At 43.4% G+C, this 72,089-nt stretch overlaps 2 protein-coding genes across 3 annotated transcripts in view; both read left to right on the forward strand.

Annotated features, from left to right (window-relative positions):
* Positions 1–761: 761 nt before the first annotated feature.
* LRP10 (LDL receptor related protein 10) lies at positions 762–51,074 on the forward strand. Of its 2 annotated transcripts, XM_073575428.1 has the most exons (5): positions 763–939; positions 22,652–22,687; positions 28,589–29,717; positions 29,810–29,939; positions 47,126–51,074. In XM_073575428.1, the coding sequence occupies exons 1-5, from the start codon at positions 909–911 to the stop codon at positions 47,681–47,683; spliced, it is 1,884 nt and encodes a 627-aa protein (XP_073431529.1). In that variant the 5' UTR covers positions 763–908; the 3' UTR covers positions 47,684–51,074. The 2 variants fall into 2 exon arrangements, with proteins under 2 accessions (XP_073431530.1, XP_073431529.1); XM_073575429.1 differs by lacking the exon at positions 22,652–22,687 and having other exon boundaries at positions 762–939.
* Positions 51,075–68,017: 16,943 nt separating this feature from the next.
* Positions 68,018–72,089, forward strand: part of REM2 (RRAD and GEM like GTPase 2) — a 20,749-nt gene continuing 16,677 nt past the window's right edge. Inside the window, exon 1 of the mRNA XM_073575430.1 lies at positions 68,018–68,147. Coding sequence (XP_073431531.1) covers positions 68,066–68,147 — 82 coding nt within the window. The 5' untranslated portion in view covers positions 68,018–68,065. The remainder of the gene's footprint in view (positions 68,148–72,089) is intronic.

Here is a 72,089-nt window from a genome sequence, read left to right on the forward strand (position 1 = left end):
CATCATTGCCATCAGATGTGGTCCGTGTCCGTTTTTACCATAGTGTGCCATCAGCGTGTGGTCCGTGTCTGTTTTTACCATCATTGCCATCAGATGTGGTCCGTGTCCGTTTTTACCATCATTGCCATCAGTATGTGGTCCGTGTCCGTTTTTACCATAGTGTGCCATCAGCGTGTGGTCCGTGTCCGTTTTTACCATCATTGCCATCAGCGTGTGGTCCGTGTCCGTTTTTACCATAGTGTGCCATCAGTATGTGGTCCGTGTCAGTTTTTACCATCATTGCCATCAGTATGTGGTCCGTGTCAGTTTTTACCATCATTGCCATCAGTATGTGGTCCGTGTCCGTTTTTACCATCAGTGTGTCATCAGTGTTTTGATGGCTAAATAAATTACAAAGCTTCTTCTACACTCTGCAATGTTAGATGCCATCCATGCACTGTACACCGATGCCATCCATGTGCTGTACCTGTTTTACACGGACCCATAGACTTGTAGTGCTCTGCCTCCTGCCCCTCACTGCATCCCGCGTTCCTGCGATTTCTATAAATGGACCCTGAACGGATTATATATAATCTCATGTGGTTATTCCTCACTGCACCCCTTCCCTGCCATTACACCACGAGAACAATTAGAGGATAGCAACACATGGGTGGAGAGCAGGAGATGGAAATAGACGCGTAACGTGGAACGTGTGAGGAGCAGCAGCGCCGCCAGGGGGAGCCAGCGAGACGGAAGAGACTCGTGTTTTGGAAGGAGGAAGTGGAGAGAAAAATAAGAAACAGGAAGAGACTGAGGGAGTGCAGAGCGCAGGAGACAGCGGAGGAATTCCGGGAAAGTTGGAAACTAGTCTGTTCAATGGTTAGACAGAGTGCAGACTGTAAGGAAGTGACCCTCCGCCGACAGGCAGCATGTCTCTCCTCGTCACACTGCTTCTATATGGTAAGAGCTCACCTCCCCACTAGGCACTGCTGTGTTGTGTTGTCACTTGTCCTAGCGACGATCCCTCACTTTGGTGACGGCTGTGGTTGTTGCGGACTACAAGTCCCAGCCTCCTGCCCCGGTAGTGTAAATATACCCTCTAGACCCCACATTGCTTGCTGTAACTCCTCCCCCTCCCTTTTCCTGTTTTATAAACCACACCAATCAGGTCGTTGCTCTCATCTTTCAATAGAGTCTGAAAAATGAGAGCTGGGAGGTGATTGGTTGCTGTGGGTGACTGCGGCATAGTCCTTGATGAGTAGGTGCTGTAATGAGGCCGTGTGCACACATATGGTAATGCGGTGTTGTGTGGCCACGGGCTACTGTATGCCAGTCACATCGCAGCACCGTGCCAGTGACTGGGGGTTACACATGAGGTACCAGAGAGACTCAGAATCAGGTTTTTTACATCTTGCTTGTTGCTGTGGCACCTTCTGAGGCACTGTGCCCCACTCACTGGCACCATGCCGCCATCTTTGGCCGCTTAGCATGTGTCACAGCTAAAATTGCCTAGAAGTGTTTTTACATCCGTACGATGGTCTCCACTGTAGAATCCTTTTTAAGGCATAGTGCTAAGGCTCTATCAGAGCAGTATAGCTTCTATTATAGAGGGAAGCACAGGTGTGAACAGAAGAGGCTACGGGCAGCGCCATTTCATGTGCTGTCTTTTGCCCCTTTAAGGCATTTTTTTACCTAAGTTGCACCTGCATTTCTCATGGATAACACACATGCCATCACAGTCTATGGGGCTGGTCGCATGTCTGGGTCCCGACCAAAAGAAAACGAGCCAATTTTGTTCTGAGTCACTGATCAAACTCGCCCTTTTCAGACAATAGGTCTGTGCAGTTGCATCATATCTGCATCCTCCTAGTGTTGTGTTTTTCACTCCCTGCAGAGAGAGGCCTGAGACAACACAAGTTTACTTTGTATGCAAGAAAAACTGCTGAAATTCTGTTGACGGATGGTCCGGATGAGGTCTTAGGAGGCAAAATCAGCACTAAATGCACGATGGGGCGAAGCTTTTTTGACCAGTTCAAACGGACATATGTCACTGTCCATATTCAGCCTGCAAATGCCTGTACTAAGGCCGGGGTCACATTGCCATATATCACAGCCGAGTGCTATGTGATAAACTAGTCGCATAGCACTCAGCCCAGTGTTGTACTAAGGGTCCGCTCAGATCAGTCATTATTTTCTCATGCCGATTCGGCATGAGAGCACAATGGCAGTATGCTGTGATTAACAGCGAGTCTCAGCTGACTCACACCCATACAAGTCTATTGGTGCGTGTGAAACATCGGACTGCACTCTGCTGTCATCCCAGTGCAGTCCGATATACGGCGATGTCAGGCCATGGAGGAGATGGAGACATGACTTTCCCGTCTCCTCCGCACCTGTCTGCGATTCGTAAGAGGATGAGCGCACAGAGCACTGACACTTGGCTCCTGCTTGCTGCAGAGCAGGAGCCTCATTGGTACATCACATCTGATATTATACCCTAATGTGAACTCGGCATAGCTGCGAATCTCTTCACCTGAGCTTACAACCTCATATATATGCCTTTGGACAAACCCACAGCTAGAGTCCAGGCATGGACTGTGAAATTTGGCTGTCTGAAGCCTGCAGAAATGTTGCTCGATGCTAATGTGCATATTGCATTTTTAAAAGGTTCCACAACAGTCAAAATGAACAAAGACTATCAGTTTTTACGCATGAGCAGAATTTTGGACCTAAGCATAGGATCAGATCCTGCCCTAGGGGATCAGGAAGCCATCTCCAAAGCCTGGTGGGGTATGTGCATACGACAGCTTAGAGGCAGCTGTGAACCCTCATGGGTTTTCAAGCAGAAGACACTCCAGCAAACCACCAAAGGTGTCTTTTCTGAAGCATCTCTTTTTTTGTTTGCCTTTACTGTGGTTTTTTCTTTTTGAATTTTTTTCACCCCTAAATAAAACCCTACATGTTTGGTATGTGTACTCATATTGACCTGGAGAATCATAATGGCAGGTCAGTTTTACCATATAGTGTACGTAGTAAATAATTTAAAAAAAACAATTGTGCAATTGCACTTTTCAACGCACTTGGAATTTTTTCCCCGCTTTCCAGTGCATCACATGAGAAAATGAATGGCGTCATACAATTGTACAACTAGTCCCGCAAAAAATAAGACCTCACACAGCTCAATTGAAAAATTAAGTTATGATTCTTGGAAGAAGAGAGAGGAAAAAAAACAAACGGAAAAGTCACCCAGGGGTGAAGGGGTTTAACCCCTTTACCCCAAGGGTGGTTTGCACGTTAATGCCCAGGCCAATTTTTAGAATTCTGACCACTGTCCCTTTATGAGGTCATAACTCTGGAACGCTTCCATGGATCCCGGTGATTCTGACATTGTTTTCTCGTGACATATTGTACTTCATGATAATGGTAAAATTTCATTGATGTTACTTGCGTTTGTGAAAAAATTGAAAGTTTGGCGAAAATTTAGAAAATGTTGCAGTTTTACTACTTTGAATTTTCATTCCCTTAAATCACAGATATGTCACACAAAATACTTAATAAATAACATTTCCCACATGTCTGCTTTACATCAGCACAATTTGAGCCAAATTTTTTTTTGGCAGGAAGTTAAGGGTTAAAGTTGACCAGCGATTTCTCATTTTTACAACAAAATGTACAAAAAAATTTTTTTTTTTGGGGACCACATCACATTTGAAGTCACTTTGAGGGGTCTGTAAAGGGCCTGTCACACTAAGAGATATCGCTAGCAATATCGCTATAACTTGTGACGTTATAGCGATATCGCTGTGTCTGATACTTACCTACGACCCGCTCCCCTGCTGGTTATCGCTGATCGCGCGAGAACGTCCAGGACTGTTTGTCGTCGTCAGCTTCCTGCGGCGCTTCCTGCTGTGACGACGAGCGCCGCGTGGAGCCGGGCGGGAGGACGCAGGATCGCCTGGTGTGACAGGTAAGTAGCGATCCCCGTCCCCAGCGATGTCGCTGGTGAGATCTGCCTGTGTGGCAGCTCACTAGCGACCACCTAGCGATGTACCAGCGATCCTGACCGCGTCATATCGCTGGTCGGGATCGCTGGTACATCGCTAAGTGTGACAGTACCTTAAGATAGAAAATACCCAAAAGTGGCACCATTCTAAAAACTGCACCCCTCAAGGTGCTCAAAACCACATTCAAGAAGTTTATTAACCCTTCAGGTGCTTCACAGGAATTCTTGAAATGTTTAAAAAAAAAAAAAAAAACTTTTCACAACTTTTTAATTCAGATCCAATTTCTTTTATTTTACCAAGGGTAACAGGAGAAATTGGACCCCAAAAGTTGTTGTACAATTTGTCCTAAGTACGCTGTGTAAGGCAGCGCTCACTGAGTGCATTGGGGAACGCCCGCTTGGCAGCACTATAACATACAGGAAGACTCAATTTCCTTAAAAGTTCTCCTGGGTTTATTGCTCTATATCCCCAGCAGCACAAACACAGAGTAGACAGCCTTTAGGTCCGGCAACATAAAATAATAATGTCCATAACCAGGGCTTTGCTCCCTCAGACCCTGTTCACACACAGGCCAGGGCAATGTCCGTTAATCTCTCAGTTCCAGAGGACAGTACAGTCTCTTACTGACCGAGGTCAGTGCGACTCACGGTTGTCCGACCGTCCACTCTGGAGGTATCTCATAGACCTCTTTCCTCTGGTTCAGGAAAGCCAGCACTGCTTCCCCAGGCTGTGCGATATCCAGCAAGCAGGGTTGGCCATGAGCCACACACACAGGAGGCCTTCTGCCTCCCAGGTCACAGACAACTCTGTAGTGTCCCACCTGGACACATGGAAGTCTGAGCACAATCCAGACTCCCAACACTCTCTCATGTGCTAAACACACCCTCATTATGTAGCTGTAACCCCACCCCCAGGTGAGGTATGGATCTCATGGCTAGTCACCTGGTCATGACCTCACAGCAGGTCCTGAAAATACCTGCAGGTCCTGAAGGAAAACAGAGGTACAACCAGCACCCTCACCCAAAGGTGAAGTCATATGGGTAGCCGGACCCTGGTGCACTAACCGTTATATTAGTGCTCACGTGCACTAATAATAAAACACTCCGGGTTGCATCTCAGGGAGCATCCATCCCTGTGACATATCGGCCATTCACAACCCTGCCAGACACTGTTTCTGCATCACCACAGAGGGAACGCCTGTATGCATGACCTGGGGAGCCCACATAGCGCCCCCTAGCTGTCACTGGGGTCACTGCATTACAGCTGATACCCCATATATGTAGGTAAACCACTGTTTGGGTGCATGGCAGAGCTCAGAAGGGAAGGAGCGCCGTTTGACTTTTCAATGCAAAATTGGCTGGAATTGAGATTGGACGCCATGTCGCGTTTGGAGAGCCCCTGATGTGCCTGAACAGTGGAAAACTCCCCAATTCTAACTCCAACCCTAATCCCAACCCTAACGGGAAAATGGAAATACAGTAAATACATTTTTTTATTAGTTTTTCCCTAACTAAGGGGGTGATAAAGGGGGGTTTGAATTACTATTTATAGCGGGTTTTTATGTTTGGCAGCTGTCACACGCTAAAAGACGCTTTTTATTGCAAAAACGTTTTTGCATCACCACATTTTGAGTTGAGAGCTATAATGTTTCATATTTTGACCCACAGAGTCATGTGAGGTCTTGTTTTTTGCGGGACGAGTTGACGTTTTTATTGGTACCATTTTCGGGCATATGAAATTTTTTTTAATTGCTATTTATTCTGATTTTTGGGAGGCAGAATGAACAAAACCCCACAATTCATGAATTTCTTTGGGGGGGGGGGGGGTTTATACCGTTCCGCATGTGGTAAAATTAATAAGGCAGTTTTATTCATCGGGTCAGTACGATTACAGCGATACCTCATTTATATCATTTTTTTATGTTTTGGTGCTTTTATACAATAAAATCTATTTTATATAAAAATTAATTATTTTTGCATCGCTTTATTCTGCAATCTGTAACTTTTTTTTATTTTTCTGGTGATGCAGCTATATTGCGGCTTGTTTTATGCGGGACAAAATGACGTTTTCATAGGTACCATGTTTATTTCTATTCGTATTTTTGGTCGCGTGTTAGTCCACTTTTTGTTCTGTGGTATGATGATAATGCATTGGTTTTTTTATGGTGTTCACTAAAGGGGTTAACTAGTGGGACAGTTTTATAGGTCGTTACGGACGGGCAGTACTAAATATGTGTACTTTTATTGTTTAGATTTTTTTATTTAAATTGATGGAATAAATATTGTTTTTATTCTTTAAATATTTTAACAATTTTATTTTTTGTTTAATTCTTACTTTTACCCTGTGTCCCACTGTGGGACACTCATTTTGTGCAGGCTGATCGCTTCTACAGATCTGCATGCCATATAAGCTGTCAGGGCTGCAGCTTCTATAATACTAGCCTGAGAGTCTTCCTCACATGCACTACGCATGACAGGAAGTCTCTCAGCTCTGGGTCTCCATGGCAGCAATCGGGACCCCGCGTCATGACACGGGGTCTCCGATCCAAAGGCAGAGGGGCTGTCAACCCCTCTGCTGGATCCAGAACGCTGCAATCATGTTTAATCGCAGTGATTTCGGGGGTTAAAGTGCCGGGAGCAGACGGTGACCGCTCCTGGCACTTAGTGCCGGATGTCAGCTGTGAGAATCAGCTGACACCCTGCCGTGATCAGCCGCGCTCCCCCCGTGAGAGCGGCTGATCGCACATCACGTACTAACCCGTCCATGAGCATTAAGTCCCAGGGCACATGGACGGTATAGTAGGTCAAATGTCACAAAGTGGTTAAGACAGGGCAGTGGAGTTGGAGTCCATTTTGTTGGAGTCGGTATAAAATGGACCGACTCCTAAAATATATAATAAATTGGGTACAGTAGTACAATGCAGGATGTGCTGTAAATGTTTCCATAAGAATTTGGGAAAGTTATGAAATGTCCTATAAATGTCTGCTCTGTTCCTGATCTGAGGATCTCTGCTTTTAGTGGAGATGAATCTGTGCTGCACTTTATGTACATTCTCAGTAGTGACCAGTGCTGTGGAGTCTCAGTCAGTGAAATTGAGGAGTCAGAGCTTTGGCTTACCGACTCCACAGCCCTGAATACAGAGACCCTGTCAGCATAAAATGACTGTTCAAACCAAGTACAGGCGCTCTGTGCATCTCAGTGTGGCCAATCGTTTATATACACCTTCACATCTGCTTGTTTTCCCTCAATCTCTAATCTTCCTCTTTGATTGACAGCTCTGGCTTCATAGATAACATCAGAGACAGTTTTGGTCAACAACCCCCAGTGCCCTTCCTCCTACCTGCCCTGCCCTCCTCCCCCAAAACCAACTTCTCCACCATTACAGAAGACCGACTCTCCACTCTACTCTCAAGATCACATCTCACTACCTGTGCACTTGACCCGATCCCATCCCACTTCATCCTAAACCTCACCAAAGTCTTCATCCCAACCCTAACCCATCTCTTCAACCTATTACTAACAACTGGTGTTTTCCCCTCAAACTTTAAACATGCCTCAATCACACCTATCCTCAAAAAGCCCTCTCTTGACCCATCCTCTGTATCTAGCTATCGCCCTAGTATTAGCTATAGCTAATACTAGAGAAGAGAGAGAGAGGATTCAAAAAGATATAAATAAACTGGAGAAGTGGGCAGCAACTAACAGAATGGTTTTTAACAGGGAGAAATGCAAAGTACTACATCTGGACAATAAAAATGAAAAAAGCATATACAGAATGGGAGGAATAGGCCTAAGCAACAGCACATGTGAAAAAGACTTGGGTATACTAATAGATCACAGACTGAATATGAGTCAACAGTGTGATGCAGCAGCAAAAAAGGCAAATGCAATTCTAGGATGTATTAACAGAAGCATACAGTCTAGATTACGTGAAGTCATTATTTCCCTCTACTCCTCTTTGGTCAGACCTCATCTGGAATATTGTGTCCAGTTTTGGGCACCACATTTTAAAAAAAGACATCAACAAACTGGAGCAAGTTCAGAAAAGAGCAACCAGAATGGTGACCGGTCTGCAAACCCTGTCTTATGAGGAAAGGTTGCAGGATTTGGGATTGTTTAGTTTGCAAAAGAGAAGACTGAGAGGAGACTTAATAGCTGTCTACAAATATCTAAAGGGCTGTCACATTGTAGAAGGATCAACTTTATTCTCATTTGCACAAGGAAAGACTAGAAGCAATGGGATGAAACTGAATGGGAGGAGACACAGATTAGATATTAGAAAAAACTTTTTGACAGAGTGATTAATGAGTGGAACAAGCTGCCACGAGAAGTGGTGAGTTCTCCTTCAATGGAAGTTTTCAAACAGAGGCTGGACAGACATCTGACTGGGATGATTTAGCGAATCCTGCTTTGAGCAGGGGGTTGGACCAGATGGCCCAGGAGGTCCCTTCCAACTCTACGATTCTATGATTCCCTATATCACTTCTCCCCTATGCCTCAAAACTACTGAAACAACACGTCCATCTTGAACTATCCTCCCACCTCTCTTCTTGCTCCCTCCTTGACCACTTGCAATCTGGCTTCTGGCCACACCACTCCACTGAAACTGTCCTAACTAAGGTCACCAATGACCTACTAGCCACGAAGGCCAAGCGACACTACTGTCCTCCTCCTCCTGGACCTGTCCTCTGCCTTTGACACAGTGGACCATTCCCTATTACTACAGACCCTCTCATCTCTTGGTATCACAGACTTGGCCCTATCTTGGATTGCGTCATTCCTAGCAGACCGGACATTCAGCGTCTCCTATTCGCACACCACCTCCTCACCGCGCCCCCTATCCGTCGGAGTCCCACAAGGTTCAGTCCTAGGGCCCCTGCTTTTCTCCGTTTACACCTTTTGGCCTTGGACAGCTCATAGAATCTCATGGCTTTCAGTATCATCTCTATGCTGATGACACACAGATCTACATCTCTGGACCAGATATCACCTCCCTACTAAACAGAATCCCTCAATGTTTGTCTGCTATTTCATCCTTCTCCGCTAGATTTCTAAAACTTAATATGGACAAAACAGAATTAATCATCTTTCGCCAATCTCACGTGACCCCCCCCAAACGGACCTATCCATTAAAGTAAACGGCGCTGCCTTGGGGTTATCCTTGACACTGATCTCTCTTTCAAACTACATAGCCAAGCCCTTTCCACTTCCTGCCGACTTCAACTCAAAAATATTTCACGGATCCGTACATTCCTCAACCAAGAATCTGCAAAGACCCTAGTCCATGCCCTCATCTCCCGCCTTGACTACTGCAACCTCCTGCTCTATGGCCTCCCCTCTAACACTCTCGCACCCCTCCAATCTATTCTTAACTGTGCTGCCCGACTAATCCACCTGTCCCTTTGCTATTCCCCAGCCTCTCCCCTCTGTCAATCCCTGCACTGGCTCCCCATTACCCAAAGACTCCAGTTCAAAGCCCTAACCATGACATACAAAGCCATTCACAACCTGAGTCCTCCGTACATCTGTGACCTAGTCTCCCGGTACTTACTTGCATACTTGCACGAAACCTCCGATCCTCACAAGATCTCCTTCTGTACTCCCCTCTTATCGCCTCTTCCCACAATCGCATACAAGGTTTCTCCCGCGCATCCCCCCCTACTCTGGAACTCTCTACCACAGCATATCAGACTCTCGCCTACCATGGAAACCTTCAAAAAGAACTTGAAGACCTACCTCTTCCGACAAGCTTACAACCTGCAGTAACCACCTATCCACCAAACCGCTGCACGACCAGCTCTACCCTCGCCTACTGTATCCTCACCCATCCCGTTGTAGATTGTGAGCCCTCGCGGGCAGGGTCCTCTCTCATCCTGTACCAGTCGTGACTTGTATTGTTTAAGATTACTGTACTTGTATGTATTATGTATACCCCTCCTCACATGTAAAGCGCCATGGAATAAATGGTGCTATAATAATTAATAATAATAATAAAGCCGGAGATGGAAGCGAAATAGGTGATGCACCAAGCGCCTGTACATGGTTTGAACAGTCATTCTGTGTTAGCAGTCCCTTTATCCCTTTCAGTTTCCATAGATTCTAATTGGTTAAAAGAAGGGAGAAAACTGTTTTCTGCTTTGAAGATACTCTATACTTTTATAATGAAAGTCAATGGGAAGGCTCAAAAACCACCTATAAGATGCCCAGGCATGTATTTGAGCTTTTTGTCAGCATTTTTGCTTGAAAAATGTGTTTCTTCATTGTCGAATGGAATTTTAAAAAGTCTGGAAAATGACAATTAAAAAAATTCAGGAATGTGCAAGAAACTCAGAAAATGACCAAATATAACGTCAACACCTTCTTAAACAGACTGTCAGCACAGGATGACTGTTCAATCTAAGTCCCGCCATTCAGTGCTTCACGTCAAGGCCAATGATTTATATGCACCTTCCCATCTGCTTGTTTTCCCTTTATCTCCACCCCGTCTCCCTTCTTCGATTGACAGCTCTGGCTTCATAGAGACAGAGAAGAGTGGAGATACATGGAAACCAAGCCAGTGGAAGGTGTATATAAATGATTGGCTCCACCGTGAAGCACCGAGTTCCTGTACCTGGTTTGCTGCCTGAATAAGATGTCGTATGCACATACCATTAGGTTGAATTCGCACATGGCTGATAATGTGACTGTTCCATCAATCTGAATGGGATTTGCAGAAATCCATGTTTGTTTGTTTGGTTTTTTTGGTTGCAAATATTCTTGCAACAAAATCTGCAGGATTTATTCTTAGGCTATGTGCACACACGCTGCGGATTCACCAGCGGATTTTTCCGTGCGGATTCGCAGGTAAACTGACCTGCGGATTGGCCAGTGGTTTTCCCCTGCGGTTTGCCACCTGGACAATGGAATAGGTGTCAAAACGCAGCGGAATCCGCAGAAAGAATTGACATGTCAATTCTTTCTGCGGATTCAAAACCGCAGCTTTTCAGCAGTGAAAAAACCGCAGCATGTGCACAGCAGAATGTAAGTCACATAGACTTACATTGTACTGTACGTTGTCTGCGGAACTCCTGCGGATCCACAGAGGCCAAATCCGCAGCGTGTGCACATACCCTTAGGCTATGTGCACACGTTGCAGATTTGTGTGCAGAATTTTCTGCACGGAATCTTCATCTCTTGGCAGAATCTGCAGTTCAAAATCTGCGTGGTTTTTTTTTTCCGTTTTTTTTTTTTTTGTGTGCGAATTTCCTGCGGATTGGCATGCGTTTTTACCCCTGCAGATTTCTATAATGGAATGGGTGTAAGAATGCGGATCCGCAAAAAGAATTTGACATGCTGCTTAAAACAAACCGCTGTGGATTCCATGCTAATTTTTCCGCAGCGTATGCACAGCTATTTTTTTCCTATTGATTTACACTGTAGTGTAAATCACTTGCGGATCTGCAGTGATTCCGCTTGGAAAATCCGCTGCGGATCCGCAGCAAATCTGCAGTGTGTGCACATAGCCTTAATCTTAGGGATTGCTCACTTGGAGCAGATGTGTTACATGCAGATTTTGATGTTGATTTGATGCACATTGCCGTGATGAATTCCGCCCACGTCAGAATTGAATTAACGTTATTCCCTCTGGTTTTCAGCCAGGGAGGCTCAGCTTCAGTCACTGGTCATCTCAGTGTAACCACCCCAGGCACTGACAGCCAGCTCAGCAGTGATGCACTCATTTACTTAGCTGGTACTGTTAGGGTACCGTTACATTTAGCGATGCACCAGCGATTCCGACTACGATACGACCCGGTCAGGATCGCTGGGGCATCGCTAAATGGTCGCTAGTTAGCTGCCAAACAGGCAGATCTCACCAGTGATGCAGCAGAGGTCGTTACTTACCTGTCTGACGCGGCGATGAAGACGTCCACGCATCGCTCGTCGGCGCCAGCAGGAAGTGGCCGACGAGAAACGGTCCAGGACCTTCTCGCGCGATCGGCGATAACCAGCTGGGGGAGCGGTCGGATGTAAGTATCACACATAGCGATATCGCTAGCAATATCGCTGCTGCGTCACAAAATCGGTGATGCTTTAGCGATATCGCTAGCGATCTCGCTGTGTGTAACGGGGGCTTTACGCTACAGATTTTCATCAAGGAGTTACGCAATATGTGATTGTTCCAGTTCAAAAGGCAAAGTATGCTTGTTTTGGAAATCGCACAATGATCACTTGCATACCAGGGTGTTTCACATGACAGTTATGTAACTATGGTGTGACAAGACGCTCGTGTAACATAATAGTTTTGTAGCTAACTTTATTATAAGGGTACGCTCCCACAATCGGTGATTGTTCAAGCTTTCTTGCAGCGAAGTTTTCGCATGAATCCCACACCTCAGCTCACATGTTTTTGATGCATTCGTTTTTGTCTCTCTTTGTTATGATGTGCAAAGATGTAGATATCTAATTAGTGCTGTGCGTGTGTAGTTTATTGTACATGGATTAATCTAATAAATGAATGAAAAAAAACTTTGTGGGGGGCCCCCCCCTATTTTTGATAACCCGCCAAGGTAAAGCGGACACCATGAGGATTAGGCCAGTTTCACACTTCAGTGTCTCCGGTACGTGTAGTGACAGTTTTCTCACGTACCGGAGACACTGACACACATACACATTCTAATGAATGTGTCTATGCAGATGTCAGGGTGTTTTCATGGAACGTGTGTCCGTGTGCAAAATACGCTAACATATCCGTTTTTGTGCAACAGCACGGATCACACGGACCCATACAACTCAATGGGTCCGTGTAAACATGTACCGCACACGGATGTGTATTTCCGCTGCGTTTTTCTGCCAAGAGATGCAGAAACCTTTCAGAAATTTCTGCAAGCAAATACGCAAAATGCGCACATAGCCTAAGGCCTCTTTCACACATCAGTTTTTCGCCATCAGGCGCGATCCGGCTTTTTTTTGTAAAACCGGATCCGGCGAAATGCAATGCCGGATCCAGTTTTTCCCCATTGACTTGCATTAGCGCCGGATGGCATTGCATTTCATCCGTTTTTTGCCGGATCTGGCTACTTGTCTCATTCCGGCATCTGGAAAAAACGGCTACTGTAACGTTTTTTGTCTCCGGCGAAAAAGCCGGAAGCGCCGGATCCGACGCTTCCGGCTTTTTACCACAATGAAAGTCTATGGGCACCGGAATGCGCTGGATCCAGCCATCGGATCCGTTTTTTTAAGTCTGCACATGCTCAGATCCAATTGGCCAGCCCCCAGGAAACAGTTATAACCTGCTAGATGGATCCGGCAGAAAAACGGATCCGTTTCTACAGTTCTCCAAAATTTATGCCGGATCCGTTTTTTTCTAAAAATATCCGGATCCTGCCTGACGGCAAAAAACTGATGTGTGAAAGTAGCCTTAGTCTTCTGTTTGCATCCACTTCTGTCTTTTATGTTTTAAAGGGCACACACATTTATACATAATGTACATTATAAACACCAAGAAAATTGGAGCAAAACACCATACTACAGAACTTCATAATATCAAAAATGCTATTTAATATCAGCAGTACAAAATTTAAAAGTACAAGCATAGTAAAGAAACAGTACACAATGAATCCGAAACAGAGCACTTCAACATGAGTCCGGGCGTACCAGAATATATCAAAGCTGCATAATAGAGAGAACACAGTTGGGTTTCATACTCATAGAAATATTCCCAGTAATGGTATGATTAATAAGCAGGCATAGTGCCAACAAGAAGCACCCCCACACAGTCCCATATATTGCATCAATCCTTTGTAGTAAATCTACAAATGGCGCTATCAAATTTCCCCTATAGTCAGACTCAGAGGTAGGGAACAGGAGGGGGAGGCTCAAGGGGAGTGTAATCCAAAGTTGCCCTTACCCATGTTCTTGTCCATATGCAGGAATGCGCCCCTACGCGCGTTTCACGGTCACTTCCTCAGGGGGCCGTGATAATGTACATTATGTATAATACATCACATGTAAAATCCCTACTACTACAGACAAGAAACAACTTTGGGAGAAACAGTCTAAACCTATGTATAAGAACGTAAAAAATAGTTAAGTGCACATTTATTAAACAAGACCAATTTACGGTATATGCTGAAGTGCCAAAATCTACTAAAAATTGTATCAAGAAAGAAAATAAAACATTCTAAATTGTATTCCATTAAATTTAAAAAAAAAAAAAAAATTATATCCATAGTGCCAGGGTAAAATCATGTTCCCTCTGACGCCTTACTGAAATGCATCAGACTGTACATGATTTTAACCTGGCACTGTGGATATCCTATTTTTTTTTAATTTAATGAAATAAAATCTTGAATTTTCTATGCCGATTCAATTTTCCTTTTTTGTGGCCAATTTACCGGTGGTCAGCGGTGGATGGATCGATGCAGTCGTTGAAAAGAGCAACTTGATTATTTTAACATGGTGGGGTTTTGCCAAAGCGTACTATAAGGGTGTGTACCCACAATCCGGAGTTATTGCGGATTTGACGCTACGTACTTACGCAAAGTCAAACCCTCAGCAGCCAGATGTGGACATATGCGGAATCACTTGCGTTCAATAGACTGCAGCGCTATGGACGCAGCGAACGTGCTCTGTGTCCAAAGTGCTGCTAGTTCCAGATCATGGGCACCCGGCCTTAGCACATAAAGATTCACAGAGCTAGTGCATACACAAGAGAACAGGTTCCCTAAATCCAGGACAGAATCCAAACGTAAGTAGGAAAGACAAAGCTGCCTAATGTATGGTTCTACCATCAAAACCAATATTTTGTGGGAGTCACCATTTATATGTATTGAAAAGAAAAATGTACTTCTGGTAACGTTTAGCAGTATCGCTATTCACCAGCATTGCTTGCCAAAACAAATGACATTTTAGCTGCACATTACGTTAAATACAGGTCTTTACGGTAATTTTGTTTTGTTTTTATCCAAATGTGATTTTGGTGTTACAATAGCCAGTGCTATACTTGAAATTTGTGTTTGAGCTTGACACAGTAGGGGCTCATTCACATGACCAAATGTTTGCTCTGAAGTTCTGTCCGTAAAAAAACATTATTCAATGGGACAGTGCAGACAAAAAATGCCACCATGCACTAGTTTCTTCTGTTTCTCTCAGACTCGCATATTAAGTTTATGCGTGCACAAAAAAAAATTCTAACGGATATATTACAATCTGCTGGGTGGTACAATTATGGTGTACTTATATCAAGCAGGCTGGGCTTAATTGGAGCAGCAAGATTTTGGCAATGGGGGGCCTAGAGCAGGTCTTTGGCTTCCATGTTAACCCATCAACACCCTGTGATTATGGTAGGTAAGAGGGTGTGATGGGCATCTGAAGAGAATGGCCCCAGGTTAAAAACACTTAAATGCTGCTGGCGAATATTGTAAGGCTAAGTGCACACGTAGATTTTCCTCCTGCGGATTTTTCCGCACAGATTTGAAGAAATCCGCAGGTCAAATGACCTGCATTTTTCCTGCGGATTTCTTCCTGTTTTTGTGCGGTTTTCCCCCTGCGGATTTGGAGAATGGAGCAGGTGGAAAACCGCACAAAAGAAGTGACATGCTGCTTTTTTTTTGTACCGAACAAAAACTGCGAGGGAAAAAAACCGCAGCGTGTTCACAGCGGTTTGTTTTTTTTCATTGATTTACATTGTACTGTAAATAACTTTGCGGATCCGCAGCGTTTCTGCGCGGTAAAATCCGCTGCGGATCCGCAGGAAAAATGCATCGTGTGCGCATGGCCTAATATTGACAGAAGCATGTATGTTATTAAATAGCAGCAATTGGATCTAGCTCTGTTTGCTGCTGCTAGATCTCATCCAGATGTTAGATTTTTCTTATGTACAAAAACAGTTCATTTTCATCAGTTTTTCAATTTTCTAGAGAAAAATGTAAACAAATTGCAAAGCTTCTCCTATACCACATATGTCAAACGTTAGCCTACGGGCCAAATCTGGCCTGCAGGGTGAGAATATTTGGCCCACGACGCCGGGTATTTTGATACAGTTAAAAGCAATGATGATGGAGGAAAGAGCGTCAGCTCTCCCATCATTCCCCCTCTGCATCTGACGTCTCAGCACAGCGGGCGCGATGACCTCATTACAACGTACTGAGTTGTGCAGAGGAACTGAAGAGACCGGAACAGCAGGGGAACTGACAGTGGTGAGTATTTTATTATTTTTTTTATGTGAGGCCATTATACTGTATGGATCGCTTTTTCTGTGGGGCCCCGTATATACCGCATGGAAGGCAATGCAGGGCCCCCGTATATACCAATGGAAGGCAATGTGAGGCCCCGTTAAACGTATGGAGGGCAGTGTGGGGATTACAGTTGGAAAATCATACTGTGTTGGGGTCACCATTCTTTATCGAGGGGATTGATTGAGGGGGTTACAGTATGGTCATCATACCGTACGTGTGGAGAAATTCACTCGGTGTATCGTACTGTGTTTGGGGTCACTTTTGTTTGCATCTCACTTTTTGTATTTTTCAAGGTCTTTTATCCTTTGGTATTATTTAAATTGGGCCATATGCTTTTTACTGCTCTTACATAACATATTATTCCAATATTTTTTTCTAAAATCTGTTAAGTAAAATGCACTTTGTTTGTTCGTGGGACACCCCCTTTAAGTTTGTTTCCATATAAAAAAGTTAATTGTCATATTTGATTAAAAGGAGTGAGTTTGATGTCGCTGTCCTACGCATTGCAGTTTGCTGGGAGTGATCGTTCACAGGTGCAGAGACTTGAATGGGTAATTTTGATCCATGATTCTGATTAAAAAAATGAGCATGTCTAAGTGATTTTTTTTTTTTTTCACAGACACATGGATTGTAAAAATACACGGACTTGTGAACAGCCCCATAAAGTATAATGGATGTGTTCTATCCATGAAAAACATGGATATATGTACGTGAAAACCAGACATCTGTCAGGTTTCCATTAGGGTTCTAGTTCTTTTGAAAGAATAATAGAGCTATAGACTTCACTGTTGACGCTGTCAGAAATAGCAGAACTCGAGATGAAAAGTGGAAAATGACAATAACAGGAGTCGGTGTATATTCGTGTAACAGATTTATGGTAGACCTTTCAGGTCCAGGCATCTGAAGAGGTTTGCAGAAATCCATAAACAGGCCTAACACAAACCTCCCCATTCAGATGTGTGGAGGGATTTTCAGTGCTTACATTTCTGCAATGAATTTGCTTTGTGTAAACTTAAGTTTAGAATATATTTATATGGTGCATCCATGCAGCAGATTTTGGCTGTGTGCACACGTTGTGTTTTTCCAGTGCAGATTTATCACAAAACCAATGAGAATCCTGAAGTTTCATGCGCACATTGCTTATTTGTGATTTGCAGACTTAAATCTGCAGAGTGTCAATTCATTCAGGGTTTTTGCTGCAGATTTCACGTTTTTTCTGCCAATAAATGCAGAAATGATGCACGTAATGTGTGTACATACCTTTTCAGTCCAATTTTACAAAATCTCATCCACGTGATGCAGAGAAAATCTGATACATAGATTAGTGCTGCAGATTTGTCATCCACAGTATGTTAATTTATGCTGCACGTTTTCACAGAGGATTTAACCCATTCCAGTGTGAACAGTGAAAGCTGCAGCTTTTTCACAAAGGAATATGCAGATTTTGCCAGTACAGATTTTACACTGCAAAAGATTTGTAATGGATACAAAGTCTACACACTATTAAAATGCTAGGTTTTTGTCATGTGAACAAAAGAATCATACCAAGAAGAATCATTTCAGAACTTTTTGCACCTGTAATGTCACCTACAATCTGTACAATTTATTTGAAAAATAGACTGCATTGTTTTCGGCTGGGAAAACTAAAGAACTAAAATAATGGGGGTTGTATAAATATGCATAGCCTTAAATTAATACTTAATTGAAGTACCCTTAGACTGAATGTTGTCAGACTCCTACTCAAATTAAATTTATCAGCATGGCACATCTAGAATTTGCAATATTTGCACACTTTTAATTACTCCAAATGTGTCAAATTATGAGGGCCTAATTCTCCCCAAAGTCCTATACCTTCTCCAAACCCTCCCAATAGACATTCCTCAACAATTTTTTCAAAAACTCAAAAATATAATTTCAAAATTTATACGGGCAGATAAAAACCAAAGGATAAACCATAAAACCTTGGTAAAATCGAGTAGTAGAGGAGGTTTAGGTCTCCCTGATTTTGAAAGATACAGATTATCAATCCACATATCAAGAGTGATTGAGCTGCAATCCCCTTGTCCCACAAAACTTTGGGTTCTACTTGAGTTGAATGATCTTCATGATGGTTTTGCACACTACCTATGGCCCACCCCATTTAATAGATTTAAATACAATAATATCACGAACCCGTACACTATGACTACCCTCAGATTATGGCACAAAACAAATAAAAAAATGAATCTTATTCCAAGTATATGCAAAGCCACTCCTATCTTGCATTTGATCCCTAATAAATATAGATCTCTTAAGAGGATAAGCAGGCTCTCGATTCCCTTCAGAAACATGCCGATTTACTCATTGGTGCACAAAAACAGATGTATGAGCAAGAAGATCAGCTCACTTACTAAAAACCTTCACTTGAAAGATGAGGTAATGCAAATTCTACAGGAAGTTACAAATCTTTATCTCCCAGATATTTCTACCTCAGCACCTGATCCACCAATTCTTAATCTAATTATGAACACAAAAGGAAAGGGAAAAATAATAGCCAAAATAAATAAGAACCTAACCCAAACAAAGGAGATCCCAGATTTCATTAAAAAATGGGAATTAGAACTAAACACAAAATTTCTCCCAGAAGAAATTCATGCAATCTTCAAAAACATCCACTTCCTAACATCTTCAGTGAAATTCCAAGAACTTAGTTATAAAATTACCGTATTTTTCGCTTTATAAGACGCACTTTTGTTCCCCCAAATTTTGGGGGAAAGTAGTGGGTGCGTCTTATAATCCGAATATACGGGGGAGGGGGTGTATATATATATATATATATGTACTGCAGGGTCCAGGGGAGGTGGGGGCAGCTTTGGAGAGGTGCTGTGAGCTGGTAAAAGCTGCCGAAGGGAGCCTTTGATCTCCTGCTCCCGCTCATATAATATGCACTGCCGCTGTCCATCACCATGGTGCTGAAACCGCACCACGGTGACTGGCTGGGGGAGCGGTGCATATTATAGCTGCCTGCGCCCTCCTTTGATCGCACATGATCCCCTGTGTTAGATATCGCCCCCATGCTGCTGCCCATAGTAAAATAAAAAACTCTTTCCTTACCTCCTCCAGCGCTGATCTCCCGGTGTCTCTGCTGCTGCTGTCATCAGCACTCTGCTGTGCTGATCACATGACCGGCTCTGAGAACCAGGAAGTGGAGGAGGAGCTCAACCACACTGAGGGAGACACGAGGAGGGACAGTGCTGAGAAGGTAAGGAAAGAGTTTATTTTACTAAAAGCAGCAGCATGGAGGCGATATCTAACACAGGGTGATGTGTGCCAGCCACAGGGGGGCCAGTGTGCCAGCCACAGGGGGGCCAGTGTGCCAGCCACAGGGGGGCCAGTGTGCCAGCCACAGGGGGGCCAGTGTGCCAGCCACAGGGGGGCCAGTGTGCCAGCCACAGGGGGGCCAGTGTGCCAGCCACAGGGGGGCCAGTGTGCCAGCCACAGGGGGGCCAGTGTGCCAGCCACAGGGGGGCCAGTGTGCCAGCCACAGGGGGGCCAGTGTGCCAGCCACAGGGGGGCCAGTGTGCCAGCCACAGGGGGGCCAGTGTGCCAGCCACAGGGGGATGTGTGCCAGCCACAGGGTGATGTGTGCCAGCCACTGGGGGCCGTGTGCCAGCCACTGGGTGATGTGTGCCAGCCACAGGGGGGCCAGTGTGCCAGCCACAGGGGGGCCAGTGTGCCAGCCACAGGGGGCCAGTGTGCCAGCCACAGGGTGATGTGTGCCAGCCACAGGGGGCCCGTGTGCCAGCACAAGGGGGCTATATTCAATATAAGGTGGCCATATCCAGATTAAGGGGGCTAATTTTAGGGTGGGGGGGCTATGAGGGACATATACCCTATATGATTTGTTAGACGGACACTGGCATTATAAGACGGACCCCATTTATTAAAAAATTCTCTATTCCTTCACCACATTTGGGGGTGCGTCTTATAATCAGGTGCGTCTTAAAAAGCGAAAAATACGGTATATCAAGATGGTATAAAACACCTGACATATTGAATAAAATAGACAGCTCAATCTTCCCTCTTTGTTGGAGATGCACCAGAGAGAAGGGTTCTCCGTCTCACATTTGGCTGGAATGCACAAAAACTAAAAGTTTCTGGGAGAGAGTTAGAGAGCATATAAAGGAAACCTTAAACGTAGACATCCCATTAACGTCAAGTTTCATTCTATTCAATTTGGATCCTTCAAATTTACACTTTAGAAAAGGCTCACTGATACCTCACCTGCTCAACGTAGCTAAAATAACTATATCAAGACACTGGAAAGATGTAGAGACCCCCTACCTGCAAAGAATGGATAAAAGAATCCAACAAAATCGGTATATACGAGAAAATTAGACTTTCAGGATCTAAAAACTTAAAGACTCTAAACGCATGGATAACCTAGTTGAACGCCTCAGAGGATCACCACATAAGCACAACCAGTAATCCTTAATTTCTGTCCCTCTACAAATTTCTTTTGTTATTCATTTTTTTGGTTTTTCTTTACATATAGCTTGTTCTGTAATGTTTATGCCTTGATTTGAGCTTGATCTCCCAAATCGCTTAGTTAACCTCTATATTTTAAGCTGGATTTTCTGACTCCTTGCCTTCGCCCTTTCCATCCCGTGTCCCTCCCCACCACTGCCCCTTGTTTTTTAAACTCTTCTTACAACCCTTTTGGTTCCCAAATCCGCAGCATTGTAGTGTTATCGTTGTAGTTTATTACGATTGTTTATTTAATCTCATTCTTTCTTTTACTATTTCTGGAAAATGGAATTTTCCTTTCCTGTTATTTTATTGAAATTTTCTAAATAAAGAATATATACATAAAAAATTGGGGGCCTGTGTACAGCCATCTTCAGGGTAACACACAGATTTTTTTTATTGAATTCAGATCTGGACTCTGGCTCGACTATTCCAAAACTTTGATCATCTTCTGTCGAAGCCATTCTTTTGTTCCTTTCGAGGCTTGCTTGGGATCATTGTCGCACTGAAAGGTGAAATTCGTCTTCAGCCTTTTAGCCGAGGCCTCGAGATTGTTTCTAAATTGACTGATTTTTGGAACTGTTCATAGTTCCCTCCACCTTGACTAAAGCCCCAGTTCCAGCTGCTGAAAAAAGTCCATCGCATAGTACTGTCCACACCATGCTTCACTGTGGGTATGGTGTTCATTTTTTTAATGATGTGCGGTTGATTTAGCACCAAACATACCTTTTTGAATTGTGGCAAAAAAGTTTAACTGTCATGTTGTGAAACCATAACACGTTTTCCCACATGCTTTTGGCAAAATATAGCCAGACTTGGATGTGTTTCTTCGTAAGAAAAGCCTCCTGTCTTGCCATCCTACCACACAGGCCAAACGTGAAGAATATGGGAGATTGTTGTCACCTGCAGTACGCAACCATTACTTGCCTGGAATTCCTGCATCTTGTTAAAGGTTGCTGTAGGCCTCTTGGCAGCCTCACAGATCAATTTTCTTTTTGTCTTTACATCAACAAACAGTTCTAGTTAAAGTCACTGTTGTTCCATGGTGTGCCTAATGCTTCATAATTTTGAAAAAAAAATTGGACCTCCTGACAACAATGAGATCCCTTAGCTGTTTTGCAAGCTGTTTTATGGACCATGGTTTTTGTTGTAAAATGCAACTAAGAAAATGTCAGGGAAAACCTACTAGAACAGTTAATTCTGATTAACCTCATATAAAGTTTATGTAAATGCAGGGATGTACTGACTAGTTATAAAACGTGATTTTCTAATTCTGAACACAACCATATCCCCAATTATAAGAATGTCAGTTGAGTTTTACAGATTATGGGTGACATTAAAGAAACATTCCCTTCAGTTTTTATCCTCTTAATATATGGCAATCATCATATTATATAGCACTGTGTATTTACAATTGCTCATTATTCCTTTCTACCCAACTAATTTTGCTCTTTTCCATTATGTCTGTGACCTCACATAATTGAAAACTGACTAGCTGAATTCTTCTAGCTCTATGTAGCAACAGGTCAATTTTGTCTGGATGACTCTGTCTCGGCAGATGGAGTGGGGAGTTGTGAAGCAGCTGGGTAATGAGTTGAAGAGGGGAATGATTTCTGCAGGTACAAGACATTTCCTGTTTCTATACAGAGCAGAGAAAAGAGAAGAATTAGCTAGGTAGAAGGGTCAAAATGTAAGTAAGCAATTGTAAGTAAACCGTGCTTTTTATGATTGCAATATATTAAGATAAAAGTTTTGATGGGAGAGCTTCTTAAAAGGTGGAAAAAGTCCTGAAAAGATTCTTTTTATATGATAAAAACTGGCATTTTAACACATTTTATGGGTGTGTAGTCTTTTTCTACCCACTGTTTATCTCTTGTGACTAGCGCAAAGTAATTTTCAAAATAAATGACTTTTCATTGAACGGCTTCTTTTTGGCTTCTATTCTAGGACACCTAGTATTCATAGAAGGGGATTCCGTTTATGGTAAGTTTCAGACCTTAATGTGGTATTAACTTTTGTTTGAAATAAAGGTTGTGTTTGAACACTTGAGGGTATGTCCACACGTTGCAGATTTGGCCCAGTTTTCCAAGGGATGTACAGTGCTGTGTTATCCTATGGAAAACAAAAACCGCTGTGCACATGCTGCGGAAAATTCTGCGCGGAAACACAGCAGTTTATTTTCCGCAGCATGTCAATTCTTTGTGCAGATTCCGCAGCGTTTTTACACCTATTCCATTCTAGGAATCCTCAGATGTCAACACCCAGGCGAAATCCACAGTAAATCTGTAGGTAAAACGCAGGCATTTTAACCTGTGGATTCTGCAGATTCCGCGCAGAAAAATCTGCACACTAATCCGCAACGTGTGCACATACCCTAATTTAAATTTATAAAGAGAACCTGTCAGTTAATCATGCTTCCCAAACTATAGGCAGCATGAATCCATGCCTGGCTACACAATTGCAACCGGATGGGTTTTTTTTTCTGAAAAACTCTGGTGTTTCAGAGAAAACATAGTTACATGAGAGACATCTGTCACTCAGGTAGAGCGGTGCGGGTAGAAGCTAGTCTCAGCTGGACTACTTCAAGCTCCCTATAGTCCTCAGCCAGATCTTTAACCCCTTTCTGACATGCACCGTACATGTACTGCTCTGCATTCCTGCAAAGAGCAGTACATGTACAGTGGCATGATTGTGCGGCCTCATGCTGAGTGCCACAGCGATTGTGTGCGGGTGTCAGCTCTGTGTGAGAGCTGACACCCCACAGCAACGCCCACGATCTGTGCTAGCACAGATCATGGGCATTTAACCCATCTGATGTCACTGTCAGTAGTGACAGCAGCATAGATGAGCATTCTCTCAGCTCTTCCATCAGGACAACACGATGAATTGCAGAACATCAGATCAGCGATCTGATGTAATACAGTGATATCCCAGGATGTAAAAAATAAAATTAAATTATAAAAAAGTGTTAAGTTTTTTACACAATCCCCAAATAAACAAAAAACAATCAAATATTTTTCAATAAATACATTTGTATAAATAAACAATAAAAGTACACATTTCCATAAAACTGCCCCATTAGTTAACCCCTTCAGTAAACACCGTAAAAAAGGCAAAAAATACAATGCTTTATCATAATGCCGAACAAAAAGTGCAATAAAACGCGATCAAAAAGACAAGAATGTAAATAAAAATGGTACCGCTGAAAACGTCATCTTGTCCTGCAAAAAAACAAGCCGTCCATCAGCAGACAAGTTATAGCTGTCAGAATAAAGCTATGAAAAAATATTTTTTCCATAAAAATAGTTTTGGTGTAAAAGCGCCAAAACATAAACTATATAAATTGGATATCGCAGTAATCGTACTGACCCGAAGAATAAAACTGCCTTACCAATTTTACCACAAGCGGAACAGTGTAAAAAAAAAAAAAAAAAAAAAGTAACAAAAAGCAATTCCTGGATTGCTGTTTTCTGTTAATTCTGTCTCCCAAAAAACGAAATGGTAATTGATCAAAAAAATGTCACATGCCCAAAAATGGTACCAATAGAAACGTCAGCTCGTGCCGCAAAAGACAAGCCATAATATGACTGTCGGCCGAAATATGGAAAAATTATAGCTCTCAATGTGGTAATGCAGAAACTAGTTTTTGCAATAAAAAGCGTCATTTTGTGTGTGACAGAAGCTACATAAAAACCTGATGTAAAACTGGTATCGCTGTAATCGCACCGACCCAAAGAATAAAGTCACCTAATCACTTATACCACACAAGAAATGTCGTAAAGAAAGAAATAAAACCAATTCTACACATGCTGTTGATTTTTTTTTTTTTTTCATTCTGCCTCGTAAAGACTGCAGTAAGGCTCGGCGCACATTTACCCTGCGCTGATCGCTTACACCGGGGTTTCGCGATTCAGATGGAACCTTTTGTGGAAGATTCCCTATAATGAGGCAGATGGAGGCATTGTGGATTCCATAGGACCTGTGATCCGGTGGTGTCCGTTTTTTAGGATTACATAAAAGTGCCGTCAGCCACAGTTTTGTGCACTGCTGAAAAGGACACCGCTGAACAGAGGTAAGAGTCCAGAGTAACTCTGCTGCCTCATTATAGTGAATGGATCCATCGGGGTTTTATCTGTCACGTTATCAGTGTGCCTAAACCACGTTTAGCACCCACATGTTTGGCATTTCTGTAGTGATGAGAGCCTGCCTAATTTACAGGTGCGTGCCCCCAGAAGCATGAGCTGGGCATAATGTACTGGTGACTGCAACGGCAGTTTGCAGTTTCCACTCAGTAACCTCTACTGCTGCATGTTTCTGGAAAACACCCATGGAGTCAAAATCGTCACTACACCTGTAGATAAATTCCCAAAGGGGTATAATTTCCCAAATGGGGTCACTTGAGGAGGGATTCTGCTTTTCTAGCACGTGGGGGCTCTGTATATGGAGTCCACAAACTATTCTAGGAAAATCTCCGCTTCAGGAGACAAATGGCGCTCTGTATGGCTAATCAGTACTGTACAGCCACATATGGGGTATTTCTACATTCAGCAGAAATTGTGGGACAAATTTTGATGACATTTTTACCGTTTTCCCAGAATGAAAATTTAAAATTTGGGGCTAACATAATTTTGCTGTAAAAATATAAATTATTTTTTCTTCACTGCCCAATGGTATAAAATTCTGTGACACACCTGTGGTTTTAATATATCACTGCACCCCTAGATGAATTCATTGAGAGATTTAGTTTGTAAAATGGGGTCACTTATGGGGGTGGTTTTGCTGTTCTGGCACCTCAGGGGCTCTGCCAATGTGACATGGCACCCGAAAACCAGTGAAGCAAAATCTGCATTATAATATGGCACTACTTCCCTTCGAGCTTTTGCACTGTGCCTCAAAAGTAGTTTTCAACCACATATGGGGTACAGTGAACTCAGGAGAAATTGCTAAACAATTATTGGGGTCCATTTCCTTCTGTTAACATTGTGAAAACACAAAATTTGGCACTAAAAAAGATTTTTGCGGGAAAAATGTTTTTTTTGTTTTTTTTTTTAATTTTCACTGCTTAACATTATAAACTTCTGTGAAGCACCTGGGGGTTCAAGGTGTTCACTACACATCTAGATAAGTTCCCAAAAGGGTCTAGTTTCCAAAATGTTGTCACTTGTTGATAGTTTCCTCTGTTTAGGCACATTAGGGGCTCTCCAAAAGGGACATGGCATCCATTAATTATTCCAGTAAATTTTGCATTCAAAAAGTCAAATCGTGCTCCTTCCCTTCCAAGCCCTGCTGTGTGCCAAAACAGTTGTTTTCCTCCACATATTGGGTATCTGCTTACTCAGGATAAATTGCACAACAAATTGTATGGAGCAATTTCTCCTTTTACCCTTATGAAAATGCAAAATTTTGAGCTAAAAAAGATTTATTTTCAACGCTATAAAGTTATGTGAAGCACCTGTGGGTTCAAGGTTCTCAACACATCTAGATAAGTTCCCTAAGGGGTCTAGTTTCCAAAATGGTGTCACTTGTTGAGGGTTTCCACTGCTTAGGCACATCATGGGCTCTCCAAACATGACATGGCGTCCGCTAATTACAGTGCCTTGTGAAAGTATTCGGCCCCCTGGAACTTTTCAACCTTTTCCTACATATCATGCATTAAACCTAAAGATACCAAATGTAAATTTTTGGTGAAGAATCAACAACAAGTGGGACACAATTTTGAAGTTGAACGAAATGTATTGGTTATTTTAAATTTTTGTGGAAATTCAAAAACTGAAAAGTAGGACGTGCAATATTATTCGTCCCCTTTACTTTCAGTGCAGCAAACTCACTCCAGAAGTTCATTGTGGATCTCTGAATGATCCAATGTTGTCCTAAATGACTAATGATGATAAATATAATCCACCTGTGTGTAATCAAGTCTCTGTATAAATGCATCTTCTCTGTGATAGTCTCAGGGTTCTGTTTGATGCACAGAGAGCATCATGAAGACCAAGGAACACAACAGCCAGGTCCGTGATACTGTTGTGGAGAAGTTTAAATCCAGATTTGGATACAAAATGATTTCCAAAACCTTAAACATCCCAAGGAGCACGGTGCAAGCGATCATATTGAAATGGAAGGAGTATCATACGACTGCAAATCTACCAAGACCCGGCCGTCCCTCTAAACTTTCATCTCAAACAAGGAGAAGACTGATCAGAGATGCAGCCAAGAGGGCCATGATCACTCTGGATGAACTGCAGAGCTCTACAGCTGAGGTGGGACAGTCTGTCCATAGGACAGCTATCAGTCGTACACTGCACAAATCTGGCCTTTATGGAAGAGTGGCAAGAAGAAAGCCATTTCTCAAAGATATCCATAAAAAGTGTTGTTTAAAGTTTGCAACAAGCTACCTGGGAGACACACCAAACATGTGGAAGAAGGTGCTCTGGTCAGATGAAGCCAAAATCGAACATTTTGACAACAGTGTTTGGCGTAAAGGCAACACAGCTCATCACCCTGAACACACCATCCTAACTGTCAAACATGGTGGTAGCAGCATTATGGTTTGGGTCTGCTTTTCTTCAGCAGGGACAGGGAAGATGGTTGAAATTGATGGGAAGATAGATGGAGCCAAATACAGGACCATTCTTGAAGAAAACCTGTTGGAGTCTGCAGAAGACCTGAGACTGGGACGGAGATTTGTCTTCCAACAAGACAATGATTCCAAACATAAAGCAAAATCTACAATGGAATGGTTCACAAATAAACATATCCAGGTGTTAGAATGGCCAAGTCAGAGTCCAGACCTGAATCCAATCGAGAATCTGTGGAAAGAGCTGAAAACTGCTGTTCACAAACGATCTCCATCAAACCTCCCTGAGTTCGAGCTGTTTGCCAAGGAAGAATGGGCAAGAATTTCAGTCTCTCGATGTACAAAACTGGTAGAGACATATCCCAAGTGACTTGCAGCTGTAATCGCAGCAAAAGTTGGCACAACAAAGTATTAAGTTAAAGGGGCCAAATAATATTGCACGCCCCACTTTTCAGATTTTGAATTTCCACAAAAATTTAAAATAACCAATAAATTTTGTTCAACTTCACAATTGTGTCCCACTTGTTGTTGATTCTTCACCAAAAATTTACATTTGGTATCTTTATGTTTGAAGCATGATATGTGGGGAAAGGTTGAAAAGTTCCAGGGGGCTGAATACTTTCCCAAGGCACAAATTAGTTCTAAAGGAAATTTTTTGTGAAAGAAAAGTAAATGTTTTTTTCCTTCCATATTCTAAAAAATTCCTGTGAAGTACTTGAAGGGTTAATAAACTTCTTGAATTTGGTTTTGAGCACCGTGAGGGGTGCAGTTTTTAGAATGGAGTCGCTTTTGGGTATTTTCTGTCATATAGACCCCTCAAAATCACTTCAAATGTGATGTGGTCCCTGAAAATAAAAATGGTTTTGTAAATTTTGTTGGAAAAATGAGAAATCGATGGTCAACTTTTAGCCCTTATAACTTCCTAGCAAAAAATTTTTTTCAAAAATTGGGTTGATGTAAAGTAGACGTGCGAAATGTTATTTATTAGCTATTTTGTGTGACATAACTAATTTAAGGGCATAAAAATTAAAAGTATGAAAATTGTGAAAATGTCCAACATTTTTGCCAAATTTACGATTTATTTACACAAATAAACGCAAGTTATATCAAAGAAATTTTACAACGATCATGAAGTACATAATATGTCATGAAAAAACACCCCATACTACCTGTTTGGGTTCTGTGTATGACAATTACGAGCTTGCCTAAACATGATCACCTACTTAAAAGTTAAAAATATAAGGTAGTTGTGTTGGATTAATTTGTTTAGTACTAATTGTAACCTGTTTTACTTCTTTCTCCTCTTACAGACTCCTCACCCTGCTTATCCGGTTTCTTCCGCTGCAGCTCTGGCTGTATTCCCCTATTTTCAGTCTGTGATGGTTCTTTTGACTGTGAGGATAAATTGGATGAAATTTCATGTTCATCATATTGCAACTTTACACTTAAAGATTTCTATGGCGTCTTCTCTCCTCCTGGATATCCAGATTCTCCACCTTCTACTCTACCGTCTCATTGCCGTTGGTTGATTGACTCTGAAGATAGCCGTGGACTTGCTTTGCAGTTTTCTGCCCTTCAGCTTTCAGCGCTAGATGCTCTTGTAGTTTATGAAAATGGCGTTGGGGATTTTCCACACCTTCTCCGTGCCTTGTACCACCAAAGCAATGGCAAATCTGTCACAGTGGAGTCTGTTGGGGGCAGAGTAACTATTATATATCAGTACAACACAAATATACCCCATTATACGTATACTGATTCTTCTGTAGCATATGGCTCTGACTATAGATTTCCTGGCACTGAGAACCACGACCCTGGCCCACGCCTTACTGACCAAATGGGATCACCACCATCTCGACTTCACTTTCCTAGTTTTACCATGCACAATGGATTATCTACATCATTCCAGCCCCGAGGGTTTAATGCCACTTACCGTGTACGGGGCTACTGCCTTCCTTGGGACCAACCATGTGGCTCCAGTCCTGGTCTTTTATTTGAAGACGGAGTAGAGGTAGGTGGTGGCTGTTTTTCTGACTCGCAGCGTTGTGATGGAATCTGGGACTGTGCCAATGGCAGAGATGAGGTAAACTGTACAAACTGTCCTGAGGGGCACTTTCCATGTGCTTCAAGTCATGGCTGTTACCCGATCAATGAGAGGTGTAATTACCAAACTTCCTGCCAAGATGGCACAGATGAAAGAAACTGTCGTGGATGTCAGCCTGGTGGTTTCCATTGTGATTTGGAGCGCTGTGTGTATGAAGCATGGGTATGTGACGGCCAAGCTGATTGTCGAGATGGAAGTGACGAAAAGAACTGTGGCTACACACTTCCTCGGAAAGTAATTGCAGCGGCTGTCATAGGAAGCTTAATCTGTGCTACATTACTTGTTGTAGCATTAGGATGTACATGCCGACTGTATACTTCACGTGCTCGCGAGTATAGGTGAGTATCAATACTAATGGAAGGATATTATACGTAAACACTGATAAAATAAAGACTACACAGCAACTCTAAATTATTTTTTTTTTTTACAGCGTCTTTGCACCTTTATCCCGGATTGATGCAGAATTGATCCAGCAGCAAGCACCTCCATCCTATGGGCAGTTGATAGCTCAAGGAGCTATACCACCTGTTGATGACTTTCCCACTGAGAGTCCTAATGATGTGAGTGTACATGGCATATATCTTGTACTAATAAGTCCTTTATTGCAGAATGGCATATAGATCTGCTGTGTTTTCAGCACATCAATCAGCTGTTCCTGGTGCGTGAGACTGCAGGGTAACATTAGTCATTGTGTTATTGGAAGCTTTATGACTTTATTGAAATTTTATTTTTGTGGTGCAATAACTTGGGGTAATCCCCTTCAATAAACATTTTCCCTAAATAAATAAATAAAAAATACCTGGAAAAGGTAGGATTCAGTGACGCCGTATGATGCATACCAGCAACATGTTCGTTTAATAGCTTGCACAGGCTGAACCAGCTTCATATGATCAAGCAGTAAGAGATTCCTTAGTGTGCATAGGCTGACAGTTTTTTCAGCACCTCAGGTCCTGATCACACAGGACTATGTGCTGCTGAGAACAATGATCAGTTTTGCAGACCAGCGAACGAGTGTCTTGATCATTTGTCCAGTGATCAATAACCTATTTAGAATGCAAGATTGTCATGAAATGAGCATTCCTAGTATCACTTGTTCACAATAATCATACAATGTATAAATGGATTGGATGTCTGAGCTACCCTTTACTGTGAAGCCCAGAAATGGTGCATTGTTATTATAGTCTCATCTGCGCATAACAGATCAGATTGTGGGTGACCAAGCATTCATGTCAGCTCTAGGAGTTGTTACCCTGCTTTCCAGTCTCTCAACAACATATACCGTATATACTCGAGTATAAGCCAACCCCGCCTAATTTTGCCACAAAAAAACTGGGAAAACTTATTGACTCGAGTATAAGCCTAGGGTGGAAAATGCAGCAGCTACTGCTAAATATCAAAAATAAAAATAGATACCAATAAAAGTAAAATTAATTGAGACATCAGTAGGTTAAATGTTTTTGAATATCCATATTGAATCAGGAGCCCCATATAATGCTCCATACAGTTCATGATGGGCCCCATAAGATGCTCCATACAAAATACACCCCATATAATGCTGCACAAAGGTTAATAATGACCCCATAAGATGCTCCATAGAATATGCCCCATATGCTGCTCCATAAAGGTTATGGCCCCATAAAATGTTCCATAGAATAGGCCCCATATGCTGCCCCCATAAGATTCTCCATAGATTATGTCCCCATAAGATGCTCCATAGATTATGCCTCCATGTGCTGCCGCTGCTGCATTTAAAAATAAAAAAAATGCCATACTCACCTCTCCGTCGCCAGGTGCCGGTGTCACTGCTGGCACCTGAGATATTCACCTGTCCCCCGGTCCATCGCTGTTTGCTGCTGTCTGGCACGTCATCTGTCAGTGACGTTCAGACTGCAGGGGGCGCGGCACACACTAACCGTCACCGTGCCCTCTGCTGTCTGAACGTCACTGACAGATGACGTGCCAGACAGCATCAAACAGTGATGGACCCCGGACAGGCGAGTATCACTATACTTACCCGTCCTGGCACGGTCTCTGCAGCCCCCAGTTTCTCCGCAATCTCCCTTCCTTCCTTCAGTGGTCACGTGGTACCGCTCATTAAACTCATGAATATGCGCATATTCATGAGTTTAATGAGCGGTACCGTGTGACTGCTGAAGGAAGGAGGGAGATTGCGGAGAAGCTGGGGGCTGCAGAGACCGTGCCAGGACGGGTAAGTATGACTTGACACCCCCGCCCCCCTCCCCCTCCGACCCCCTGGTGTATATGACTCGAATATAAGCCGAGAGGGGGACTTTCAGCCCAAAAAAATGGGCTGAAAATCTCGGCTTATATTCGAGTATAAACGGTAAATCCTATTTTTGTTAGCTCAGTAGTTCAGTGGGTAGCACTGTTGCTTTGTAGTGCTGGGGTCCTGGATTACAATCCCACTGCGGACAACTGCAAGGAGCTAAAATGTTCTCCCTGTGTTTGTGTGGGTTTCCTCTGGGTACTCCAATTTCTTTCCACACTGCAAAGACATATTGATAGGGAATCTAAATTGTGATCCCCAGTGGGGACAACAATGAGTGTCTGTAAAGTGTTGTGGAATTAATGGTGCTATGTAAGCAAAGCATAATAAGAATATATCACAAAACAACATTTATCACAGGATAGACAATAAATATATGATCACGAAGGGCCCCCAACTCTGGCCTTCCAGCCATCACATGAATGGGGTCTGAGCTTCCTGTTTTTGCTCACTGTTGGACTGCAGTGAGGAGGAGTTTGAATGGAGCAATGGTCTTTTGAGTCCTGCCCCCTCCATTCAGTGTCTGTAAGGCCAATGAAAATAATCTGAAACTATAATAATTATTAATAAAATAAACACTTTATATAGCTTTTACATTGGGTAGGGAAAGTACTCAGACCCCTTTAAATTTTTCACTCTTTGTTTCACTGCAGCCATTTGGTAAATTCAAAGAATTTCATTTTTTTCCTCATTAATTTACACTCTGCATCCCATCTTGACTGAAAAAAAACAAATGTAGAAATTTTTGAAATGTATTAAAAAAAAGGAAAACTGAAATATCTCATGGTCATAAGTATTCAAGCCCTTTGCTCAGACACTCATATTTAAGTCACATGCTGTCTATTTCCTTGTGATCCTCCTTGAGATGGTTCTACTCCTTCATTGGAGTCCAGCTGTGTTTAATTACACTGATAGCACTTGATTTGGAACGGCACACACCTGTCTATATAAGACCTCACAGTGCATGTCAGACCTAATGAGAATCATGAGGTCAAAGGAACTGGCCAAGGAGCTCAGACAGAATTGCGGCAAGGCACAGATCTGGCCAAGGTTACAAAAAAATTTCTGCAGTACTCAAGCTTCCTAAGAGCACAGTGGCCTCCATAATCCTTAAATGGAAGAAGTTTGGGACCACCAGAAGTCTTCCTAGACCTGGCCATGTGATATTTCAGTTTTTCTTTTTTAATAAATTTGCAAAAAGTTCTACATTTCTGTTTTTTTCAGTCAAGATGGGGTGCAGAGTGTACATTAATGAGAAAAAATGAACATTTTTGAATTTACCAAATGGCTGCAATGAAACAGAGTGAAAATTTTAAAGGGGTCTGAATACTTTCCATACCTGCTGTAAATTCTGAGCATACACACTGATTCACCACCATTTTACCACAAGGCATACCTTACAAAACCCTTACTGCTGTAATTCTGTTGCTGTATTCTTGGGAAGACATAACCAGCTACCAAGGATGGTGCTTGTTACTGACCCCTATATTGCACCAATATGTTCAGCATTTCCCATCTAAGTGCTGCTGTTACACTACACTTTCCCATCTATGCAGTTTACAGTGTGTATTTTGAAGTAAAATAGGCCACCACCAGAATCAATAGTCCCAGTCCATGGAAGGTAGAATTTCTGATGCTAAAGCTTCAAAAAGTACTTATGTGACCACCTCTGTAAACTTATTGTTCAGTGTGTTGGGTTTTTCATGTTTGTTTTTTTTATGCTTATTAAGAAAAACTTGAGTTTCAAGTGATTTTTTTTTTTTTTTTTTTTTTATAAAGAAAACTACTAACAGAACAGTGCCAGAGCCCAAAACACATTGTATAGTTTGTTTTACACACTTTAACATCTGGCTGAAGAGTTTAAGCTACAAAAGTTATTTTTTTCTGTGAAACGCCTGTTTTTCAGCCCTTCATCCTAGTGTTGTCTCACAGTCTGACATTACTGATCCTAGCATGACCACTCGGCGGCTTTGTACACCATCTTTGTTGATTCATTAGTGGCTCCACATGAACGGGCAACCTCCCATCAAGAGGAATAGAAGATATAAAATGACTGATAACATTCACTCAGCGCTATCTTTATCTCCCATAGGCTTAAATGGAAAGCGACAGCTCTGTGCTAGAAACTTATTACCGTAGCTTGTGCAGACTTAAGGCCCCGTCACACATAGCGATCTCGCTAGCGAGATCGCTGCTGAGTCACAAGTTTTGTGACACAACAGCGAGATCGCTGTGTGTGACAGCGATCAGCGACCCCGCCCCCCTGCCGGTATCGCTGATCGCTCTGGGAAATCTCTGGACATTTCTTTCGTCGCTGATCTCCCGCTGGCCAGCACGCATCGCTGTGTGTGACAGGCGGGAGATCAGCGATAAAATAATAAAAAAAAAAAAAAAAATATTGTTATTCTCACCTTCCGACGTCCCGCGCAGCATTCCCGCCTCTCTCCACGCTCCGGTCCCAGTAATCCTTTGCAAGAATGACCGTGAGACTTCGCGATCCCGCGAGAACCGACATCATCGCGGTAATTCTCGCAAAGGATTACTGGGACCGGAGCGTGGAGAGAGGCAGGAATGCTGCGCGGGACGTCGAAAGGTGAGAATAACAATATTTTTTATTTTAATTCTATTTTTGACATGAATCAGCGCTAATCGCTGGTGAAGCTGTCTGTTTGACAGCTCACCAGCGATCACATAGCGATTCACCAGCGATCCTGACACGTTGATATCGTTGTCGGGATTGCTGGTAAGTCGCTATGTGTGACGGGGCCTTTAGTCAAAGTCCGAGGAGTCACTGCTTGTTGTTATAGGGACTCTGTTGGCACCGGATAACTGTTCAAACTAAATCCTGCCTCTCGGTGTTTCACCTTGTGGCCAATCCTTTATATACACTTTCCAACCTGCTTGTTTCCCCTCTGTCTCCACCAGGCCTGTGGAGTCGGTAAGCCAAACCTGCGACTCCGACTCCTCAATTTCCCTTACACCAACTCCGACTCCATGACTCCGACTCCCACATATATTGCTTCTGTGAAAAATTTATTGTAGTACAATGTGAACATCAGACATTTAATGATTTCTATGATCAAGAAATATAGCAAAAAATGACAATTTTTGGTCAAAAATGACACATATATTTCACCCCAAAACTTATATGTCTATACAGCAGTAAGTGAGGTTAAAAAATAACTTTTAATATGTAACTTAAAAGCTCCAAAACGATAATGTCACCAATAGTGATTAAAAGGATGCCAATAAATGGGTAATCCCTAAGAAGAGATTGGAACACCCAAACGCATCAATCAGGATATAAAACGTTACTAATGTATCATATCAGGCAACAATTTATAAACAGGATACAGCATTTAACAGTTAGCACACAATGCCATAACCAAATGCATATATGTCTATTGTGTTTGGCTAAACCAAAAGAGGTTTATAGCCACAAAATACTAGAAGGTGAGATATATAAAATAGGAATGATCTCACCGGTTTTTGCAGACGGCCAGGAGTCTCCAGGGATACTCTGTGTACACACAGGGAGGTAGCGATAGGGAGACAATACCCTGTCAAATCCCTTAAAAAATAACCATCATCTGATCCCCAGACTCCTGCCCTTACAAGGGCAGTCCACAAGCTCACCCTATATTGCACATGCCCTGCACTTTCCCTTAGAAGAGCGTCCCAACGCGTTTCATCCAAGTAAATCTTCAGGGGACTAACTTGTTGCAAAGTGCCATAGTGCTAAAGCTCAAAACATGGATCCTTCCACTATAAATGCTGTCTGCAGAGAGTGAAGGACAAAGGGCATATTTATATGGTAAACCATCAACACCTGATGCCACAATCAAACACACACTCCCATATATGATTAATCAAACATCGGTCATTAGGCGGTTCAGCATCTGTGGAACGCACGCCGAGGTCGGCGCTAACTCCGCCCATACCAGCCTCACAGGAATCAGGCAAATCAGAAAGTAGAAAAAATGCCCCACTTCCGGTTGGACCACCAAGATGGAGGAGTGCCCCACTTCCGGTGACGTTCATCTAGAGGAGGGTCGCCTCAGAAACTAATACCAATGACGTATCTAGAGGCGAACCGCCACAGATGTAAATGCCACCGTTCCGGTCAGTGGACATACCGCAATAGTGCCCCACTCTCGGTAACGCTTCATCTGCGGTATCGCTAGTCAGCGAAAAAGGCGCCTGATCGGCGCTAACTCCGACCACAACGGTGTCACCGATATCAGGCAAATCAAAATGGAAGAAGGATAGCACACTTCCGGTTGAATCACCAAGATGGAGGAGTGCCCCACTTCCGGTGACATCGCCTCAGATGCAAATGCCACACTTCCGGTGACGCTTTTAAAACGCGAACCGCCACAGATGCAAATGCCACACTTCTGGTCAGCGGACATATTAAGATAATGCCCCACTTCGGTAACATCTCATCTGCGGCGTCGCCTGATAATCCTGTCAGCAAAAGTAGCGCTTAAACGGCGCAACTGCAAGAAGGAAAATACTTTCCAAGAGGCGTCACAAGGGCACCTAATGAAGGACAGTGGTCCAGCTGGCAACGAAATTAGGGAGTAAATGTAATATGACAAGTCATAATAGTTAAATGACAACAGGAGATGAATGTATACATACACTTGCAAAACCTGAAAATAGGTGACTAATTAGTGATTATAGGCTTAATAACATTCCTACGTATAGATCAAAAGAGGAAAAAGGGAGGAAATCAAATAAAACAATTATAATTAATTTGTTCATTGAGGCCCTTAAGTAGAAGATCCATTTTGCCTCGCGTTGCAACAGCAACCGGTCCCAGTTACCCCCTCTCTGTGGCTTAAAGACCCTATCAATGGCAGTAAAGCTGAGGTGCGCAATCTGACCTTGATGTACACCATGAACATGTCTGGCAATCGGCGTATCCCTTTTATGTGTTACATCTCCCACATGTTCGCCAATCCTCCTCCTAAATTCACGGATGGTCTTGCCGACATATTCCAATCCGCATTTACAAGTAACCTTATAAATGACACCCTTGGTGCTACAATTCATGAAATATTTAATAGGATAATTTTTCCCAGTCACATTACTCACAAAATTCTTACTTGCCCCAATGTGTGAACAAGCCACACAATGACCACATCTGAAACAACCTGTGACATCACTGTGGAGCCATGTTCTATTCACAGGGGTGGAAAAATGGCTGTGCACTAGTCTGTCATTCAACGACCGTGCTTTTCTATATGTGATCATAGGGGAATCACTCAAGTAGGGGGAGAGATCACTGTCCATCTGTAAGATCGACCAATGTTTCTTGATAATATTCATCACAGGGATTGCACCATTATCATAAGTTGTGATAAATCTAAGGGTATCATTCTCCATAGGTTTCTTGTTATTAGTGTTCAATAGTTCAGAGCGCATACGACTTTTTGCTCCTTGATAGGCCTGTTTTAACACCTTTTTGGGATAGCCCCTATCAAGGAATCTATCCCTTAAGTCCTTAGCTTGGGACTCAAACGTCGACATGTCAGAGCAGTTCCTCCGAATTCTGAGATATTGTCCCTTAGGGATAGCTTTCTTTAAATGCTGGGGGTGATGACTCCCCCAGTGTAATAGGGAATTAGTAGAGGTGGGTTTTCTATACGTTGATGTCCCCACCTCTCCTTTCTCATTTTTTTTCAATCAGGATGTCAAGGAACGGCAATCTTGTTGTCTCAAAAACGGCGGTAAAAAACAGGCCCATATCATTGTGATTGAGACCAGCCACGAATTCATCAAATTCATCAGCTGAGCCACCCCACACAATGAATATATCATCTATGTACCGTGTCCATAACTCAGGGACACGGCACATAGAAGAGGCTTCATCTAGTTCACCACCAAAAACCAGAGTCTCTTCCCACCAGCCGAGGAGGAGATTCGCATAAGCCGGTGCACAAGGGCTCCCCATAGCGGTCCCCCTCAGCTGGTGGTAGACCCTGTTGTTGAAGACAAAGAAGTTTCTGGTTAAACAAAACCGAAGGAGTATAAAAAGATTATGTTCCTGGAATTGACAACCTCTGGTATTCAAGAAATATCTAACCGCTTGCAAACCATGTACATGCGGAATAGATGAATACAACGCCTCAACATCTATACTTGCCAGAGAAGCTTTGGGGTCTACAGTAAGCCCCTCTAAGCGACGGAGGAGGTCCCGTGTGTCCTTAACAAAAGACTGTAACGAAGAAACAAAAGGGGACAAAATCTGATGACTGAATTTGAATTCTTATTCCCTGAGCATCCAGTCACTGCCACCTTCTATTGCCTGCCCAAAATTCACAAGGGGCTCAGCCCTCTTAAGGGTAGGCCAATTGTATCAGGAGTTGGCAGTCTCCGTCAGAATGTAGGGATTTATCTGGATCAAATTTTGTCCCCTTTTGTTTCTTCGTTAGTCTTTTGTTAAGGACACACCGGACCTCCTCCGTCGCTTAGAGGGGCTTACTGTAGACCCCAAAGCTTCTCTGGCAAGTATAGATGTTGAGGCGTTGTAGTCATCTATTCCGCATGTACATGGTTTGCAAGCGGTTAGATATTTCTTGAATACCAGAGGTTGTCAATTCCAGGAACATAATCTTTTTATACTCCTTCGGTTTTGTTTAACCAGAAACTTCTTTGTCTTCAACAACAGGGTCTACCACCAGCTGAGGGGGACCGCTATGGGGAGCCCTTGTGCACCGGCTTATGCGAATCTCCTCCTCGGCTGGTGGGAAGAGACTCTGGTTTTTGGTGGTGAACTAGATGAAGCCTCTTCTATGTGCCGTGTCCCTGAGTTATGGACACGGTACATAGATGATATATTCATTGTGTGGGGTGGCTCAGCTGATGAATTTGATGAATTCGTGGCTGGTCTCAATCACAATGATATGGGCCTGTTTTTTACCGCCGTTTTTGAGACAACAAGATTGCCGTTCCTTGATATCCTGATTGAAAAAAAATGAGAAAGGAGAGGTGGGGACATCTACGTATAGAAAACCCACCTCTACTAATTCCCTATTACACTGGGGGAGTCATCACCCCCAGCATTTAAAGAAAGCTATCCCTAAGGGACAATATCTCAGAATTCGGAGGAACTGCTCTGACATGTCGACGTTTGAGTCCCAAGCTAAGGACTTAAGGGATAGATTCCTTGATAGGGGCTATCCCAAAAAGGTGTTAAAACAGGCCTATCAAGGAGCAAAAAGTCGTATGCGCTCTGAACTATTGAACACTAATAACAAGAAACCTATGGAGAATGATACCCTTAGATTTATCACAACTTATGATAATGGTGCAATCCCTGTGATGAATATTATCAAGAAACATTGGTCGATCTTACAGATGGACAGTGATCTCTCCCCCTACTTGAGTGATTCCCCTATGATCACATATAGAAAAGCACGGTCGTTGAATGACAGACTAGTGCACAGCCATTTTTCCACCCCTGTGAATAGAACATGGCTCCACAGTGATGTCACAGGTTGTTTCAGATGTGGTCATTGTGTGGCTTGTTCACACATTGGGGCAAGTAAGAATTTTGTGAGTAATGTGACTGGGAAAAATTATCCTATTAAATATTTCATGAATTGTAGCACCAAGGGTGTCATTTATAAGGTTACTTGTAAATGCGGATTGGAATATGTCGGCAAGACCATCCGTGAATTTAGGAGGAGGATTGGCGAACATGTGGGAGATGTAACACATAAAAGGGATACGCCGATTGCCAGACATGTTCATGGTGTACATCAAGGTCAGATTGCGCACCTCAGCTTTACTGCCATTGATAGGGTCTTTAAGCCACAGAGAGGGGGTAACTGGGACCGGTTGCTGTTGCAACGCGAGGCAAAATGGATCTTCTACTTAAGGGCCTCAATGAACAAATTAATTATAATTGTTTTATTTGATTTCCTCCCTTTTTCCTCTTTTCCTCTTTTGATCTATACGTAGGAATGTTATTAAGCCTATAATCACTAATTAGTCACCTATTTTCAGGTTTTGCAAGTGTATGTATACATTCATCTCCTGTTGTCATTTAACTATTATGACTTGTCATATTACATTTACTCCCTAATTTCGTTGCCAGCTGGACCACTGTCCTTCATTAGGTGCCCTTGTGACGCCTCTTGGAAAGTATTTTCCTTCTTGCGGTTGCGCCGTTTAAGCGCTACTTTTGCTGACAGGATTATCAGGCGACGCCGCAGATGAGATGTTACCGGAAGTGGGGCATTATCTTAATATGTCCGCTGACCAGAAGTGTGGCATTTGCATCTGTGGCGGTTCGCGTTTTAAAAGCGTCACTGGAAGTGTGGCATTTGCATCTGAGGCGATGTCACCGGAAGTGGGGCACTCCTCCATCTTGGTGATTCAACCGGAAGTGTGGTATCTTTCTTCCATTTTGATTTGCCTGATATCGGTGACACCGTTGTGGTCGGAGTTAGCGCCGATCAGGCGCCTTTTTCGCTGACTAGCGATACCGCAGATGAAGCGTTACCGAGAGTGGGGCACTATTGCGGTATGTCCACTGACCGGAACGGTGGCATTTACATCTGTGGCGGTTCGCCTCTAGATACGTCATTGGTATTAGTTTCTGAGGCGACCCTCCTCTAGATGAACGTCACCGGAAGTGGGGCACTCCTCCATCTTGGTGGTCCAACCGGAAGTGGGGCATTTTTTCTACTTTCTGATTTGCCTGATTCCTGTGAGGCTGGTATGGGCGGAGTTAGCGCCGACCTCGGCGTGTGCGTTCCACAGATGCTGAACCGCCTAATGACCGATGTTTGATTAATCATATATGGGAGTGTGTTTGATTGTGGCATCAGGTGTTGATGGTTTACCATATAAATATGCCCTTTGTCCTTCACTCTCTGCAGACAGCAGACAGCATTTATAGTGGAAGGATCCATGTTTTGAGCTTTAGCACTATGGCACTTTGCAACAAGTTAGTCCCCTGAAGATTTACTTGGATGAAACGCGTTGGGACGCTCTTCTAAGGGAAAGTGCAGGGCATGTGCAATATAGGGTGAGCTGTGGACTGCCCTTGTAAGGGCAGGAGTCTGGGGATCAGATGATGGTTAGTTTTTGAGGGATTTGACAGGGTATTGTCTTCCTATCGCTACCTCCCTGTGTGTACACAGTGTATCCCTGGAGACTCCTGGCCGTCTGCAAAAACCGGTGAGATCGTTCCTATTTTATATATCTCACCTTCTAGTATTTTGTGGCTATAAACCTCTTTTGGTTTAGCCAAACACAATAGACATATATGCATTTGGTTATGGCATTGTGTGCTAACTGTTAAATGCTGTATCCTGTTTATAAATTGTTGCCTGATATGATACATTAGCAACGTTTTATATCCTGATTGATGCGTTTGGGTGTTCCCATCTCTTCTTAGGGATTACCCATTTATTGGCATCCTTTTAATCACTATTGGTGACATTATCGTTTTGGAGCTTTTAAGTTACATATTAAAAGTTATTTTTTAACCTCACTTACTGCTGTATAGACTGATTTCTATGATCCAATAATCAAGATATTTAGATCATAATATCTATTTATTGGAATACAACTTTAGAACACAAACTGTAATAAATTGTAAATATGTAATACACTGTATAATATCGATTACAGACCAAAGTTTGGACACACCTTCTCATTCAAAGAGTTTTCTTTATTTTCATGACTATGAAAATTGTAGATTCATTCTGAAGGCATCAAAACAATGAATTAACACATGTGGAATTATATAATTAAAGTGTGAAACAACTGAAAATATTCTTCAAAGTAGCCACCTTTTGCTTTGATTACTGCTTTGCACACTCTTGGCATTCTCTTGATGAGCTTCAAGTGGTAGTCACCAGAAATGGTCTTCCAACAGTCTTGAAGGAGTTCCCAGAGATGCTTAGCACTTGTTGGCCCTTTTGCCTTCACTCTGCGGTCCAGCTCACCCCAAACCATCTCGATTGGGTTCAGGTCTGGTGACTGTGGAGGCCAGGTCATCTGGCGTAGCACCCCATCACTCTCCTTCTTGGTCAAATAGCGCTTACACAGCCTGGAGGTGTGTTTGAGACCATTGTCCTGTTGAAAAATAAATGATGGTCCAAGTAAACACAAACCGGATGGAATAGCATGCCGCTGCAAGATGCTGTGGTAGCCATGCTGGTTCAGTATGCCTTCAATTTTGAATAAATCCCCAACAGTGTCACCAGCAAAGCACCCCCACACCATCACACCTCCTCCTCCATGCTTCACAGTGGGAACCAGGCGTGTAGAGTCCATCCGTTCACCTTTTCTGTGTCGCACAAAGACATGGTGGTTGGAACCAAAGATCTCAAATTTGGACTCATCAGACCAAAGCACAGATTTCCACTGGTCTAATGTCCATTCCTTGTGTTCTCTAGCCCAAACAAGTCTCTTCTGCTTGTGGCCTGTCCTTAGCAGTGGTTTCCTAGCAGCTATTTTACCATGAAGGCCTGCTGCACAAAGTCTCCTCTTAACAGTTGTTGTAGAGATGTGTCTGCTGCTAGAACTCTGTGTGGCATTGACCTGGTCTCTATTCTGAGCTGCTGTTAACCTGCGATTTCTGAGGCTGGTGACTAGGATGAACTTATCCTCCGCAGCAGAGGTGACTCTTGGTCTTCCTTTCCTGGGGCGGTCCTCATGTGAGCCAGTTTCTTTGTAGCGCTTGATGGTTTTTGCCAATGCACTTGGGGACACTTTCAAAGTTTTCCCAATTTTTCGGACTGACTAACCTTCATTTCTTAAAGTAATGATGGCCACTCGTTTTTCTTTACTCAGCTGCATTTTTTTTCTTGCCATAATACAAATTCTAACAGTCTATTCAGTAGGACTATCACCTGTGTATCCACCAGACTTCTGCACAACACAACTGATGGTCCCAACCTCATTTATAAGGCAAGAAATCCCACTTATTAAACCTGACAGGGCACACCTGTGAAGTGAAAACCATTTCCGGTGACTACCTCTTGAAGCTCATCAAGAGAATGCCAAGAGTGTGCAAAGCAGTAATCAAAGCAAAAGGTGGCTACTTTGAAGAACCTAGAATATAAGACATATTTTCAGCTGTTTCACACTTTTTTGTTAATGATATAATTCCACATGTGTTAATTCATAGTTTTGATGTCTTCACAGTGAATCTACAGTTTTCATAGTCATGAAAATAAAGAAAACGCTTTGATTGAGAAGGTGTCCAAACTTTTGGTCTTTACTGTATGTATATATATGTATATATATATATATAATATATATATATAATACACACACACACGCACTATGACTTATCCCGGCTAAGATAAAGCCTAGATCCTCAGGCTACATTCACACTATGGGCGTAGCCAGGATCAAACCTAGGGGGGGCAGAATCTCATACTGTTCCGCAGAATTTCATACTGCACACCTCAGCTGCTGCAGAACCTCATACTTCACACCCCTACACTTGAAAATAAAGCCTGCACCTTAAGAAGATGTGGTGATGAATGCAATCTATTTATTCCAACTATCAGTTGATGTTGATGTAACTGAAGACGAGCAATGCCTGTCCTGGGCGTCCTTTTGGGCAGCTATGAGGTGCACCTGACTGGTGCTAAAAAAAAAAAAGAGTGTTAGTCTGTGTGCTACCCGGCTTTCATTCTTTTTGGTACAGATATGATATGGATAGACAGATATGGATAAATGGATATATAGATAGAGCAGATTTCTAATCTGCTCTGCTATTGAAAACATCTATGAGCTCAAAAACCTTTCAGGTGATGTGGTTTTTTTAAAAAGCTGATCTGCTTTTGCAACTGAAAAACGTATTCTCAAAAAACGCAGGAAAAACGCTGTGTGTGAATGTAGCCTTAGATCAGGAATAGAACAGTCATTTATAGGACATTTCATAACTTTCCCAAATTCCTATGAAAAAATATTCAGCATATTCTGCATTGAATTACTGTACCCAATTTATGATATATTTTAGGAGTCGGTCCATTTTATACCGACTCCAACTCCCGACTCCACCAAAATGAGCACCGACTCCACAGCCCTGGTCTCCACAGCTCTGGGTGGAGATTAGTGATGAGCGAAAAATATGTTCACGTCCCCGCGGCTTCATGTCTCACAGCTGTTCGACAGCCGCAATACATGCAGGGAAAGCCTGTTTATTAGGCAGTCACTGCATGCCACAAGACATGCAGGCGCAGGGATTTGAATAGATTATTCGAGCACGCCGAAGACGCTTGGTTAGCACACGAGCATGCTCGGATAACATGTTCGCTCATCAATAGTGGAGATGTATGGACATCAAGCTGGTGGGAAGATGTATGTAAATGCTTGGTCCTGCGGTGAAGTACCAAGCGCCTGTACTTGACTTGAACAGTCATTCTGTGCTGACAGAGTCCCTTTAAAGGGACTGTTCAAACCAAGCACTGGCTCTCTGTGCATCACCTTTCCACCTGCTTGGTTTCCAACTATCTCCACCTTTTCTCTGGCTCTTTGAAGCCAGAGCTGTCAAAGAGGGGGGTGGATATTGAGGGAAATCATGCAGGTGGGAAGGTGTATGTAAATGATCAGCCTCACCTTTGTGCACCGAGCCGTGGTACTTTTATCAGCACAGAATGACTGTTCAAACCCTATATAACTTATCAAATGGGTGTTTAGCAAAAAGTAGAAAGGGATTTTCACTGCAGGGACTGAGTGGTTAACTCAGGGAAATGCCTGGCTGGCTGCAGAGTTAGCTGTTAGGAGCTAGACGCATTAGTGATCAGCTAATTGCCACACCAGATCCCCTCCATTGTAAGGCTATGTGCCCACGTAGCATTTAAATCCGGACACTGAAAACCGGATTCCTTCCCAGAAATCGCACGTTTTTTCCGCTCGATTTCACCACGATTATGATTGCGATTTTCGCGTGCGATATTCAAGCACTTTCCAAGCGATTTGAAACATTGCTTGGAAAGTGATTGACAGGTTGGTCACACTCGTCAAACATAGTGTTTGACGAGTGTGACCAGATTTTTACTATTGAGGCCGCCTATGCGGCTTCAATAGTAAAAGACAGAATGTTAAAATGATAAAAAAATAAAAAATCGGGGTATATTTACCTTCCGACGTCCCGCGCTATCTCAGCGATGCCTTGCGAGACCTGTGATGATGTTGGTCTCGCGTTGCTATAGCGATCTCGTGAGACCACGTCATCACAGGACCGTGCCGCAAGGCATTACTTGGAACGCTGAGGCCGGGAAGGCAGCGCGTGACGCCGGAAGGTAAATATACCCCGATTTGTTTGTTTGTTTTTTTTATTTTTTATTCTTTTTTTTCTACAGGGGTATGGTACCCAGGGCCTGGAGGACAGTCTCCTCTACCAACAGCACATGAGACACTTAACTTCGCGCATGGTGGGCATAGCCACATGCGGGAAGTAAGCGATTCTCATACATTCCTATGGGTGCGGAATCGCGGCAATTCTTTGCGATTCCGCACAAAAGAATGAGCATGCTGCGATTTTTTTTCCGCGCCGCGAAAAAGGGCAGCATTAGCACACCATGTGCAGAATGCATGGGGGGCGTTCTGTACACGATTTTTAAACGTTTTCGCGCCGAAAATCGCAGCAAAAACGCTTAAAAATCGCATCGTGGGCACACAGCCTTAAGAGGGTTGACTTATCAGATTAAAAAGTTATGTAGTGGCCACCAATACATCTTTTTATGGTAGTCACTACACTGTGCACACAATTATTAGGCAATTTGTAATTTTGATTAATTTTATCATTGATCAACTACAGGGCTGCCAATCAACACAAAAGGTTAATTAACTTGAATATTTAAGAAAGTGAGGTTTGTTCACACGTTCAGTATTTGGTCATTATTTTACCTCAGTATGTGTAAGCCAAAACCAGGAGAGGAACAATCAGAGGAAAACTCTAATAGAAACACGTCACCACTTCTGGATTTATCACCCACTCCTGGTTTTGGCTTCCAGATACTGAGGTAAAATACTGACCAAATACTGAGCATGTGACTGTGGCCTTAGGATAATATCTGTGTGCAGAGTTATTGGACAACTATTAGTGTGCAGAATGATTATGCTACTAAATGAGAAAAGTAAATATTCCATCTCACTTGCTTATTGTTATTGTGAGAATAAAAACCAAACAACGCAAATTGTAGAAAATACATTTGTCATTTCAAAACAAATAGCAGTGACTAATATAGCCCCCAAATCTTCTGTATTGTATGCATAATGATCTGAACTCTACAGTTGTCATATTATTAATCCACACAGTGAATGCGGTTTGAAAATAAATAAATTGCTTGTTATTGGGGCTCAAAGCAATTGGTCACCTAAGAGGTAAAAAAAAAATCTGTCCAGTTTTTTCCCAGTCATCTGAAGTTTCAGAAGCAAAATGTATGATATTGGGGTAATAAACTGCAGTAGAAACGCTGTGAAAGGCCACAGAAGCTCCACGAGCCCCGTATTCTGACATGGAACACATTTCCATTACTTGGAAGCTATGACGTCATTGCTGTCTATCCACTTACTAATTGATATTAGTGATCAGCATTTGTACTTGTTAAGCCCCACTTACAAGTAAGCAATGCAGTGTTCTTGTATTTCCCATCATATCTCTTGATATCAGAAGGTGAAAACCTGAGTACAATATAGTCATATTGTCAAAGCTTACAGTACCCCACCACCCCTCGCAAAACATATTATATAATCCAGCCTTCAGCTGTATCAGTATCTCCTTTTATGTATATTCCACCATGAACAATTAGTAGTTGATGTTTATATGGAAAGGGTTTGCTATACCAACTGGGATGAATAACAGGCCTGAGACTTTTTAAAAACTATTTAAATGTAGAGTTATGAGGTGAAACGGACAGGAAATATCGGGAGCATGGGACACAGATTGCTTGCTTGATGGATGTAGAGAGCTGCATAAATATGAACACCTACGAGAGTAGTTCAGAATAGAAACACACAGAGAGGAGAATAAAAAGAAAGACGAGCACGCACACAGTCATTCTCACGGAGTGGCCCACACTGACACTACCAATCATTTTAATAACTGGCAATTATACCTGTAATGGAAGAGATGCTGTGTTTCCTGGAACATTTTCTGTCTCTCTGTGAATCATCTCTCTGCTCCGTCTAGTGGTCGCTGGAAATGTTCTTGACGTTCAGTTACCAGATTAAGTTGGGGGGGGGGGGGGGGGGCGGTTTCTTTTAGCCATAGATAGCATTTTGAATATACTTGAATTTCTAAAAAAAAACAAAAAAAAGTTTGCAGATGGAAGATCGATTACTGGGCATAAACCACCTTCTAAACTCCCTTTTAAGACCTCCCTTTTTAAATATACATGTTTTGTCATTCTCATGTAAAAGACATCCAGCATTAAAAATGGAGTAATATGTAATATTTTATTTTTCTCTTCATAGGGCTCATTTATGGGAAACCTTCGCAGTCTACTACAGTTCCTTCATCAGACACCACCTCTTCCAGCTGGAGGCCTAAATGAACTGCCTCCAAGACGCCGCCCCCCACGACCTGTGAGGCGCCTTCTGCGAAGACTTCGTAGATGGGGTCTTCTTCCTCCCCGAACACAGGGGACACAAACTGAATCACCGCAGAATCCAAGCACCGGTCCATTGCAGCCAACATCAGAAGGCAGCGATCATACCTCTGCTCCTTTGCTCCCTCTGAAGACTCCTTTAGAGTCCCTTAATTCTTTTTCCTTGACTGAGCCCTCATCTGCCCCTCAGTCCTTCCCAGTGGAGGATAGGAGTGGACTCATGATGGGCATGATGCAGGTTGTGCGAGAAAGGGTTTTGCATCCCCTTGGTGGTGAAGACCTTTTAACTGGAAGGAGAGGCGAGGGTTTTGGGAATGATGCTGTGGGACTGGAAGAAACTGAAGATGAAGATGAAATGTTGCTGTTGCCTCTTGCAGAAGGTTATGATGTGGCAGCAGGAGACGTGGGGTTAATTTTATGTTAGCATAGCTTCTTCACCATCTTCTTATTAAATATTTGCACATAGTGCTGCTGATCAGTGCTTGAAACTTAGTGAAGAACAGTGTGATGACTGAGGGGTTATTGAATTCTACCATCGATACATCAGCATGGTGCAGAGACTGTAATGACGTGTGTCTTGCATCTATTGGCAGCTGAGCTGAGTGCACTGAGTGCTGTGATGATGGAATTCGGTATAACCCATAGGCTGGACTAGCTACGCTGTGTTCAGCGTCCTTTTAGTTTTGTGGCAGCATACCACAGCTTTAATGTTTTATGTCCACATTTGAACACCAATTTACAGTGTGTATATATGTGTATATATATATATATATATATATATCTATATAATCTCTATGCAGTTTAGGAAGTTTGTACATGTCCATGTTCCTTTACAGCGGTGTTTCTCAACTCCAGTTCTCAAGACCCACCAACAGGTCATGTTTTCAGGATTTCCTTAGTATTGCATAGGTGATAGAATTGATGCTTGAGCAGGTGATGAAATTATCACCTGTGCAATACCTAGGATATCCTGAAAACATGAGCTGTTGGTGGGTCTTGAGGACTGGAGTTGCGAAACACTGCACTAGCAACCAGCCTATATCATGACCCAGAGCAGTATTCACAATTCGTTTCAATCAGCAGGTGCTTCCCTAAAGCTTCTTCACATCATTGTACTAGGCTGGTGTAAAACCAATTTATCTGTTTTTAACAGAATTATTTTTGGAAAGTAGGTTGACCTTCATCAGAAAGATGTGTGGTCAAGCATTTTCTCTTTAAACAAACTCCGTGACCTTTTGGTTTTTGGTCCTCTCATGTCTCACAGCAATGATGTCAAGTCCGTCATTGACGTTACTGCTGCAGCCAATCACTGACTTTTGTGGTCACAGGCTGCACTCATGTGAATGACGGATGCTTCACTTCAGGACAGTTGGTATCACCGAAACAGCTATGGTTTGAGTTGGCGAGTAAAGCATATTACACGATTTTATATAATTTTCTGTCCTTAGCGCAATTTTGAAAAATCCCAGACACTCCCTTTAAGTAAAATCTGGTACTGAAACGTGATTAACACTGTTGCCATGGAGCTCCTCCATTCTGATATGTGGAGATAGAATAAAGAGAACCATAGAGAGATTGACATGCAGAAAGCCTTAATGGAGTAGATGGGGGAACTTACTTCAGTTTCCAATCAGTATTTTTCTCTAAAGCATCAGCAGAGGTACTCGTCCTCGTTACATCAAAACTGTAAATTGCTGTTCAGTGCGTTATCAAGGTTCCGTCACAGACGTAATTTTAAGGTCCTTTTCCGAAAACAAAATGTCCCTTTTGAGACTTGTTTTTGATGAAAATTTGGACGGAAATTTGATTTAGAGAGACTTCTATGAACAAGGCCATAGGGTGTGCTTATGTATACAAACCCGTACTTTTCCCTTACTAATGTGCACTCCTGCTCTGCTATTCTGTCTAGGGTGTGCGCAACCCTCTCTTCCTCCTACGAATAGAAGTAGTTTGTGTCAATGGTGAAACAGATCAGGGTAGAGAAAGGTGACGGGACTTTTCTGTGATGTATCAAAGGCGATATTGGTGCTCTGGACATAGTATTAAACTTTAGGGAATGCACACAAGTATTATCAATCAGTGAGAGATTTCGCAGGCTAAGATACGTCCCGTGAGCTACAGGAAACGATTAGTTTTTTTTTTTTTGCTTAATTTATCACCACTCCATGAATGTAAATCATGTATTTGGGAAGGGATAGATTACACACAACCCCGAAGCATTCATTAGCACATACATGTTTTTACCTCATTTAATAAAGGTTGTTCTACATCCATAATGGTAGACTCTGAATGCAGCATCAGGCCATGTTCACACATTCAGTATTTGCTCAGTATTTTTCATCAATATTTGTAAGACTAAACCAGGAGTGCGTGATAAATACAGCCGAGCGAATTTGTTTGGGTTCCCTCTTATTTGGCAAGCTGTCGTGCTTACCGAATAAGCTGCAGAGGGAACCCGGCTTCCTGGATCACGCCGGCTGTTCGGCGCCGTGGCTGTGTCAGAGCACATGAATGGAGAGCCCAACAAACAGGCTCTCCATGTATGTGCTGTGACTGTGACACAGCCGAGACACATGCAGCTGTGACGTGTTTCTATTTTACTTTTCCTCAGATTCTTCCAGTTTTGATTTTGGTTTACAAATACTGATGTGAAATAATGAACGTGGGCCTGAAGCTGCTTTCAGATCTGTTCTGCAGGCACAGAACCGTGACCTCTGAAGTTAATGCCCTGACGGGACGGGCTATGGTGCTCTACCTCCAATAATGATGACCCACAGGAGTTCCCTAGTACTCAATCATGTTCATGAGTGTTCTGAGAGGGGCCACAGTATTGGGTATGCAAAATAAATGGGTCATACAGGAATGTTATTTTTGTGTATGAGGCTAACTACCTGCCTGTTCTACCCAGGAAAGATCTGTCTGCGATCCCTCTGTTTTTTTTCTTGTCTTGCCAACAGAGCATCCCTTTCTCTTCCGGTTTGCTATGCTCACAGAGCGTTACTGCTGTCATGCTGATTGACAGCTGCTCCCCGCAGTTAGACAGTGGAGAGCTTGCTGTAAAATCAGCATGACATTGGCAGAGATGCCCAGTAAACAGCAGAATAAAAGTAAACCTGACTCAGCAGAAATCGTGACTGGGTAGAACAGGCAGGTAGGTAACAACTACATGCCGGTAAGTTATTTGTCCCATAAACAAAAATAATAAAAATCAAGATAAGCCCTTTACCTCCTATCCACAAAAAGAAAAACTCTAGTTCCACCTATAGGTAGTTGGTAGTGATGAGTGAACGTGCTTGGATAAGATGTTATCCGCGCATGCTCGGATGCTAACCGAGTGTCTTCTGTATGCTCAAATAATATGTTCGAAGTCTCGCAGCTGTTTGACAGCCGGAACACATGCGGGGATTGTCTAACAGGAAATCCCTGCATATGTTGCAGCTGTCAAACAGCCACCAGACATGCAGCCGCGGGGACTCAAAACATATTTTTCGAAGACACTCGGTTAGCACACGAGCATGCTCAGATAACGCCTTATCTGAGCACGTTCGCTCAACACTAGTTATTTTGTAAGCCAGTCTCCTATAATTAACCAGTATCCTGTTTTGTACAGATGAGGGCAAAGGGCCTGAAAAATGCTGTGTATTGATGGCTGTCATCTTTGGCTTGTCATGTTCCAAGGCTCAAATATCTATGGGTCTGACGTTGCTGTACTCAGTTGGCACTACAGGGCCCGTTTTCTTGTGTAAAGGAGGCAATTAAAAATTATAAGCTTGTCTTTAAAAAAAAAAACAAAAAAAAAAAAAACATTAAAACAATGAAGTAAAGTGAGCCATTATGTTTAAGAGAACCGAAAAATAAAGGTGGCCATACACCTTAGATAAAAGTTAATTTAAGGGTTGTGTATAATTCCTACAGTGTGTAAGTAATTTGCTTACTAGAAGACTTGCCGCCAGCTTTCCCGCTCTGTTCATTGATCAGCTATAGCAGCATTTGTTATATTTGACACCTTGATAGCAGTTAATATAAATTTTGTTGACGTATGAGTGTTTTTTTATGTGATTTTGCTTTATAATAATGCGTTGGCATTAATATAGTGCTGCTTTAGACAGGCATCTGAGCTGTCAAAGTGCTATGCCGGCTTTAAAAAGGTCCTAAAGAACTGGGAATGTTTTAGGAAATCTTTTTTATATATATATATATATATATATATATATATATATATATATATATATATAATTTTTTTTTTTTTTTTTTTTTCTTCACTAGTGAAGTCACTGAGGCAATAAATGCCAGAAGACATTATGGCTAAAATGGAAATAGTGTCAATGCAGCACATTTTGTCACATAATGAGTAAAATAATAAAACTCCACACCTGCCTGATGTGGCATAGTACCAGAAGGAAGTACCGCACAGGCCCCCTACGTAAATGTAGTAATAGTGGGAATACCCAGAGCAAAAAGGCATTATGTGCTTCTTTCAAAGACATTGTAAGCAAATGAGACATTTTTCATGAGTGTACATATGTTATTGGAGTAACCAGCTTTGTGGTAAAGCACATTGCTCAATGTCGGGACCAATAAGGCCTGTTTCACACATCAGTTAAAATTCGCTAAAATGGCGGACAACGGATCCGTTCCTGTACTGAGCACAACGTTTGCCACCGGACCGTTGTTTTAACGGATCCGGCGAAGGAAGAATTTTAAAGGAACCGCAGAGAGAGAGATTTCTCCCGGGCATGCACAATTGAAAATTCGGATCCGGCCGGGGGAAAAACATTTCATTGTCCGTCCTGTCTGCTCAGCGGACGGCAAAATCTTGGCGGATCCGTAAAAAAACGGATCGAACGGATGACAATCCGTCAAGATCCGCCATTAATACAAGTCAATGGTGAAAAAAATTGGATCCGCCAAGAAAAATGGCGGATCCATTTTTTTGCAAAACGGCGGATTTTGACTGGGGAAAAAACGGATGTGTGAAACGGGCCTAATGGAGTACGTAAAGCACAGATTATTTCATCATCTTTGGGGCAATTAAATCACCCACCATTCGTAGGTGCCATATGTTCATTGGTGCTGTTGTCTTTGGCTGGCCCCCTTTCTGGATTAGTCACTAAAATGAAGATGTGCCATGTGTGCGCAGAGTAGTTTTTTTAATGACTTTCTTCACTCCATCACCCATTTCTAGGTCTTTGCTGTGGTGACAATCAGTCGGAAATTGTTCATCTATGTTATGTCGACTTTTCTACAAAAGGGGAATCGCCCTGAATATTTCTCTCCCCAAATCTTTGTGTGAAAATAGTTTTAAATCTCTTATTTTATTATTGAAAAGTATAACTGAATCGCTGAATATTTTTTTTATTCGGTGCCCTGGATGTTTAGGGTGTCCACAACTGATTTGTGCTTCGTTTTACTAGAGTAATCTATTATGGCCAGGTTCACACAAGGCTGTTGTGCTGCAGTTTTTCCACCACAACTTCATTATACAGAGCAAAAATAGACTTCTTCTACTCCACAATTTGTGGATCCAATCACAAAAAAACAGTGTCAACCTGGCCTGATTGTATTTCCACAGCTATGCAACGCCACACATTGGGGATGACTTAACAGACACTTGTGGATGAGGTTTATTTTGTCATACAATGGGTTAATGATCGGTGTGGGTTTGTACCGCTGTGCTAAAATTATTTATTTTCTGTGATTGTACAATAATAAATCTTGAAAGTTCTAAAGGATTTGTTGGGAGTTTACTTTGTCAAAGCTTGTGAGACCTACTTATCAGGTACAATTGCTGCTCTGTATGGGAGCTCCTATTATGTGGTGTCTAACCGATTTATTAAAAAGGATCATTAGAAATGCTTCACTACTAAGATTTGCTCTCAGGCTGAGGATAAATAATGAAAAAAAAAAAAAAGTGAATTTATAATTCATTCATGATGACATATATGACCCAGTAGACTAACAACTAGTGATGAGCGAGTATACTCGTTGCTCGGGTGGTCTCCGAGTATTATGGCGTGCTCAAAGATTTAGTTTCTGTTGCTTAAACTGCATGATTTGCAGCTACTAGACAGCCTGAATGTATGTGGGGGTTGCCTGTTAGGAAATCCCCTCATGTATTCAGGCTGTCTAGCAGCCGCAAATCATGCAGCTATGGCGACAAACTATATCTCCGAGCATGCCAAAATACTCTGAGACCACCCAAGCATGATCGGGAAACCCGAGTAACGAGTATAATCGCTCATCATTACTAACAACGCATGCATTATTGTAATTCACAGTGGTGTGCAATCATGACACATGTATCATTGCCATGGAACCAGTCATCTAAATCTGTCTATGCAGAGTATATGGAGTGGCCAAGCTTTTATACCAGTCTTACAGCTGGGTACAGTGATACATTTATCGTGTGGTTTTTTGTTTTTTTCCATTAGTCTCAACAGCTTGGAGCTAAAGGCAATCTGTCTTCAGATTTTTACAATACAAACTGCCTACATTATGAGGCTTGTGACTTACTGTGAAAATCCATGCAATCAGGTCTAAGAGGTCTACACTTAATGTTAAAAGTGCAACACTAATTAGCAAATGACATGGAATTATGGAAATCACAGGATTGGTAGGCTTAATGCACTTGGTTAAAAAATGGAAACAAAATTTTCAAAACGCCTTGATTTTTTTCAGTATCATGTCTGAGATTCCCATGCAGAAATACACATATTTAAAAGCCTTGGCATACCATCAATGAGGTTATTAATTTGAGGAATGCGCTGCCATTCTGACTGTACATGAGCATAAAAATCATCAAGATACGCTGCTGGCAACTCCCTTTGCAGTTGCTGACCAACGACGTTCCAGATGTGCTAGATGGGAGACAAGTCCAGAGAGTCTGGAGGCAATGGTAGCACATTTAGGCCACGCAGGCTGCTCACCGAAACACGAACACGCGGCCTGGCGTAACATTAAGTACATCTGGGACAACATTAGTGCATTCAGCATGGCAGAACATTCCTCAGACAGCCACTAATAACCTCACTGATGGCAGCTAAGGCGTGTAAGTACAAGTATTTCTGTACATGGCTCTCGTGCTCCATACTGAATAGATCAAAAAATTTTGAAAGTGTTTGCATTTTTTTCTTACTATTGCATACCATTAACATGTCTATCGATCTTGTGATTTTCATAATTCCACAACCTTTCCTTCTTGGTGTTGCAATTTCAATATTACGGTGTTGTATTATGATCCACTCTAATTTACTGTAGGCCTACATGCTTCTGATTTTCTACAGTTTGTCAAATTCCATACAAAACCAGGAAAAAAAATGAGCCTTTGTTCCAATGGATCTGTGAGGAATGTCTGTGGCAAACTGCAGGACATGAAGTCTTTGAAGCTAGGGAAACTAAAGCCTCCTGCTCTTAGCCAATGCCTCAGATCTATGTTCACATGTTGCTTTTTTGCTCCTTTTTTTCTGCAGCCAATACCAGATCACTTGGGAGTAAAAAGCTGCAGACAAAGCACAGGCTTTGCTGGCTTTTTTGCGGCTTCTCTTGCTGTGTTTTGTTGCTGAGTTTTCTGGATCCCAAAGTTGCTTCCACTATGCAAGCATGAACAATTCAAGGTGTTACGCACACACACTTTGCATTGGTGGCCTGTGTGTGTGTGTGAAACATAAAATATTTTTGGAAAAAAAAGACTAATTTGATCAAATTATTTAGTGGAAAAGTTTGAAAAAAAAAAATAGTGACTATTCTGAAAAAATTTGTGAGTTAATGAAAAAATACACAATTGCAAATGTAAAAACAGCAGTGGGGGAGTTGAATTGATCAGGCATGGTTTACCTAACACACTGACAGGGATTTTTTTTTTTTTTGCTTAAGATATGGCAGTGCATTGAGTTGGTCAGGCACTGTTTAATTTCACACATTTACTGGGCATTGAAATGGTCATGTTTTCTTTACTGTAACACATTAATTAAAGCGCACCTGTCAGCAGGATTTTGCGAAGTAACTACAGGCATTGTCGGGTTGCCACTGTTACACTGATTAAAATTATACTTGTGGTGAAGAAATCCATCTTGAGGTTCTTGTGTAATCAGTGTTAGAAGTTTGCAGCTAATGATCTGCCCGTGCTTTGGGGCTGGACTGTAGGCGATGTCTTATCTTGCTGCTCTAGGCCAGAGAAACCAAGAAGAGGCCTGCCCCGAAGAATAAACAGTGTCTTTCTCTTGTTCGTAGGGTGAAATGACTTTTAAGCCACCTTTAAAAAACTATCACTCTTGGCTGCACATTCTCCTGTGTAAACAGGATGAATGCTCCCAATAATCATTGCAGTCTTATCTTCATAGAATGATAGTTCTGTGCACGTAAGAAATGTCTCTTGCCTGTCAAACATGTTACACTGTGTTACCAAGGTTTTGTCCCTCGGACAATTTTGAGTGTTCCTGATAGATTTTTTTTTTCATGCTGATTTCAGAAATGACTTCAGATTTTTCCTATCAAATAAGGTTTTTGCGAAATGATACGAAACATTATAATCTGTTATAATTCTAAAAACTCATATATGAACTTTTTCTGAAACAGTATATTCTGAATTTTCCACTGAAATAACATAAATCGCTGATCTACACATATGCAAGCACTTATTATGCAAATTCCGCGCAGGCGCAGTGAATCATTCGGCTGACCGTGTACTGAGCATACCACATCTCCTGGGCAGGGGAGGAATCAAAAGACAATACTGACATACTTAGAGCATGGCTGTATGGATCACGACCTTCAATGCCGTTCGCTACCCCAATGATATGAAGAGAGCAGAGAGATCATGTAACAGATTGCTACTTCTGCCTTACAAATGGAACAGGATATTCATCAAAGAACAAGAAATCAATCGCATCAGATGTGTTAAAAAAAAAAAAAATACACATTGCTATATAACACCAGATGGCTGTAGTCACAGTATATTCTATGCCAGTCATGTATTCACCTATCTGTACTGTATGTGGTATACTGTGTGAACAGACATCGGATGTTATGTACAGGTGATTGTATGTACAGTATATCTGATCTCTGCCCACGTCTGGAATATATTCTACTGTAACTACAAAGTCTAAAGGGCATGTCACACTAAGATATCGCTAGCAATATCGCTATAACTTGTGACGTTATAGCGATATTGCTAGCGATATCGCTGTGTGTGATACTTACCTACGACCGGCTCCCCCGCTGGTTATCGCTGATCGCGCGAGAACGTTCTGGACTGTTTCTCGTCGTCAGCTTCCTGTGGCGCTTCCTGCTGTGAGGACGAGCGACGCGTGGACACGGGCGGGAGGACGTCAGGATCGCCTGGTGTGACAGGTAAGTAGCGATCCCCGTCCCCAGCGATGTCGCTAGTGAGATCTGCCTGTGTAGCAGCTCACTAGCGACCACTTAGCGATGTACCAGCGATCCTGACCGCGTCATATCGCTGGTCGGGATCGCTGGTACATCGCTAAGTGTGACAGTACCTTAAGCCCCGGACCGAGACAGCCGGAGGTCTGAAAACTGGCCCACGGGCTGCACCATACCCTCTGCTATTCCGATAACATCGCTATCTGCGTCCTGAGGATGCAGACAGCGGAGAATACATTGGTGGAAGACGAAGCCACCTGCACCTGCTTCCACCAATCAGCGTGTGCGACTGACACAGCAAGCGTGATGACATCGCTACATGTCGTCTGGTGTGCAGAGAGAGTCCATGAACCGGTGACAGCAGACTGCTGGGGGAATGAGAGCGAGGTGAGTATTTGTTGTTTTTATTTTTCTTATATAATGTATGCCTGAATATAGGGGGCTATGTGGGTCCTCACACTGTATATAGGAGGCTATGTGGGGCCTCACACTGTGCACATAGAAGGCTATGTGGGGCCTAACGCTGTATATAGTAGGCTATGTGGGACCTCACAATGTTTATAGAAGGTTATTTGGGGCCTAACATTATATATAGGAGGCTATGTGGGGTCACATACTGTATGTAGAAGGCTATGTGAGGGCTCATATTGTATTTAGAGAGACAGAGCTCATAATGTATAAAGGAGGCTATGTAGGGCCTCACACTGTATAGAGGATATGTAGAGCCTCACTGCATATGTAGGAGGCTATTTGGGGCCTCATATTGTATATAGAGGCTATGTGGGTCCTTACACTGTGTATATAGGAGGTTATGAGGGGACTCAAACTGTATAGGAGGCTATTTGGGGCCTCATACTGTATATAAGAGGCTATGTGGGGGACATATACTGTATATTGGAGGTTATGTGTGGGCTCATTGTATTTAGAGAGACTTTGAAAGCTCATACTGTAGATAGAAGGCTATATGAGGCTCACACTGTATATAGGGTCTATGTGGGGGCTCACACTGTATATAAGAGGCTATGTGGGGCCTCACACTATATAGGAGGGTATCTAGTGCCTTACACTGTATATATAGGAGGCTATGTGAGGTCTCACACTGTGTATGAAGGACCTGACCTCCATTACTTTATGATGTCTCAATGTCTGTGCTGTACAGAGATCATGCAGACGTGCTCAAGGCTACACACAGTAGGGCTACATACATACGGAACGCTAGTGCTCCACTAGTGTCCTGTTTTGTACGGATCCGCTATTGCAGTGAAATGCAGTGACGTTGACTGTCCCAGCCAAGTCAATGCATTTCACAATTCTGCATTCACACACTGCGCTTTTTACTGATCCATTCTTGGGCTCAAGAACGGACCCGTAAAAAGAATGAGCATTTCAATTCTGTTTTCGCTTTTCGAATGCGCTTTTACTCACCTTCCCCCGCGCTCCCACGGTGATCTCCAGCGATGTTCTCATACCGGAGGCTGCAGGACCTGTGAGATGACCTGGCACAGCACCATGTGACTGAGCGACGTCACTCAGTCACATGCGCAGGGTCCTAGAGGCACAGAATGCAGCAGCCTCCGGGATGTGCGGACATCGCTGGAGATCACCGTGGGGGTGCGGGGAAGGTGAGTAATTAGCACAGCAGCATTCACACACACGGATCCTCACAAAAAGCAGTCAAAATGCTGTTTTTGAATGTAACCTTAGGCTACATTCACACAGTGCGTTTTTGACACGTTTTTTACTGATCAGTTTTTTGCACTGCACTGACCTCCCAACATCCCAGCAAAGACAATGAGTTTCCCAAATAATTTGCATATTTTTTGTTTTAAATACTGTATTTAACTACGCCTATATTTATTAAATACTGCACTATAAAACACTGCATCAAAACTATATATAGTGTGCAAAATGAATAGGGAAAATGTGAATTTGGGTGGAAAATATTTTGGCATGGGAGGGCCCCCATTTGAAAGTTCACACCGAGGCCCATAACTTTTTAGTTACGCCACTGCCACACACTCCACCCAGACATCTGTTTAGAAGAGGGGTTTCATGGCAATCAGAACTCCATTCCGGCCCACAGCGAACACCCCCTGGTCCCTGCTTCAGTGAAATGACACTCGGCTCACGCTTGCAGCAGAGTTTGAGCCGAGGGTCATTTGCACATAGCATTCGATTCTCACACATGAGAAAATCATTGGATGCTATACGTAAGTGTGAACGAACCCTTAAGGAAATGTGCATTTTTTATGTGTATTTTACCCATTTATTTCAATGAACTCTGCGGGTTTAACTGCTGATCAGTTAAGAAGTAATACCAGATTTTGTTGCAGAAGCCATACGGAAATCCATGCATAAATTTCTCAGCACATACACCACATGTGAACCCAATCATAAGAAAGTTCATTTACAATGAAGACATCACAGATGCCATTAATGCCATATTTGCAGGATGACATCTGGTTGATGTGTTTGTAAAGTGCTGCGGAGCAGTAGTCAAGACCAAGTTGCTGTCCGGTTGCGCTCTGGCACCGACAAGGGGTGTGCTGTAGGGTGTGGGGCGCATTACACTCACTTGTAGGCTGCAGGTCTCTGCTGCCTCCAGGCTTCCATCCTCAGGAGCCACAGCACATCAGGTTATTTGCAACTGTCAGACTTTTACTAAACAGTCCAAGTTCATCAGGTGGGACAGGGCACAGCACTTCACACTTCCTTCCTCCTTAGCACAATTCCTCTTCTATCCTGTCACCTGTTCATTCTGGACGAGCCCTAAATCAACTGATTCTGTCAGTCTCAGGGATTTTCTCGTCCCCTTCAGCAGTGCATCGGGGACCAGCCACCTGCCCCCCATATAATTCTACGTCCACCTGCCTCGTGATGTCAGAAGGCCAGACACGCTCTGTGGTATCTGGCCCGAGCCCTAGGTTCCAGGCGCTGTTGGAATGTCCATCAGGGAACTCCATTTGGCCTCCCATATTTGGCCCATGCTGCCCCTAGCAACTATACACTTCACAAGCTGACCCTGAACTCCCTCAAAATAGGAAGTGCCCCCTGTTATCAGCAGATGTGCTCACCCACTGGACTAATCCTATCCTAAATCATTTCCTATCTTAGATGCTAAACCTATTATCTTTATTCTATGCCTTATGCTATCCTTAGCTTATCCTATGCTATACTCACATTAACATTTTACATACTGTACATCACCATAATACATTACATTGGGAAAACATTACATTTACATATAAAACGTCACAACAGTATTCACAAGACACGTCTGTTGTCTTCAGGGGCAGGAACATCACTACATGGTAAAATGTTACATTAGCCAGAAAAAAACTCCAGATCCTCCTGAGAAAGAAGTGTGCAAAATAGACATTGGGGGTTTGCTTGCAATGCTGGGGTCCTGGGTTCAAATCCCACCAAGGAAATCATCTGCAAGGAGTTTATATGTTCTCCCTGTGTTTGCGTGGGTTTACTCAGGTAATTATTTTTAATAATAATAATGATCATACTTTGTCTGATATAGTATCATTTATAGATGTACAAATCTACACATATAGTGGCATGTAAAAGTTTGGCCACTCCTTGTCAAAATTACTGTGAACAGTTAAGCAAATTGAAGATGAAATTATCTCTAAAAGGCCTAAAGTTAAAGATGACACATTTCCTTTGTATTTTAGACAAAAAAAGTATTGTAATTTTAAAAATTAGAAAAATGAAAATGGTTAGTACCTAGTTTCACCCCTTTTGCAAGTATGGCAGATTGTAAACGTTTTTTGTAGCCAGCCAAGAGTCTTTCAGTTCTTGTTTGAGGGATTTTCATCCATTCTTTCTTAGTAAATTCTTCCAGTTCTGTGAGATTCCTGGGTCGTCTTGCATGCATTGCTATTTTGAGGCCTAGACACAGATTTTCAATGATGTTCAGATCAGGGGACTGTGAGGGCCATTGTGAAACCTTAAACTTGTGCCTTTTTAGTTAGTCCATTGTGGATTTTGACTTGTGTTTAGCCATCCTCTGTTCAACTTCAGCTTTTTTTTTTTACAGATGGTGTTATGTTTGCATCAATAATTTGTTGAAATTTCATTGAATCCATTCTTCCCTCTACCCATGAAATGTTCCCTGTCTCTTTCACTGCAACACAACCCCAAAGCATGATTGCTCCACCCCCATGCTTAATGGTTGGCGAGATGTTCTGTTCCTGAAATTCTGTGCCCTTTTATCTTCACACATACCTTTAATCATTGTGGTCAAAGAGTTCTATTTTACATCACTGGCCCACAGAACTTGTTTCCAAAATGCGTCAGAATTATTAGATGTTCTTTTTCAAATTTCTGATGCTGAATTTTATGGTGAGGATGCAGAAGAGGTTTTCTTCTGAGGACTCTTCCATGAAGGCAATATTTGTGCAAACTTTTGAACTGGCCCATTTTCCTTGTTATTTTTAAAATGTAAAAAAAGACAATTTATATTGTATTTTTGGACTATAAGACACTTTTTCCTCCAAAAATGTGGAGCAAAACAGGGTTAGCATCTTATGGTCCAGATGTACCTGCTCTGGCTGTGGATGGGGAGGTGGGGGTGCGGCAGCAGCAGAGCAGTGGGTCACAGGATGCAGGAGTTTGCTGCTGCGGCTAACTCCTGTGCCCACTGCTAAAGAGAAATGAATATTCATTGCACTCAACGCCCATGGGAGTGGAAAGTAGTGAATATTAATTTCTCTTTAATAGCAGACACTGTTAGGCGTCGCGTTCCTGCCACTGCACAGCAGGAATCCAGAGCTTTGCATTCGACGGTCTCCCATTCTCCTTCGGCCGCAGACTAGCCTGCTCATCAGTCTCGTCGTTCCCGACGCTCTGCTCAGACCAGCTCTATGGGTCTGGTTGCTGCTGCCACCTCTGGGCCAGCAATAGCAATGCAGGCTGCTCAACAGCAAGCCACTCCAGAGGCTAAGTCCTTCCGTCACTCCACTGAGCATGCTCATGGGATGATCTCCCATTGGAGATCAGGAGTCACATGCACAGGTCCTTCTCCAGATCTGATTGGTCCATCACAGGGATCTAGAAGCTTCCGGAAGGTCTCGGCTATAAAAGGTTCGCATGGCCGCTCGGCCATGCGCTAGTATAGACTCTAGTTGCTACATGTGTGAATAATGACGGATGCATGAACCTGGTGAATGACTCATTAAGATTCCCTTCCCTTGGATATTACGTGTGTGGATAGGGAACTAGAGATAAAGTCAGTGCCAGTTAGTGGCTAGCTACAGGCCACAGTGCATATCATTCCACTGTATTAGCGTCCGATAGTGTGGTCTATTACAGGGCATTATCGTACTGCGGCAGTGTCTGTCGCCTCCCTGCAGTCTGCAGCACTTATTGGCGTTCGCGGTTGCGACGCCGCACACACGGTAGGTCTAGAGGGATGCTGACCCTGTGTCCTGGGCCAGAGTCCTGTGACTATATACCGAGCATGCATCTCACTGAGCTCTGTGAGCTTGAACAGGCTCGGCATTTGTGTTTAGCGGGTCGGCGACTCTGTGATGTAACAGAGTCCGCCCAGCGCACACCGGGTGACGTTCAACCCGCGTGTGTTATACCGCCATATTGAGCGTCCGCCATTACTTAGCAGCAGCGTAACAACTCTGCACGGTGGACCCCAGGCAGCGAACGCACCTACTATTATTTTATAATTTGGTGCATTCCGCCAGCCCTAATAGACACACTGTTAGCCATAGCTGCCGGCTTCCTGCAGCTTCCGGGTTTTCACGTGTGCCCGCTACTTAAGGGAATGAATACTTACTGCTCTCCACTCCTATAAGCATGGAGAGAAGTGAACATTCATTGATCTTTAATAGCGGGCACAGGAGCTGCAGCCTCCGGCTCCTGCAGGTGCTTGGCGATCATGTGTGCTCTCTGTTAAAGAGAATCAATATTTACTGCTCTCAGTGAATATTCATTCCCTTTATTAGCGGGCACACGTGAACGCCCGGCAGCTGCAGGAAGCCAGCGGCTGCGGCTAACATTGTGCCCACTATTAAAGATCAGTGAATATTCACTGCTCCACATGCCTATAATACTGGTGTGGGGAGCAGTGAGTATGTCCTCTGCTTGTAGGCAGCGCATGATGTCACTGTCATGCGCTGCTAAGGCCGGTTTCACACTAGCGCATTTTCAACGCGCGCACGGCCGGGGGTAGCTCCGCCCCCGATCCGGCTCTCTGCCCGGCGTGCCCGCCCCTTCCTTGTAGCGCCGCCTCCTAGCGGACAGCGGCGCCTGCGATCGGCGCACCCTATCTTTAGCATAGGGTGCGCCGATCGTGCGCAGGCCGTGCGCTAGTTGCGCTTTGACCTGCGCTGCGCACTTTTGACGGTGCGCCGTGCGCGCCAAAATCCGAAAAGTTTGATTTTGGCGCGCACGGCGCACCGTCAAAAGTGCGCAGCGCAGGTCAAAGCGCAACTAGCGCACGGCCTGCGCACGATCGGCGCACCCTATGCTAAAGATAGGGTGCGCCGATCGCAGGCGCCGCTGTCCGCTAGTAGGCGGCGCTACAAGGAAGGGGCGGGCACGCCGGGCAGAGAGCCGGATCGGGGGCGGAGCTACCCCCGGCCGTGCGCGCGCTGAAAATGCGCTAGTGTGAAACCGGCCTTACAAGCATAAATCAGCTGCTGGCATTGGAACAGGAAACTGTGAGGGGGCACAGAAAGGTAAGTGGAATGTTTTTTTTTGTTTTTTTTTAAGTTTTTCTGATAGGGGCCATACATACCAGGATGGAGACGGGGGCCCTGCATACCAGAATAGGGATGAGTGGGCCATGCAGACCAGGATAGGAATGAGTGGGCCATGCATACCAGGGATAGGGATGAGAGAGCTATGCATACCAGGATGGGGATGAGGGGCCATGCATACCAGGATGGGGATGAGGGGCGATGCATACCAGGATGGGGATGAGAGGGCATGCATACCAGGATAGGGATGAGGGTGCTATGCATACTAGAATAGGGTTGAGGGGGCCATACATACCAGGATGGGGATGGGGGCCATGCATACCAGGATGGGGATGAGCGGGACCATGCATACCAGGATGGGGATGAGGGGGCCATGCATACCAGGATGGGGATGAGGAGGACATGTAAACCAATACAGGGATGAAGGGGGCTATGCATACCATGGTAGGAATGAGGAGGCCATGCATACCAGGAAAGTGATGAGGAGGCTATGCATACCAGGATGGGGATGGGGCCTATGCATACCAGGATAGGGATAAGGGGGCATGGATACCAGGATAGGGATGGGTGGGCCATGCATACCAGGATAAGGATGAGGGCCATGTATACCAGGATAGGGATGAGGGGGCCATGCATACCAGGATGGGGATAAGGGGACCATGCATACCAGGATGATGATTAGGGAACCATGTATACCAGGATAGGTGATATTACTACAGAATTGACCACATTAGGTGCGTCTTATGGTCCAGAGCGTCTTATAGTCTGAACAATACCTTATATGTGAAGTGTATTGGAGATATAATTTCATGCCAATCATTTGTATCCTATTTGGCAGGGGATTATAAAAACCCCATTCCCATGTGTAGCTGTAACAGGACACCTAGCTCAGCAGGGGGTCAAGCTTCAAAAAGCTGTGAGTGACAGATCTCACACCTTGATCCAGCTAAACTCAGAACAAAAGCTTGCTTGCTTGCAAAATAGATACCATGTGGTCTAACTGCTTTGAGTCCGCTATAATTTCATAAGGAAAATATGGACTTATAATCCATCCTGGTCACACCAGTTACATTTTCAAGATCTCATCTTCCATGGTTTCGATCCGTTCTAGCACCACAAGGTGTCGAGATACGTGGAATGACTGGTAGGAGCCAGGTAGCAAAGCTGTGTTTGGTCTCAATGCGTAGCAGGGGCCCAGTTGGATTCGATGGCGCCAAAACTGCCTCCTAGGACTGTCCATTAAGGAATTATGACCCATCTTCAGTTTTGGAGTTTTTAGCTGCTAGAGGCAAGGGGAGGGGATTTAGGTTCAGCCCAGCGGGCAGGAGGGGAATGACCCAAGGGGGTTAAAGGCTAATGTAATTTCATATGGGCTTTCTCTCTGTTATGCTTGTGATTCGCTTCGAAGGTGGGAGCCATGTTGAGTAACGTGCTATGAGGGACCTAGGAAACAGCTGGCAGCCCACGCCCCTTGCAGCCCAGCACACACATGGTCGAACACCAACCCGGTAATTGTTATAATCCATCTGCTTACATCTTTTGTACTACCACTATTTAGATTTTCATATATATCCATTTTATATACATAACCACCGTACATATAGTGTATTGTCACAAAAAATAGCCCGATGTATAATGCAATCTGTATACACCACAGAAACAACTGCTTAAACTTTTGTGGTAACAACATAAAAGGCGTTGACCCCACACAATGATGTATTTAAAAATTTATAAACTTTATTAAACATAAAAATCAAACATGACATACAAATATACACAATAAAGGTGCTAGAACACAAGAAATAGAAAAGGGACTACAATCCATGGGATCTCACATTACGGCATCAAAGGTGACGGCCCTCAAAAGGGGCAATGCAAGGGGGACAAAAACCACTGTCATGATCGAATTACATAAAAGAGAAGGTTGTAATTATTTAAAAGGCTACAAATGAACCCACAATCAATTGAGGCCAAAAAGGGCCACAAGGGCAGAGGGACGTCCAGGTATCTCCATCGGCATATTCTGGTATGAAAAAGTTTAAGCCATTAACTTTGTGTGTATAGTTGGCCTCCGATGGGGGTCATGCTACAGGGGGCATCACTGGGTCATGTGGTCTACTTTGTATAGTTTGACATATTTTTTTTTTTTTGTGGCCCTTTTTGGCCTCAATTGATTGTGGGTTCATTTGTAGCCTTTTAAATAATTACAACCTTCTCTTTTATGTAATTCGATCATGACAGTGGTTTTTGTCCCCCTTGCATTGCCCCTTTTGAGGGCCGTCACCTTTGATGCCGTAATGTGAGATCCCATGGATTGTAGTCCCTTTTCTATTTCTTGTGTTCTAGCACCTTTATTGTGTATATTTGTATGTCATGTTTGATTTTTATGTTTAATAAAGTTTATAAATACATCATTGTGTGGGGTCAACGCCTTTTATGTTGTTACCACAAAAGTTTAAGCATATAGTGTATTGTCTAGTGTGCCCTAAGTGATTAAATATATAATTTAACCTTGGATTTCTCTTATCTCGGTTCACGAATCCACACGTCAGTTTCTTGGTTTAACTTACCGTGTTATTGGGGCTGGGTTCTGGCCCGATATAATCCCATTAACGGACCACGCTTATATCTAAAGAGGCAACAGCCATCCGAAGAAGCCCACATGAAACTCGCCTTGGGGCGCAGCGTGTGGTGCTCGTGACAGCCATGGGTAAGGAATAAGTATGGGGTTATGACCTTATAAAGGATTTGCGAAGGGTTATTATATTCACACCTCACTAGGGGATTACCATACCTCTGCTAATTTGCATTTTTGGGCCTCTTGAACTTATTTGCACTGGCAAATTATATACTATTCCTCACTGCTGTCTGTTGTACAGCACTCTTTGTTGCACCTAGGTCTCCCTCTGACACTCAGCCATATTACTATTGTATCACTTTGTTTATGTAAATTTGTGATTTATTGAATAATAAAATAATTATGTGATTTTATCTGAGGATACAGACTCCGTCTTCTTGCATGTTTATATCTAAAGAGGAACTGGTGGCAATCCTACCGGGCTGACCAGGTGCTGTTTCACTGGTGCTAGTGAAAGGGGCCTCTCAGCCTGTCAGGGTTGTGAACGAGTGTGGTGCCACGTCAATGACTGCAGGGCCACATCCGCTCACTCCCCATGCCTCCCTGGGTCTGTGTGGATATGGGGTGTCTGTGGAAAACTGTACCAAGCTGAACTTTCGTGTCCTCAGGGAGTGCGGAACATCAAGTTGGTGAAAGTGGGAAGACCACATTACGTGATCCCTCCAACATAATAGTGACGTCAGGTGGGGTGTCGCGGTGTGAGTTCATCGCTAAATATATATATTTTGCCTAAAATACAAAGGAAATTTGTCATCTTTAACTTTAGCCATTTTAGAGATCATTTCAACTTGCTTAAAGCGAACCTATCACCAGGTTTGGCCGATATAAGATGCGGCCACTGCCTTTCAGAGCTTATCTACAGCATTCTATAATGCTGTAGATAAGCCCCCGGTCCGACCTGAAAGACAAGAAAAATAAGTTTTATTATATTCACCTGCAGGGCGGTCTGGTCCAATGGGTGTCGCAGGTCCAGGTCCGGCGCCTCCCATCTTCTTGCGATGCTGCCCTCCTGTTGCTTCATCGCTCCCCGGCATCGCGCTTTGGCACAGCCGTATTTATGTGCCCTGTTGACGGCAGAGCAAAGTACTGCAGTGCGCAGGAGCCAGGAAAGGTCAGAGAGGCCCAGCACCTGCGCACTGCAGTACTTTACTCTGCCTTCAACAGGGCACATGACAGTAAATACGCAGGTCGGATCAGGGGCTTATATACAGCATTATAGAATGCTGTAGCTAAGCCCTGAAAGGCAGTGGCCACATCTTATAGTGGCCAAAACAGGTGACAGGTTCAGTTCCCTTTAACTGTTCACAATAACAGGAATTTTGACCAGGGGTGCCTAAACTTTTACAAGCCAGTATATGTTGTAGATTGATGGATTAACTATATTTTATCACTGTGTATTATTATTCTTCTTCATTACTACTTTTGTACATGATTTATTTATCGCTGGTTATACAGTATTAGCTGTTGCTCTATTATACCCTTACCCTCATTTCTCTGCCTTTAGAGTCTTTTGAATTTTCCCGGCATACATAGATTTGAATGTGATATATATATATATATATATATATATATATGTATATACATACACATTTCTAGAAAAATAATATACTTTTACTATTCCGAAGTGTGGTATATCATTTTTAGGATTTAAGTTTTATTTGTACACAATACTACTTGTCTGTTTTATGAATCTGTGATATCAAAAATCGCCCTGAAGGGATTAAATATTTAAAAAAAAAATGCTGAAATGTTGCTAACATTGGAGAGCAGGTGAGTGTACGTGGGTTATTGCAATATTCACAGTGTGCAATTCTGCTCTTAGAGTGGAATGGGCATTCACCGTGCCCACAACCCCCCACTCATCCCCCTCACCAGCTGCACCCTCAGCCACCTCACCTCATGACTGAAGAGCGCGGGAAGCAGCACCACGTGATCTGGAGAGGGAATCCCGTGATGTCACTGCCTAATCTGCATATCTCCCGTCAGGAGAGGGAGGGTCTCCCCAGCCCACGGTGTGTGTCTACTGGGAGATATTTAAAGGGATTGGGCAGGGACCGAGCAGATGGAATTGAGCATCTGTCACACACAGGACTCAGGCAGAAGACAGGGACTGCAGACAGGTGTCAGAGCCAGGGGACTTACAGGTAGGTGTCAGTTTAGCAGTACGATGAGGGCATGGCGATAGTGTGTCATTCTGATCTTCTGACATGATGGGATGTATACTGAAATACATGATTTCAGAGCAGATCTGATCTCAATACTTGATAAGTTTCTGCAAACGTTTGCTTTGTAGATTGCAGAGTCTGCATCACTGGGAGAGAATGGGTTACCAGCAGCTCCTGGTGATGGTCTATGTGAAGGATGCCTATCATTACCTGTCTGACCGGGGCTAACAACCTGGGAGAGAAGGGGTTACCAGCAGCTCCTGGTGATGGTCTATGTGAAGGATCCCTATCATTAACTGTCTGACCAGGGCTAACAACCTGGGAGAGAAGGGGTTACCAGCAGCTCCTGGTGATGGTCTATGTGAAGGATCCCTATCATTAACTGTCTGACCGGGGCTAACAACCTGGGAGAGAAGGGGTTACCAGCAGCTCCTGGTGATGGTCTATGTGAAGGATCCCTATCATTAACTGTCTGACCGTCTGACCGGGGCTAACAACCTGGGAGAGAAGGGGTTACCAGCAGCTCCTGGTGATGGTCTATGTGAAGGATCCCTATCACTGCCTGTCTGACCGGGGCTAACAACCTGGGAGAGAAGGGGTTACCAGCAGCTCCTGGTGATGGTCTATGTGGAGGATCTCTATCATTGCCTGTCTGACCGGGGCTAACAACCTGGGAGCGAAAGGGTTACCAGCAGCTCCTGGTGATGGTCTATGTGGAGGATCCCTATCATTACCTGTCTGACCGGGGCTAGCAACCTGGGAGAAAAGGGGTTACCAGCAGCTCCTGGTGATGGTCTATGTGGAGGATCCCTATCATTACCTGTCTGACCAGGGGCTAACAACCTGGGAGAGAAGGGGTTACCAGCAGCTCCTGGTGATGGTCTATGTGAAGGATCCCTATCATTAACTGTCTGACCGGGGCTAACAACCTGGGAGAGAAGGGGTTACCAGCAGCTCCTGGTGATGGTCTATGTGGAGGATCCCTATCATTAACTGTCTGACCGGGGCTAACAACCTGGGAGAGAAGGGGTTACCAGCAGCTCCTGGTGATGGTCTATGTGGAGGATCCCTATCATTGCCTGTCTGACCGGGGCTAACAACCTGGGAGCGAAAGGGTTACCAGCAGCTCCTGGTGATGGTCTATGTGGAGGATCCCTATCATTACCTGTCTGACCGGGGCTAGCAACCTGGGAGAAAAGGGGTTACCAGCAGCTCCTGGTGATGGTCTATGTGGAGGATCCCTATCATTACCTGTCTGACCAGGGGCTAACAACCTGGGAGAGAAGGGGTTACCAGCAGCTCCTGGTGATGGTCTATGTGGAGGATCCCTATCATTACCTGTCTGACCAGGGGCTAACAACCTGGGAGAGAGGGGGTTACCAGCAGCTCCTGGTGATGGTCTATGTGGAGGATCCCTATCATTACCTGTCTGACCAGGGGCTAACAACCTGGGAGAGAGGGGGTTACCAGCAGCTCCTGGTGATGGTCTATGTGGAGGATCCCTATCATTACCTGTCTGACCAGGGGCTAACAACCTGGGAGAGAGGGGGTTACCAGCAGCTCCTGGTGATGGTCTATGTGGAGGATCCCTATCATTACCTGTCTGACCAGGGCTAACAACCTGGGAGAGAGGGGGTTACCAGCAGCTCCTGGTGATGGTCTATGTGGAGGATCCCTATCATTACCTGTCTGACCGGGGGCTAACAACCTGGGAGAGAAGGGGTTACCAGCAGCCTGGTGATGGTCTATGTGGAGGATCGCTATCATTACCTGTCTGACCAGGGGCTAACAACCTGGGAGAGAGGGGGTTACCAGCAGCTCCTGGTGATGGTCTATGTGGAGGATCCCTATCATTACCTGTCTGACCGGGGGCTAACAACCTGGGAGAGAAGGGGTAACCAGCAGCCTGGTGATGGTCTATGTGGAGGATCCCTATCATTACCTGTCTGGCCAGAGGCCAACAACAGAATTGACTTTTCCATTATCTTCCGCAGCATGTCTTCCCAGCGTAGCTGGCACCTGTTCTGTAATGTCATCGGCATATATTGAGATTGGGACCTCCCTTAGAAATGCCAGTGTCATGATATGAGCCATGGTGGCTGCAGAATGGAATGTATTAGCCACTGTGTAGTTAGATACTAATATTAAAATGACATCTGTCAGGAATGGAGAGAGTTAAATATGTCTGCGGATCACGTAAATCCAATGGAGAACTGTAAGAAGATCCTTCTTCAGGTTTACTGACCAGCCATGGTCATCAGTGATCTCCAGGGCTTCCTGAATAATACATTTCTGTAGCCTATTCCCAGGAGTCAGGTCTTTGAAAGATGAGGCAAGGAGTCTGCCTGGCAGGTCTGATCACTGACCACAGTCTGGGATGGATGGACAGAGGAGAAGCCACCGGTCTGGGCCACCTGTATGGGCGTTCCAGGATTACTATGGCCACATTGGAAAGCCAGGTGCTTCCGCTATGGCGCTGCCAATGCCGCAGAGCGGTCACATGCCCTGAACACGTTGCCTTGGCATGTGCCCAACCTTATGCTGATAGTGATGAAGAAAAAGAAGACACATTCATGAGTTGTAAAGATGGACTTCCTTGGAGTGGGATGACAAAATAACAGTGATGATTTCTTACATTATTAGTTGTTTTCTAGTAATATTTTCCTGTAGGTTTCCTGATATAGGACAGTCGCCTTCTAGATCTGTTATGTGCTAATGTTCAGCAAAAGAATTAGGGGAAAAATATATTTTTCACAAAGTGAGACGCCTCCCAGAAATAAACTTGCTTCTTTTAGACTTGTGTGCGGTAATCTCTGCTTGTCCTGGATACTGATCGCAGATGATCCTGGATTAGAAAGAAGGCACAAGTGTCATTATATAATTCTGAGGCGCTGGCATGGCAATAGTGGGAGAAGTGTGAACATGGGATGTGCAATGAGTTCATCAATTAAAAAAATGCAAGCGCTTCCAACAGTTTTAGAAAAAATTAAAGTAGCTTTTGGATCCACTTTAATATACTGGATGTGTCTTAATAACGATTTACATATATGATGCAACCGATATCTTCTAATCTCTGATACCATGATCTGCGTCATCCTACTCTCACTCATATCATTCTACTGTGCTCTACAGACGTCATCACTTTCCCCATTGGGGCTCACAGTCTAAATTCTCTATCAGTATGTATTGGAGAGTGGGAGCAAACCTCACAAATACAGGTAGAACATACAAACTTCTTGCAGATGTTGTCCTTGGTATGATTCTAACCCAAGGATCCAGGGCCGGACTGGGACTAATATTCAGCCCTGGCATTTGAAGTTACACAGGCCCACTAGTCACATGGTGACTATATAATATCTTTGTACACTTGTAGGTTATCAAAACCAAGAAAGAAAAAAAGACTCTTAAAAATAAACCTTTAATTAAATAATCCTAAAAAATAGAAAGCTAGATGCTGGGAGATAATGGGTACTGATTAATAACTAAATACAAGACACACAAAAAATTAGTAATCAAGTAATTATTATCAAAGGAAGGGGGGAACCTCTCCCTAGTGAACCCTAATGTGTCCCTTCCTGACCGCGGAGGTTGGCACCCTAGTTGTTGACGATGTGGCGCCCCCGCTCAACGTCGGTAGCCCTAAAAACCCTATATCACCCTAGCAAAACAAAAAAAGGGATACACAGAAAAAACACACTCAAACAGATATACTCGAAAAAACCTTAATGGGTAGACATGAATACGTCCTTATACAAGGAAAGTGCTGAAGCGCTGTAGACTTATCTCGTAAACAAAAAAGGCTCAGAAAAATGGAAAAATGCAGCTATAGATAGCTTATCTCGTAATTAAAAATACATATGCTGCAAAGAGAGAACCATAGTCCATGCAGTACATAAATCTTATCTCGTAATAAAAAATACA

The sequence above is a fragment of the Dendrobates tinctorius genome, unplaced genomic scaffold (genome assembly GCF_039654945.1).
Source record: "Dendrobates tinctorius isolate UK_male_01 unplaced genomic scaffold, ASM3965494v1 ptg000044l, whole genome shotgun sequence".
Lineage (NCBI taxonomy): Eukaryota > Metazoa > Chordata > Amphibia > Anura > Dendrobatidae > Dendrobates > Dendrobates tinctorius.

Excerpts from the sequence above, each read along its gene's own strand:
- LRP10 (XM_073575428.1), top strand. The coding sequence starts at position 909 with ATGTCTCTCCTCGTCACACTGCTTCTATATG. Across the intron at positions 22,688-28,588 it reads AGAAGGGGATTCCGTTTATG|ACTCCTCACCCTGCTTATCC; the intron begins GTAAGTTTCAGA and ends CTCCTCTTACAG. Across the intron at positions 29,718-29,809 it reads TCACGTGCTCGCGAGTATAG|CGTCTTTGCACCTTTATCCC; the intron begins GTGAGTATCAAT and ends TTTTTTTTACAG.